The following is a 72,089-nucleotide window of genomic DNA, read 5'->3' as shown; positions in this document are numbered from 1 at the left end:
CATGTATGTTTATTGTGGCACTATTCACAATAGCAAAGTCTTGGAATCAACCCAAATGTCCATCAATGATAGACTGAATTAAGAAAATATGGCACATATACACCATGGAATACTATGCAGCCATAAAAAAGGATGAGTTCATGTCCTTTACAGGGACATGGATGAAGCTGGAAACCATCATTCTTAGCAAACTATTGAAAGGACAGAAAACCAAACACCACATGTTCTCACTCATAGGTGGGATTGAATAATGATGTCACTTGGACACAGGGCAGGGAACATCATACACTGGGGCCGGTCAAGGGGTGGTGGCCTGGGAGAGGAATAGCATTAGGAGAAATACCTAATGTAAATGATGAGTTGATGGGTGCAACAAACCAACATGGCACATGTATACCTATGTATCAAACCTGCATGTTGTGCACATGTACCCTAGAACTTAAAGTTTAATAAAAAACAAAAACAAAAACACAAAACTAAGTATTCAGACTGGGTGCAGTGGCTCATGCCTGTAATCCCAGCACTTTGGGAGGCTGAGGCGGGCAAATCATGAGGTCAGGAGTTCAAGACCAGACAACATGGTGAAACCCGGTCTCTATTAAAAATACAAAAAATTAGCTGGGCGTGGTGGCAGTCACCTGTAATCCCAGTTACTCAGGAGGCTGAATCAGCAGAACTGCTTGAACCTGGGAGGCAGAGGTTGCAGTGAGCCAAGATCGTGCCACTGCACTCCAGCCTGGGCAACAGTGCAAGACTCCATCTCAAAAATAATAGTAAAATTAAATTAAATAAATCTAAGGCTTCAGTAGTAATTCACCCAAGGTTACATGGTTGATAGCGGTTTCAATTTTCACAAACATGTTTGTCTAGCTCCAAAGCCTGTGTTGCTCACCTTTAGCAAATAAGGACATATTTTTAGCCCAGATTTTTCAGGTGATTTTCAGACCTCAAATAAAGATTGCATTCTTCTCTATCTGTGCCTAATGATCTTTCTGGTGAGTTGGTAATCATGTTCAGTGCATCAAATATGGAAAAAGTTCTCAAAAATAAACATATAAACATGAGATCACTAACTTAATTTTCACTCAAGCCCCAGGATTTTCATTATTATTTATAGTTCTCTACTGAGTTTTTTATTGCATTATGAAATTCTGTGGAGTTCTTAATGAACCTTATTACATAATAATCATTAGAAGTATTTTAACATTCACTTGAATTTACTCACCAATTATTTATTAAAACCTATTAGGAACCAATTATGTGCTAAACCATTGGAGACAGAGTAAACATTATTGTCATTCTTACCCTTGGAGCACTTACCGTTTACGGGGAATATGTACACAGAGAAAAAATCTTCAAAAAAACAGGATAATCATGATGGTAGATGTAGAAGACCCAGGAAGAATGACACCAAGTAGAGGGGCCACTAGACCCAGACTTATTTAGGGTATGGCTTCTTAGGAAAAGGGATGCCAAACTGAGTCAATGAAGGAGGGAAGAAAAGAATGTTCCAGGCAGAGGGAACCATACTGACAAGTGGACAAATATTTAAGATATATAAGCAACAGGATTTTGTACAATGCTGATATGAAGCAGCAGAGAAAGATAGAGGACAGATTGAGAGCCTGTAAGCCCGAGTCAGCAATTTAGACTGGTTGTTTGTTTGTTTGTTTGTTTTTGAGACAAGAGTCTCACTCTGTTGCCCAGACTGGAGTGCAGTTGATACAGGAGGTAGAAAGAAATGATTTAGGCAGATAGCAAGGGCAAAAGAGTCCTTGGCAGAGCTTCCCCTCTAACAAAAGGCAACCCCCCAAATCATTTCTTTTCTAACAAGAGCAGCCTGAAAAAAATCAAGCTGCAAACATAGACAAGCAAGCTGGAAGCTTGAACGGGGGAATGCTGGCAGCTATGCCAATAGAAAAGAGCTACCCAGGGGCAAGGCATGTCCAACATAGAGGCTCCATCTTCTCTTTTTTTTTGTTACCACATGTACAGTAATGAAGAAATGGGCAACATGGTGCAGCTCAGGCAGAGGCATAATAAAAGATTAGGGTGGGGGCTACCAGAGATTCACACCCTATGCAAATGGCACACCTGTTCCAACCAGTTTTTCATTGATTATGTAAATCAAACACCTCCTTCTCGCCAGTTCATCTATAAAACCCCCTGCATTTCACAACAACCCATTTTTCTGGGACCCCTGTCGGCAGCAGAGAGCTATTCTCTTTCTTTTGCCTATTAAAATTCCATTGTCAACTTCACTCTTTGTGTGTCTGCATCCTTGTTCTCATGGCTATGAGACAATAAACCTCGGGTGTTACTCCAGACAATGAGACTGCTTCACAGTGACATGATCTCTGGTCAGTGTAGCCACCACCTCCCGGGTTCAAGTGATTCTCATGACTCAAGCCTCCCAAGTAGCTGGGACTACAGGCAGGTACCACCGTGCCCGGCTAATTTTTGTTTTTTAATAGAATCAGGGTTTTACCATGTTGGCCAGGCCAATCTCGAACCTGAGCTCAAAGCAATCCACACGCCTTCGCCTCCCAAAGTGCTGAGATTACAGGCATGAGCCACCGTGTCTGGCAATTTAGACTTTATAATAAAGGTAAGGCTGATAAAATGATTAGCAAAAGAAAGACATAATATGATATGCATTTTGGACATATCACTCTAGAGAATTGCTCAGAAAGAGGCCAGACTAGAGGCAGGGAGACCTATTGGAGACTATTTCAGCAATCAAGAAAATAAGTTGATGCCCAGTTGAAGGTCATAATTGCAGCAATACTGAGAAGTGGACAAAGTTTTAAAATATATAAACCACATGATTTTTTGAGATCTTTGATATAAGGAGAGAGAGAAAAAATAACTCAGAGGAGATGTTCGGATTTTGGTAACTGAATGAAAACACAAGTTGTGAGATACAAAACAATAAAGAAGAAAGTTTAAGGAAGGGAAGGGAGGAAAAATGAGAACATTTGATATTTCAGGAAAAATAAAGTTAGTTTGAATTCTTAAAGCCAGGTCATTTGTAGTCTGAGAAAAGTAAAGCATGTTTTAAATACGTATTGTGGAGAATGGGAACATGAAATAACTAACACTGAGAACCCAGGTGCAATTGAAAATGAAGAACCAGCGCTGGCACCATCCTGACCTGTTCTGTGATTTTCACCACCAGTGCTCAGCCAGCCACATACTGAGGCATGCAGGGGCCTTTAAGTTAATCCAGGATTGATGGTGCATGAAACAAGAAGTCAGTGGGGCAAAGAACAAGGGAAAATGAGGCTTGGAGACAGCTGAAGTTTCAGTGTTTCAATAACAGGCATAGGAGAATAACTGAATGCTAGAGTTTAAAATGTGGTTCTTGTCTGTGGCTGCATATCGGTATCACCTGTGGAGCTATATAATATACTGATTCTTGGATCCCACCTCTAGAGATACCAGTTTAATGAATCCGAAATGCAGAAATTTTGAAAATGTCTCCAGATACTCTAAAGTGCAACCAAGACTGAGAACCATTGAGCTGTAATGGATATGGAATTGATAATTGGTTGTTTGACTCTAACATTTGAAAGGAGAAGAAGTAATTAATTATTTTTTAAAAAGTCTAGAATGTAGCTTAGAGAATAGCTGGATAAAGTGCTGTGGAAGTAAAGGACACCACAGATGTGGGAATTAAAGACCTGAGTGGAGAAGCAGATGAGCCATGTACATAGACGATAATGTTACCCAAGGTGATGGCCAAACTTGGAATGGGAGTCAGTTGGCTAGTTTAAGTTAATCTTGGATTTAAAAGACAAGTAGGAGCCAGAAGTTGATGATTTACTTTACAAATTATATAACATAACTCAAACAAATCTAAAACTTAATATCTTATATGAATTTATACAATGTTAATATATTTCATACTATTATGTATAAAATATAAAATGAGATAAACTGTAAAGCTAAATATGTGGTATTAATAAAATCAGTTCAGATGACTTCATTGACCTCTTCAGTGGGGAAAAATGTAGTATTGTATCTGTGACCTAGAAAGCATAGAATACAGAACAGAAGCAGTCATCTGGATAAGCAAATGACATTTTATGGGGATGAATTTTTAACATAAATGAATGCAGCAACCCTTTTTTTCAGAGTTTATATTCACCTAATAAGAAACTGAGTATTCCTCTTCCCTGATGTTTACCCACCTCAAGATACTTTATCTAAGTTAACAGTGAAAAGGAAGAAAATATTTCTAACAATTTTTCACCTGGTCCTACACTCTTCTAGTTCCTACCAGTTGGTCAACTGGAAAGAAAATACTTATATAACACTAGATAGTATTTGACAGTGCTACAATAGCAACTGCTTATATTTAGATTAGAATGTGACTTTGTGGCTCTTTACATGACCATTTCATTTGGTAAGACTATACTAATGAGGTCCTTCAGGCATTTCAGAAAACAAATTGCTTTGGTTGAAGTTCAGGATTGATTCATCTTACAACAAAATTTTTATGTGGTTGACATAATCCTGGAATTTTCTCTTTAAATTGCAGTGTACAATTTGGAATTATAATAGACATGTTTTGCTTGCTTTGTTTTCTAAATTGCATGTTACATTCATTTTTTAAATATTTTCCTTTCTCCGGGATTTTTTGGTAGTGTCAATTCTGTGTATCCATTGATAGCCTATGACTTGACTGACTAGGAAAGTATCATTAACAATAATTATAGCATCCAATTTCTCCAGTATGCTTTCACTGGGTAAATATAGTTGTTAAAAACTAAATCAATACAAATCTTTCCCTACAGTGCTCAAGTGGAGCTTTCATTATTATATCCACCACATATTAGAATGTTATTTAAAGATGCTCAAAAAAAAGACTAGATTGTAACTAGAGTGAAAAATGTATTAATCATGAGCAATATAACCAGAAAGAAAAGTAGTCCATCCAAGCAGAGATAAGTAGACATTGTTTACTAGCCTACACTTACTTCTATTAGAGAGACGCTAGTAAAGCCTCAGATCAAATATGTAACTTATTCTGATCCCATGTACCTAAAATCCATTTCTGGTTATTTGTGGGAAAAAAAAAAAGCACTCTGGCAAGAGGACAGGAGTGTTGAATTATGTTGGCTCTTACATTCCTTATTGTCAAATAACATGCTGTCTTTCTGATTTATACACTTCTGTCTCCTGTGAATTTAGTTAGTGTGAGTCATCCAACACATCCTTATTGTCAAATAACATGCTGGCTTTCTGACTTATACACTTCAGTCTCCTGTGAATTTAGTTAGTGTGAGTCATCCAACACATCTGACTAATTATAGGGTATTGACAAGATTGAGTCTCTGGGCCTGTAAAGTTGGACCAGAGTGAAGTCACCAATGTCATAATTCTACTCTGTGTGACCTGTTGACCTCTTGGAATTTGACTGTCTGGTTTCCCCAACCTCAAAGCTTCCAAAATTCCATAATGATATTCTGTATTTAAAAGAAGAGACTAACTACAACACAAAGAGTAAATGGGGTCTCCTTCTGTCAATCAAGATATATCTGCATGATTGACATGTGAACATTATAATTGAAAACTTACATCAAGACTCCCCTCCTCATCCCCCCAATTCACTTACACAGAAAAAGTCAGAATAAATTACTGTAGTTACAGAATTATTTTATTGTAACAATGCCTTTACAATAAACAAATATCATTGAGTTTTCTAAAAGTGAAATCATTTCAAGCATAATGAAGAAAATGAGAGACAATATGATGCATTTGAAGAAAAGTTTTTAAGATATTAAAACTTTTCATATCTTTTAATAGTTTTAAGATATTAAAACTTTAATATCATGGTATTATGGCATGTACCCAGGAATGGACAAACCTTGCCCTACGCAGCATCATTCTTGGTTGAATGGCAGGAGGGTTCTGCACACCAGGATCGAGAGGAGAATGAGAATCAAAGGATGACTTCACTAACACAAAGAGAGAAAAGCTCAGGAACACCCATTGGTGTCCTCTGCTTATATTGTCAGAAATAAAGCCTAGGAGAAGCCATGTAGGCACCCACCTTTGCTTACCATGATCTTCATCCTTCACACCCTCCACTCATACAAACAAACTTGAGTAAAAACCTTGAGATCTTGCCACTTTCTGAATCATACCTCTGTACGGATAAAATTGAGAAAAGAAGGAATTGGCCTGGGTGCAATTACTGTATGAGTTTACAAAGTAAAAGAGGAAAGAGAGAGCAGAGTTTAGGCTCACACCTCTCAAGGTACAGGGTCCCTGCCCACTTAATTGTGGCCAAACAGGGTGAGGGAGTAATGAGTGGTAAAGGGTGCTGGGTAGTCAAAGGAGCATGGAGAGGCAGGATTGGCACAGAATAGGTCAGCTGAAAATCCCCCTAATGCACAGTGTAAAGGGAAAAACCTCAGGCTTTGGTATCAGATAAATCTGAGTTCAATATTAATTCATTCCTAATTGGCTTTATGGTTTCTATATGATCCTCAATTTCCTAATTTATGAAATATGAATAGTAATTTCTATTAGGAATATTATGAATATTAAATAAAAATCAAAACAATAGTGACTGGCAAAAAGTGAGTTCTCAATAACAGATTATTATTATTAAATATAAAACAATTGTTAATCATACATACTTTGTGTAAAGGAGGGTTCATCTAATAGACAAAAAAGCCAAATTTGTTATGCTCTGTATTTATTTATTTAGCATTTTTCTATACTAAAAATAGCTTTAAAATATTTCACTTAAGTATAATTTTCTTTTACATACTACCAAAATCATTCTAATAACTTCATTTCTCTATAATTATCTAAGGACTGAATCATTCTCACACAATATATTCACTTTCATCAATACTTAGGAGTGTCTAAGAATACTCACTTGAGATCAGTCTAGTCATACCAAATGTGTATTCAATCTGCTACATTAATTGAGATAAATATTGTTAGTCATAGTCACTACATCATTTTATTACCTTGTCATGAAAATATATACAAGCCTTTTTTCATTTTCTGAATATGAATTTTATTCAACATTCCCATCCCCTGGGATTTAGAGTCACACCAAAGGTTGCATAGCATCAAATTATTTCATCATGGAATTGTGAAATTAAGAACTGTTCTGCCAGAGGCTCCTGGTCGACAATAAATGGCGAAATTCAAGACTCTTTTACTAATGTATGCCCTTAGTAGCTTGTTTTTAAGACAGCAGTACAGAATGTCTCCGTGTGATTAAACTTGAGAAAACCTTAATTCACGGTTAACTTTTACTTAGCTTCTGTTCTCTATCATTTCCCTTTCTTTCATGTTTGTATTTGTATATGAAGAGATCCCAAAAGGAAAATATGTATCATAAAAAAAGGATTTATAATCAGAAAATGTGAGATTCATTCTCTAGTTCCAACTCTGTGACTTAGATAAGTTACGTACAACCATAATCAGCTTCAATTTCTCATCTGTAACATGAAAATTGTATATAACTCTCAGAGCTGTGGGAAAAATTGAATGAAGCATCTGTAAAATACCTAACCTCTAAGATACTCATAGAATGCTAGATTACTACTTTCCTTGTCTCCTCTTATCTTTTTCTTTTCAGTAATAATAACAATAGCAACTACCTTAACTACTTCGTAACTGCCTTTAGAATATGAAGAATACGATCAATTTAAGAGAAACTTGAAAGTACAGCTTCAGCTGTTATTCCACTAATTTTCATTCACTTGGAACTCTAATATTAGTCACGGTTACAGAAAGGCTTTATATATCTCAGAGAGTCGTGAGGACTAAAAGAACTTTTTCAAAATAGTTGAAAAAGTCAGTTCTTTGAAGCATCTCTGTGCCTCAAAGTGAATTAAAGTGGTCAATAAATATTTGTTTAAAGAATGCTTGCTAAAGACTTAATGAACAAATAAAGGCAAATGTGCTTGGTTAATTGTATTACATACACACACACACACACACACACACACAAGTATTTGTTATGTTCTTAAAAAGTCAAGAGGTAAATTTGTTTGGATTAATCTTCCATTTTATAGTCTTCCCTTGTGGTTTGACTTGAACTGGTTCATAGAAAATGAAAAGTTACCTTAGATTACATACAAAACCCTGAGTTTCTAATGAGAAGACATTATCACTAATGAAATAAATGTCTATGTACCACTCTGAAAACACAATTGTAGCAATTATTTTTTCCATTCATCGGTGACAAAAGTATGTTAGTGGAACATGAATTCAAAGAAGAATATCTAAAGTTTGGTTTTTGTAGTTACAAAAATAGAATTCTATTAGATTAAATCATATTGACTACAATAGTTTCATAAATACTGTATCATGAATAATCTGTTACATTTTTTATTATTTTTATTGTTGTATTCTATTCCTAGTAAGATACTTTGGAAATCAATAGCATCATTGTATGTAAAGTTTTAAAATCTAATTATCAAGTATCTTCTTTAAGGGAGGATGGGGGAGTGAAGGATAGGAAGGAGAAAGAAGATGAAGAGGAGGAGGCAGAGAAAGAAGATAAGGAAAAGGAGGAGGAAAATAAGAGGAGGAGGAATCAAGCAGACTCAGTAACAACAAAATGTAACGTCTTTGGGTCCAAGAGGGCACAGAATAATGTTCCTGAGGACGATGATAAGTACTCTAACAAATTGTTCCTTGCTCTTGCAACATTAACTTTGCTCTAAGAATCAAGTTCTTACTTAAGGATGTTGAAACATCTGTTCTATAATTCAAAGAAACCCAGTGGTGAATATAGCTGGGACTATTTCAAAATGTGTTTTTAAACAGAATTATATGAGTTTTTTGCATTTTCTATATTCAATACTCTGATTAATAAAGTATCTGTAAAACTTTAAAATAGTATTACAGAAACGTAGACTTCTTTAAACTGACAACTAAACTGAAGTTTCTTCTTTGAAATAAACCTATGGATATACCATTTGTCATTTGTCACTGGCATTTACCATTAGACTTCTGAAAGCAAGTGAAACATTTTTCAAACGGTCTAAGAGCTACTAGCTACATATGTGTAATATCAAGAAAAGGCAAGCCCTATGTTAACATTTAGGGTGAAAAATCAGGTTACGAACAAACCTCAAGGGATTACTTCTGAAGTTTCTCAGGGTGATGGTGAGAGGAGGAAATAATGTACCATTGACCCCGCACCCTCAGACCTAAGAGCTCTAAGTGTAAGCACTCCACCCTCACACAGCTGCATGGCCCAATTTAGGCATATGATCTTGAGAGGAAAAAGACGGGAAAAACCAGGGAGATTGCACAATCCCAGAGATTTTGCCAACGTGCTCCCCAGCTTGCCTGAGACACCCTGATCTGGCTCTCAGACATGCTGAAAGGGCTTTCCTTGATCTCCACAAAGCCAGAAGCAGGGCTGCTCTAGCAGCCAATTGATTCTCCTGGGTCAGTTAAACCCAAGTTTAATTGCCTCGTAACATCTGGATGCAGCAGAGAAAGATTCTTTGTTGTCATGTCCAGCATCAGCCCAACACAAAACTAAACTAGCTAAATCGTATTCTGTCTTCCTTTTGATATTTCAGTGTATGCTTTTCCTAAATAAAAACAGGCAGAGTTTATTTTGGGGCAGTAGGCTTCTCTTTTCTTTATATTATGGTTTTTCAAGAAAAATTCTCTGTGAAAAAACATTACACATATTTATTCAATGCTACAATTAGAAAAAATATAATTTTCCAATGGTAAAAAACTGACAACATCAACAGAAATTTAGAGTCATAATAGAATTATTTAAAACATCATTATTCCTATGAAGAGCAAAATAATATTTTATTTCATATTATCCTCTGTAGCACAAGATACTCAATAGCTAAAATGTATCTGTTTTTTTAAAAAGTCTGGTTTTTGAGTCCTCTCCTTTAAACCAAGAAAGAGATGTAGGTGGGGCAAGGGAGAAAAGAAACCAAAAATAAGAAGAAGAAAAAAAAAAAAAAAAGGAAGGGAGGGAGGGAGAGGTGAAGGTGGAGAGACAGTAAAGTAATAATGTTTTCTTTCTTTATTGTCTGAAAAGACACAGTAATATTCCTGGGGATGATGACAAGCACTCTCTGACAAAGGTGTACTGTGCATTAGGACTTTTGTGTTTGGTTCCTCATGAGCGACATTCAGATAAAATAATCAATGTATCACTAGTAGAATGTTTCTTTGGTCCTAAAAGCAAAAGTGCAAAATCAGCATAGTGTTCCCAATACAAATGGGCATACACATATCATATATATCCCAAGTAGGGTATGTAACATACCCAAACAAGAAAGCACTCATTAAGACAGAGTTTTTGTACTATTTTTACTTATTAACCCTGGTATTATCTCAAACATGAGTTTTCTCTGTCTTTACTTTGGCAAGGAACCTACAAAATTCTGTTCTAACTGGACAATATCTATTTTAAGTCTCTTCAACAGATTACACTCTTGAATCCAAACTGGAACTGAGTCATGTTTTTGAACAGAACCACAATACTTCCTATGCAGCACCATTAACTATGCCCTAGAAGCAGCAACTTTACATTTTACTATTTAATTACTTTATACTAAGGGCACATGCGTTACAATAGGTCCACTATGTCCAATATTTTATTCACATGGCAAGGCCCTTCCTGATCATGGCCATTAGAAGATACAAGATATAGAAAGGCACTATCCCTAAGGTACTCAGGAAATGTAAGTGTCCCAGTAAAGAAAAATATTTGTACACCCCCTACAATTGCTCACTGAATAAATACATTATGGCTTGTTCAATCAATGAAACCAGATACAGCTATTAAAAATGAAGACTATGACAAATACAAAAAACATGAAAATGTTTGATATAATATTAATTTGTTAAAAGAAGGTGATATTCAAAGTTATAAATGTATCTGTGTATCTATATGTTTGTGCATGTGTATATATGTGTATATGTATACATGTGTGTATACACACACATGCAATGGACTGAAATCTTGAAAATATGTTGAAAAATATAGATATAAAATGAATTAAAATGTTCAGTCACTGTGTTAATGCAGAGTTCTATATAGTATTATTTTTGTTTATTTTCTCTTTAGAAGTTTTTGTAATTCATAGTTTTTAAAATTTTTAATGGAAAGAATTTAGAAAACATTATACAAAACTTTTCAGATCTTTTTTTTAAGAAGTCCAGTATGGAACATCAAACTCTATTGGTATATATCTCTAGAATATATCCACCTTGACCCAGGTTAACACCTTAAAACCAGACACACACCCCTTCCTCAGTGAAATGAGTTCTTTAGTTTTTAAAAGGCACAAATTTGTATTTATGACAAAACATTAACACAAAATAGATTGTCTTTTCTTTTGAAAAAAGATAATATAATTAGGAATTTTTATCATACAAAGCAGAGGGGAACAATTTTAAAATTATTAAGAACTTTTTAATTGCATGTTTTGAGAAATTGTGCTATTTCCAGACATAACTTTAATTTAACTGTTATTTTCCTATTTTAAAAAATGGGTTCATCGTTTCAAATAAAGGAAAATAATATGGCCACAGCCACTGTTTATATTTTTTCAATGTTTAAGGATTTCTGAGTACTCTATGCTGAAATTTAATCATGTATCTTCAGTTCTGTCTGTAATGTTATTAGCATAATATTCTCCTAGCACAGCTCTACCAGCTTTTAACCTGGCTGACACTTTTCCTGTATTTGTGCTCTGTTTAACACAAGCAAGCCCACAGCTTCCTGTGTGATGGTGATAACATATGCCTGGTTTTGTTGTTGGCTGCTGGATTGAAGGGGAAGACAGTGCCCTTTGACCTCTGTCAAGTAGAATAAAGCTTATCAGATCCTCACCAGATATCATTAAAGGAAATGGGCTGAGAAGGCTGCTTCTGGTAGGAAACATATATTTTAGAAAACTGTCACTGCTAATCTTTTTTACTATGGCACTAGAAAATCACTTCTGCAAATTTCAGTCCTTCCAGACAATGAAACCATACTGAGTTAAACTGAAGAAACTAACAAGAAAACCATAACAGGCAGTAAATTACTCTCTTGCAATGCCCTTCACCAAAAGAATTTACTCACTATAATTATTGGAAATTGGTTCTCAACTCTATTAAGTGTTAAAAAGGTCAAGGATTACTGTAAACTTTTATAAATTTTTTTTCATCAAATATATGGATTATCTACATTTAAACTGCAATAGGTTTATTCCCAACTGAATTAATTCAGTATCTTAGGAGATTCCATTAGTCAGAATTATTGATAGTCACCCATTCAAATCTTCTTGCCCTTTCCCCATCCCCACCCTTAAACGCAGATCCTTTTATTCAAACTATCCCAAGAGAAAGAACTATGCTGCTGTGTTATGTCAGGGTCACAAAACCAAAAGGCCACCCACACAGGAAAGACAATGTAAATGAATATAGTGGACAGGGGCAATTCAACAAAATGAAGAAAGTATTTCCCACATAAAGAAGGCAGCTGTATTCAATTTCAACTTATTATTACCTTAAGGAAATTGAGTCCATTCTTTTGGATCTTTAATTTTCCAGGAGAAATCTAGAATCCAGATTTCTATGTAAAACAACCCAATTTTAAGATTTTGACAACATATTCAAAATTATTTTTTACAAACACTGGGCTAGACAGACAAACAGATCTATTAGCTGAACTTGGCTCATGAGCCACCATTTTGCAACCTCTAGTCTGGGACAAACTAAATGACATACAGTTAGTCATCCTTTCAGCATTGCATTGAGTTTGTGGTAAGTAAATTGTGTCTCTACTTCCTGTGGGTTTTTTGTATCTTGAAGCTAGTGGGGAAACTCCAGTAGAAAAGAAACATAGAGTGGGAAATTTAGAATAATTCTATTCTGCACCTTGGGATAAAGGATAAGAGGTGCTTCTGAGACTGCTTTGAATTCTAGTTCTGCTCACTAAGAAGACTACATTGGGATTTGGGCTAAAAATCATGGTCATAGAAAGAACTGTATGTTGGTCAAATGTATCCCTTAGGCATACATCATTCCACTACTACATGTGATAGGCCAATGGATAACTGAACAGGGATTTGAGTTTCAAATTCAAGTGCTGATAAAATTTACAGGAGTTCCCCATTAAAATCTAAGACTGGAGAATTAGATACATTATTAATAATAATACCTTAAATGTGTAAACTTTTTACCAATATTTTCTATTTTCTAATTCATCAAGTCTATGAGTAGTCCAAACTAGCAGCTTTATATAAACATTAACTTTTGAGAACAATTAGAAGTAAAATTAGTACCAAATTTATCAATGTATATATAATTACTTACAATGAATAAACACTAATGTTAATTTCTACACATAATATTTTAAAAACTCAATCACACACAAACAAGGTTATAGGTAACATCAGCAAGATGTCAGAATAAAAAGCTCCAGACCCTCCTTCCTCTCATGGAGATACTAATTCAATAATACCTACCCCAAATCCCTTTATGAGAAATCTAGAAACCAGTTAAAAGACTCTTTTTATCCCCAGGGAAACAGGAAACCAATTGCATCAAAGCTAGTAGAAAAATTCATAGCATCCTATTCTCTTTTGCCACAGTACTTTTCCCTGGCACAGTGCCACATGATCAGGAGGAAACATTCAGCTCCTGGCTTCTCCCTAAGGAGTAAAAGAGAAGATGGAAATATATGCCCAATGTTCTGACTTTAACGGAAGCTGCCAAGTGGATCAGTTTCTGTCTGATCTTTCTTGGAATGCTGATGGGACCCAGAATACTCTAGCTGCCTGGGGGCCACTAAAAACAATAGAGCTGAATAGCATGCTGTTGCTTCAGAGGGACCACAGTAAAGCAGGCAGAGGCTAATAATGGCTTTATGGTCTGTTACTCAGAGCGCAAAGGAAAGAACAGGTCAGGTGTTTTGGCTTTTGGGGGAGCTGTCTAAAGGACTGATTTCTGTCTCTTTTGTCTCAAAGCATGGACAGCACTCAGTATACTCTAGATGGCTAGGGACCAGTGAAAAGAAAAATGAGCTGAGCAATGTGCTCCTGCTCTGGAGGGCCAATGGTTCAGCAGAGAGAAGCCAATATAGCTCAGTGGCCTCTCCCTCAGGGGGAAAAGAGAAGAGTGGAATATGCATCCAAAGATCCAGCTTTTGAAGGGGATGCCTGAGGCACTGGTTTCTGTTTAGTAAAACTCAGGGAATTGATAAGACCCAATATCTTCTAGATGCCCGCAGGCCACTGAGAACAAGAACAAGCTGAGCAACATGCTCAGAGAAGATACATCTGTAGAGAACATTTCAGAAATTCTCAAAATCTCTAACTAAGCTGATTGGTGAATGTCTTTTCCTTTTACAAAGTGAATCTATAAAGACTAGGAGAGTTGACTGTCTTTTCAAATGCATAGATACCAACACAAAGTTATAAGGAACATGAAGGAAAAGAGGAAAATAATCCAATCAAAGACAAAAAAATTTCCAAAAACCAACCATAAAGAAATGAAGTTATGTAAATTTCCCAACAAATAACTCAAAATAACCTTCATAAAGATGCTCAGTGAGCTGAGAAAAAGATGATACATGAACAAAAAGATAATTTCAATAAAGAAATAGAAAATATAAAAAAAGAACTTAGCAGAAATTTTGGAGAGGAAGAATGCAGTGAGTGAACTAAAAAATTTACTAGAGAGTTTCAACAGCACACTTGACCAAGAAGAAAAGAGAATAACTGAATTTAAGACAAGTCATTTGAAATTACCCAGTCAGAGGAACAAAAAGGAAAAAAAGAAAAGAAGTGAAAACGACCTAAGCTTCTTTAGAACACCATCAAGTGGACCAATATTTGCACTACAGAAATTGCAGAAGAAGAGAGAGGAAGAGAAGCATACGATTTATTTTTTTTAAATTGATGAAAACTTTTGAAATCTGAGGAAGAAAATAAATATCAAAATTTAAGATGCCCAATCTAACCAAATTAGGAAGATCCAAAGAAATCCACACCATGCCACATTATAATCAAATTGTCAAAATTCAGACAAAGAAAGACTTTTGAAAGCAGCAAGAGAACAGCAACTTGTGATTTACAAGACAACTCCTATTAGACTATCAGCATATTTCTCTACAGAAATCTTACAGATGAGAAGATAGTGTGATGGTATTGATGGTATATTCAAAGTGCTAAAATGAAAAAACTGCCAACTAAGAGTACTACATTAGGTGAAACGTTTCTCAAAAATAAAGGAGAAATACAAAGTTTCTCAGATAAGCAAAAACTGAGACAGTTCACCACTGTACGACCTGCTTTACCAGAAATGCTAAAGAGTCCTTCAAGTTGAAATAAAAGAGGCAAAACAGCAACAGCAACTTCTATACAATTATATAAAAGTATAAAGCTTGTTGGTAAAGGTAAATATATAGACAAAAACAAAATACTATAGTAATGTAATTGTAGTGCAAAAATCACTTTTAATTTTGGTATAGAGTTAAGAGACAAAAGTATGAAAATACAACTATATTAACACAATGTTAAAAGATGTAATTTGTGACATTAATAACATGAAGAGGGGGCAAAATGTAGTTTTTGTATGCAATTGAACTGAAGTTATCAGCTTAAATGGATTGTTATAACTCTAAGATGTTTTATGTAAGCATCATGGTAACCACACAGAAAATGCCAATATAAGATACACAAAAGGAAATGAGAGAGGAATCAAAGCGTGTCCCTACAAAAAAAAAAAAAAAAAAAGAAACACAAAGGAAGACAGCAAGAGAGGAAAAGAGGGGCAAAAGAACTATGAGATAGAAAACAAGTAACAAAACTGAGGTAGTAAATTCTTCCATATCAATAATTACTTTAAGTGTCCATGGATTAAACTCACCAATAAAAAAATCTAGAGTAGATACAGTGGTTAAAAAAAAGACAAGATCCAACTATATGCTGACTATAAGAGACTCACCTTAGATTTAATGACACACATAGGCTGAAAATAAAAGAATGGAAAAAGATGTTTCAGGCAAATGGTAACCAAAAGAGCAAGAACAGCCATACTTGGACAAAATTGACTTTAATAAAATGTCCTTATTAAAATTGACTTTAATAAAATGTTACAAAGAGACAAAGAAGGATGTTATAATAATAACAAGTTAAGGACAAGTTCAACTTGTTACTATAACAGGAAGATATAACAATTTATCTATCTCTCTGCACTCAACATCAGAGCACTTAAATATGTGAAGCAAACATTGACAGAACTGAAGGGCAAAATAGGCAACAACATAATAATAGCAGACTTCAATACACTACTTTAGACATAGATGTAAAAATCCTCAAGCAAACACTAGCACACTAAATTTATATATATCTATATATACACACACACACATATATATATACACATACACACACACACATATATATATACATATTCCACCCAACAGCACCAGAATACACATATTTCACAAGTTCACATGGGACATTCTCCATGATAGATCACTTGCTAGGTCATGTTAGGTCACAAAACAAGTCTTAACAAATTTAAGAAAATTGAAATCAAATGAAAGTATTTTTCCAACTACAATGGAATGAAACTATATATCAATAGCAGTAGAAAAACTGGAAAATTGACAAATATATGGAAATAGAAATGAAATAGAAACAGAAACAAATTAACAAAGAGTTGATTTTTCAAAAAAGTGAGCAAAATTGACAAATCTTTAGGAGACTAAGAAATAAGATAGAAGAATCAAACTAAATCAGATATAAAAGAGGAATAACTGGTACCATGGAAATACTAAGGATCACAAGAAATTATTCTTAATAAATAATTATATGCCAACAAATTAAATAGCCTAGAAAGAAAAGTGGTTAAATTCCTAGGCACACATAACCTACAAAGAATGACTCATGAAGAAAAAGAAAAATCTGAAGCAGACCTATAACAAGTAAGGACAGTGAATCAGTAATACAAAGATTGCCATCTAAGAAAAGTCAAGGAACTGATAACTACACAGCTCTATTCTACCAAATATGTAAAGAACTAATATCGCCAGGTGCGGTGGCTCATGCCTGTAATCCTAGGACTTCAGGAGACCACGGCAGGTGGATCACCTAAGGTCATGAATTTGAGGCCAGCCTGGCCAACATAGTGAAACCCTATCTCTACTAAAAATGCAAAACTTAGCCAGGTGTGGTAGCATCACCCTGTAATCCCAGATACTCAGGAGGCCAAGGCAGGAGAATTGTTTGAATCTGGGAGGCAGAGGTTGCAGTGAGCCGAGATCATGCTATTGCACTCCAGCCTGGGTGACAAAGGTGAAACTCCGTCTCAAAAAAAAAAAAAAAAAAATAAGAAAACTAATATAAATCCTCTCAAGGTCTTTCAAATAACTGAAGAAGAAGGAAAACTTTCTACCTCCTTTTATGAGGCCAGCATTACTTTGATACTAAAGTAAAACAAGGACACTAGAAGAAATAAAAATTATAGGCCAATACTGTAATGAACATAGATGCAAAAACCCTTAACAAAGTACTAGCAAATTGAATTTAACAGCATTTTAAAAGGATTGTTCACTATGCTAAAATGAGATTTATCCCAGGAATGGAAGGACAGTTCTACATATGCAAATCTATAAATGTGATACACCACACATTAAAGAATGAAGAACAAAAATCATATGATCATTTCAATAGATGTAGAAAAAGCATTGGACAAAATATAACATTATTTTATAATAAAAACTCTCAACAAATTAGGTGCAGAAGGAACATATCTCAATCCAATAAAAGCCATCTATGATAAACCCACAGCTAACAGAAACTTTCCTTCTAAGATCAGGAATAAGACAAGGATGCCCATACCTACCACTTCTATTCAACATGGTACTGGAAGTCCTAGCCAGAACAACTAGGAAAGAGAAAGAAATAAAAGGTATCCACATTGAAAAGTAAAATGTTAAGTTGTCCCTGTTTCTGGATAACATGATCTTATGTACAAAAAACTCTAAAGACTCCACAAAAAAAAAAAAAAAAAAAAAAAAAAAAAAAAAAAAACACACTTTTATGTCTAATAAGCAAATTCAGTAAGATTGCAGGATACAAAACCAACATACAAAAATCAGAAGGATTTCTAAACAGTAACAATGAACTATCCAAAAAAGAAACCAAGAAAACAATCCCATCTATAATAGCTAAAAATATAATATAATAAAAAATTAGGAATAAATTTAACCAAGAAGGCAAAAGTCTTGTATATTGAAAACTAAAACATTGATGTAAGAGATAGAAGAAGACACAAATAAACAAAAAGATATCCTGTGTTCATAGGTTGGAAGAATTAATATTGTTAAAATGTCCACACTACTTAATAGGATCTACAGATTAAATGCAATCCCTACCAAAAAAACAATAACATTTTCACAGAAATTGAAATAAAACTTAAAATTTTATTGAAGCACAAAAGGCCCTGAATGGCCAAAGTAATCTTGAGCAAAAAGAACAAAGTTGGAGGCAACACACTGCCTGACTTCAAAATATACTATGAAGCTACAGTAATCAAAACAGCATGATAGTGACATGAAAACAGGCTCATTGACCAAGAGAACAGAATAGAGATCCCAGAAATAAATCCACGTTTATGGTCACTGATTTTTCTCTAAGGTCCCAAGATACAGTGAAGAAAGGACTGTTTCTTCAATAAATGGTTTTGGGACAACTGGTTATCTACATGCAAAAGAATGAAATTAGATCCTTATCTCACACTAGATACAAAAAACGACTTAATATGGATTAAAACTTAAGGGTAACACTTGAAACTGTAAAATTTGCCAAAAGAAAAGCAGGAGAAAAGCTGAATGAAATTGGTTTCGGCAAGGATTTTTTGGATATAAACCCAAAAGAACAGACAACAAAAGCAAAAATAGACAAATGAGATTATATCAAACCAAAAGCTTCTGAATAGCCAAGAGAAAAATCAACAGATTGAGACAACTTACAGAATGGGAGAAAATATTTGCAAACCATACCTCTGATAAGAAGTCAATATCCGCCGGGCACGGTGGCTCAAGCCTGTAATCCCAGCACTTTGGGAGGCCGAGACGGGAGGATCACGAGGTCAGGAGATCGAGACCATCCTGGCTAACCCGGTGAAACCCCGTCTCTACTAAAAAATACAAAAAAAACTAGCCGGGCGAGGTGGCGGGCGCCTGTAGTCCCAGCTACTCGGGAGGAGGAGGCAGGAGAATGGCGTGGACCCAGGAGGCGGAGCTTGCAGTGAGCTGAGATCCGGCCACTGCACTCCAGCCTGGGCGACAGAGCGAGACTCCGTCTCAAAAAAATAAAAAATAAAAAATAAATAACTCAGACTCAGTGGTAAGAAAACAACCCAATTTAAAAATAGACAAAGGACCTAAATAGGTATTTCTCAAAACAAAAACAAAAACATACAAATGGCCCACAGGTATATTTTTAAATGCTCAAAATCACTAGTAATCAGAGAAATGCAAATTAAAACCATCATGATAAATCATCTCACAGCTGTTAGAATAGCTGTCACTAAACTAAAACCAGAAAAATATAACAGTCTTTGGCAAGGTTGGAAAGAAAAGGGAATACTTGCACACTGTCGGTTGCATTAAAATTAGTATAGGTATTATAAAGAACAGTATGGAAATTTCTCAAAAATTTAAAAATAGAACTACTATATGGTAGATCCATAAATTTCACTCCTGGGTATATCCAAAGGAAATGAAACCAGTACGCTGAAGAGATAACCTGCAATCCCATGGTCCTTGCAATATTATCCAGAATGGCCAAGATATGGAGTCAACCTAAGTGTTCATCAACAAATGAATACAGAAAATGTGATCTACGTACACAATAGGATACTTTTCAGCTTTAAAAAAGAAGAAAATTTTGCCATTTGCAACAATGTGGATGAACTTGAACGACATATTCTTTAGAGAAATAAACCAAGCACAGAAAGATAAATACTGCATGATCTCACTTAGACATGGAATCTAGAAAAGTTGAACTCATAGAAGTAGAAAGCAGAATGGTAGGTAGCAGGGGTTGAGGGTGGCAGTAGATGTTTGTCGAAAGGCACAAAATTTTAGTTAGATAGAAAAAAAAAGTTCAAGAGATCTATATGGTGTACCACATGGTGATTATATTTAATAATAGCAAAGGAGGGGACTTTTTTTTTGAGATGGAGTCTGGCTCTGTTCAGGCTGGAGTGCAGTGGCACGATCTTGGCTCACTGCAACCTCCACCTCCCAGGTTCACGCCATTCTCCTGCCTCAACCTCCCGAGTAGCTGGGACTACAGGTGCCCGCCACCATGCCCAGCTAATTTTTTGTATTTTTAGTAGAGACGGGGTTTCACTGTGTTAGCCAGGATGGTCTCGATCTGCTGATCTCATGATCCGCTCGCCTCCGCCTTCCAAAGGGCTAGGATTACAGGCGTGAACCACCGCACCTGGCCAGGAGGGGACTTTTAAAAATTCATGGAAAAAATATATATTATCGAAAACTATGCATAGATTTCAAAGTTTTCCTGCACCAAAATAAACTCATACTAACTTGTTATGGCATGTCTGAACAGGACCTAGTTTCAGGCATGGGGAAGGACATCAGTTTGAAAGGAGCCCCTATTCGAACAACATGAATTCAACTAAAATTGAAGCAAAATTAAACATCAAATTTATGGTGAACCCTGGGTAGAAGAATGGTGAAATCATTGGTGCTTTATGAAAAGTTTACGGAGACATTGCCCCAAAGAAATCAGCAGTTTACAAATGGATAACTCATTCTAAGGAGAGAGCAGACAATGTTGAAAATGAAGCCTGCAGTAGCAGACCATTCAAATCAATTTGCAAGGAGGAAATTAATCTTGTTCATGGCATAATTGAAGAAGACCAATGATTAACAACAGAAAAAATAGCCAACACTATAGACATTTCAACTGGCCCAGTTTACACAATTCTTACTAAAAAATTAAAGTTGAGCAAACTTTCCACTTGGTGGTTGCCAAAACCATTGCACCCAGATCAACTGCAGAGAAAAGCAAAGCTTTCAATGGAAATTTTAAACAAGTAGAAGAAAGATCATGAAGCATTTATTTGAAGAATTGTATCAGGAGACAAAACATGGCTTTACCAGTATTATCCTGAAGACAAAGCACAATCACAGCAATGGCTACCAAAAGATGGAAGTGTTCCAGTCAAAGCACAAGGGGACTGCTCAAGAGCAAAGATCATAGCAACAGTTTTAGAGATGCTTAAGGCATTTTCCTTGTTGACTTCCTGAAAGGCCACAAAATGATAACATCTCCTTATTATGAGAGGGTTTCAAGAAAGCTAGCCATGCTTTAACCAAAGAATGCCCAGGAAATCTTCACCAGAGAGTCCTTCTCTACCATAACAATGTTCCTGCTCATTCCACTCATTAGTCATTCACCTTACAGTGTTGATTTGGCTTTTTTGGCTTTTTTTTTTCCCCTAGTCTTAAAAAAATCTTTAAAATGCACTCATTTTTCATCAGTTAATGTAAAAAAGACTACACTGATATGGTTAAATTCCCAGGACTCTCAGTTCTAATGGGATGGACTAAATGTCTGGTATCATTGCTACAAAAGTGTCTTAAACTTGATAGAACTTATATTGAGAAATAAAGTTTTTTTAAAATTTTTATCTTTTTATTTCATTCTTCACAAACTCTTTGAAGTTCCCTCATATCGTATTCTTAAAATTTGTAAAGAGATTAGATTTTAAGTGTTCTCACCACAAAAACAAGGATGTGAGGTAATGCATATATCGATTAGCTCAATTTCGCCATTCCACAATATATACCTATTTCAGAACATGTTTCATGTGATAATATGTGTAATTTTTATTTCTCAATTAAAAACATATAAATCTATTAAAATATTAAAATATGGTTTATATATATACAATGAAATATTTTTCAGCCATTTAAAAAAGGAAAATCTGTCAGATGCGACATGGATGAAATTTGAGGACATTATGCTAAGGGAAATAAGCCAGTCACAGAAGGACAAATATTGCAAGTACTCCACTTCTATGAGGTAAGTAAAGTAGTCAAACTCATAAGAGCAGAAAGTAGAATGATGTTTTTCAGGAACTTGGAGGAGAGGGAAATGGAGAAATGCTTTTTAATGGGCATAAAGCTTCAGTTATGCAATATGAAAAGTTCTAGAGATCTACTCTACAACAATGTGCTTATAGTTAACTATTACTATACTGTGTACTTAATAGTTTAGATAGTTAAAAAAGAGTACTATAGTTTCATAGCACACCAATCACTTTGCTTGATGATATAATTGCAACCCAATGATGAAATTCAAAGAGGCCAGGCATGGTGGATCATGTCTGTAATTCCAGCACTTGTGGAGACCAAGGTGGGCAAATCACGAGGTCAGGAGATCGAGACCATCCTGACTAACATGGTGAAACCCCATCTCTACTACAAATACAAAAAATTAGCCAGGCGTGGTGGTGGGGGCCTGTAGTCCCAGCTACTCCCGAGGCTGAGGCAGGAGGATGGCGTGAACCTGGGAGGCGGAGCTTGCAGTGAGCCAAGATTGCGCCACTGCACTCCAGTCTGGGCGACACAACGAGACTCTGTCTCAAAAAAAAAAAAAAAAAAAAGGAATTCAAAGAATAGTCATTGGGACATTTGTATCAACTTGTCCATTTTTTCTCAAATGAAATTACTCAGGTAAATTAAAAATCTAGTTCATGGAATGTATAACACTCAACATATTTTGACCATCTTACAAGTGTAAAATAACAGTGCAGATTTTTTTGGAAACCTTCTAAAACTGACATTTCACTCCACTCCCAGCTCTTGGGACTCTAGAACAGTGTTAAAATTCGGAGTCCAAATTTGGCACATGGAAATTCTCAGAATTTCTAGGATTTCAATATAATCATTACTTGTAAATCCCACTCTCTCCGTCTTTGCATTATTTCTGTAATCCATATCTCTTACACCCAGTTGGAGATGTCTTTGCTAAAATGCTACCCTGTCTGGTATTTCATACACTATAAATACCTCCAGTAGCTTGTTTCTGCAGTTTTCTACTCTCAGCACCTAATTTCCCAACGTTTAGCACAGGCTCTTTTTGTTTAAGGAACAAACTTAGCTCATGTAAAAATGTGAAAAGATGGTATAGGGTAAATCTCATAGAACACAAAAAATGAAGAAAACATAGCCTTTAAGAAAACCAGACCTGAAAACTGAAAAGTTTTTAGTATCAGGCTGCTCATCACATCTCAGCTTCTCTCACTGCCCAAGAATATGGGTCTTGAGTCAGACTACCTGAGTCCAAAATATTGTTCTACTGTTTACTAACTAAATGACTTTAGATAAACTATTTAATAGTTTAAATAAGTTTTATTTTCCTCATCTGAAAAATGGGGCTCAAAATAGAAGCTTCCTAATAAAGCTGTTGGGACATTAGAGATGTAAAGTCCTTAAAATGATGCTTATAGTATGTAGTAAGTGTTCCATATATGACTATGTCTTCTTATTTCTGTGTCTACACTGAATCGTTCTCACTCATTGGGGCTGCCACCTTAAACTCTCTAAACTCTACAACCACCTGATCCTTCTCCCTGATTGGCTCATCATCCTATTTGAGTCATGCAGCACAAAAATTATATGGTTAATATTGGTTAACTCTCCTCCAATGACTAAAATAATGTTGGCTGCAGTCAGGATTCTGAGACAGAAGATGTGACCATGGCAAATTCACACAGGGAATGGGATGTTTGTTGGACACAGTGTCCCAAATCTATAAATTACATACAGTTGGTAAGTCATTGGTCATAGTTAGAGTCATTTTTCTACTGCCATTTCAAGCAAGTTAATGGCGCATATAGGAACAGGTCCAAAGTGTACTTATTTCTACGTGAGGATATTTTTTCCTAGGTCTCTGAATAGCTTTTTTATATTAAGCAAGTTATTTATTTCACCTCTCTGACCACTGGTTTTCTCAAATATATAGTGTAATTTAAGTAGATCTGTTGTTTCTCAAACTCTATCTCCATGTACCCATGGCAGATGGTGGCTCTCAAGTGCAAAACTCTCCCATGGACTGTAGCACAGATGAGATATGGGAATAGATTATGGGCAATTGTAGCTACTTTCTCTGTAACTTCACCTCTTTTCCTCCAACTCGGGAAAAAAAAAACGTATGCACATCATTGGGTAAATCAGAGTCCTTGAAACAACAAAAATAGATGTCTCTAAGGACCTTTTTGATTCTGAATTATAAATCAAGACAAGCTCAAGACAAATTCAAAGATCCTTTAGATAATCTACTTTCTAATTCTTATTTATTCTTTCTTATTCTTATTCTTTCTTATTCTCTTGAAATATTTCTTTCTTTCTTATTCTCTTGAAAAATTTCAAGAAATATTTCATAATATGTCTTAAATATAGAAGAATAATTTATTTAAAATATCTTTCTAGTTTATTTTTGGATTAAAAAACTAGTTGCATATGGGCACTTGCTTTAGTCAATAACACTGGCCCTCCTTGAAAAAGAGTTTGATATAAAACAGACTTAAACCTGAAATTATCTTCTTTCCTCTAAATTATTAGCATAAATGTATTTCATTTAAAAAATCTTACAGTTTTTTATAGTTTTATATTATCTTATTCCAATATTTCTGTAGGGTCAATTACTCTCTCAGGCTATTCCCAATAGGCGCATCCCTACATTAATGCCAAAGAGAACAATTCTTTAAGCACAGGATTTCCTGTTCAGTTGCTGAAAAATTACAAGGACCTTGGTTGGAATAACTTGGAGCCAAGTACTTAATAGTAAGTAATAATAGCATATATTGGATAGACTCCAAATAAAAATGTGGGTCTACCTAAAGAAATTATTTTTATTCCTTTTCTATTTTGTTTTAAAGGTATTAACATGTTTCCCCAGTTCCACAAAGTAAAGGATATATCCTATTATTTAAGGTTATATATTATACCTAACTTAACGTAAGAAAATGTATTATTTGAGTAACTGTTTATGAACTATTGTGAGACTCTAACGATAGCATTGCTAACACATTGTGATCTAGACTCCTTAAATTTTCTAGTTAATTCTCTCCTCTTTTCTAGATAATAATATAAAAATCATGCTAAACTTGACTACAGAAGATAACTGCAATATCTTAATCAGTGAATAATATAGTTTTCAGAGATCTAAAACCAGTACAGAAAATATTGGAACAAGTACAGTAAGTGAATACCAAGACAAATCCCAAAGAGGTAGAACTGCAGTCATTCAAGTGGACGGATAGGTTGGAAATTCTCAGGAAAATGATTAGGTACCAACTCATTTCAAGTACAATATGAAGTTACTGTAGAAAGTAGTGGCACAAGTTTTCTAACTATGGTAATAAAAATTCTGTAATTGTGTGCTGCAATTGCAACCTGAACTGGCTTCTAGACTGAATGGCAATTTTCTCAGCAAGGAAAGCCATTTACTGCAAATAACATAATAAAGTGACCAAAATAATAAACACTTTCAGTTATCTCATATAATCAATAATCTGAAGGTGAGCAGTTTCAAGGTTTGTTGTTGAGCTAATGATGACAAAGTTCTGGGGCGCTCTACAGCTCTCTTGGCCTTTCCTTTAGACTTGCAAGATGGCTACCATAGCTCCAGATATAATTTGTCTAGAAGCGGGAATCTGGAAGGGGGAGGGAGAAACCAGTGGGATTGGAGTATGACAATTTTGTGTTTGGTCCTTCTTTTTATATGAGAGAGAGACATCTTTCCTAAATGTTCTGCAGCAGATTTCCCCTTACTTCTCCTTTGTCTGAACAGTCACATGGTGATTCCTAGGGGAAAAGAATTTTGAGAAATGGACACCTTGACTAAGGGAAATAGGATTGCCATGATTGGCTAAGACCATTTCTTTTTGTTTTGTTTTGTTGAGACGGAGTCTCGCTTTGTCGCCATGCTGGAGTGCAGTGGCGCGATCTCGGCTCACTGCAACCTCCACCTCCCTGGTTCAAACGATTCTCCTGCCTCAGCCTCCTGAGTAGCTGGGATTACAGGCTCTTGCCACCACGCCCGGCTAACTTTTTGTATTTTTAGTAGAGATGGGGTTTCTCCGTGTTTGCCAGGATGGTCTCGATCTCCTGACCTCATGATCCGCCCGCCTCAGCCTCCCAAAGTGCTGGGATTACAGGCGTGAGCCACCGCGACCAGCCGACTCAGACTGCTTCTAAGTTTGCCCAAACGCATCTTCGATTCCCTTAGCATTCAGAGGGGGTGAGTCTCCAGAAAAGAAGAACAAACAAGCGGGGTGGAGGGGGTGTGGGGGAGGAGAAGGAGGGGGAGGAAGAAAGAAGACAGAAGAGAAACTACTGATACACGTAATAACATGGATGAATCTCAAAAGCATCATGCTAAGTGAAAGAAGCCAGGCTCAAAAGCTACACACTATGTGATTCAATCTATGACATTCTTTAAAAAGTCAGAACTAGAGGGATAGAAATAAGATCAGTGGTTTCCAGACACTCCGGATTTGGGAAGTGGATTGATTACAGAAGCATGAAGGAGATTGTTCCAATAATAGAAAAGTTCTGTATCTTGATTGTGATAATAGTTATACAACTGTAAAAATTTCCCAAAATTCATAGAACTGTACATCCAAAAAGGGTTACTTTTACTACATGTATATTATATTTAAATTTTAAAAAATAGTTGGGTGATTTATCTGGCAAAGGCAACTACTAGTGTATATTACAACTTCCTACATTAATATTTCTCCTCAAGACCCTCAATATAGTCTGAAACTCCATCTGGGGAAATAGAATTAAATTGTATTTTAAAGACCCTACCCCTAAAGTAGCCTAAGCCTAGAAAATCATTTCGGTAGAGACTAGTTAATTAAAAAAAAAAAAAAAAAAAAAAAAAAAAAAAAAAGTCCAGGTGTTCCAGAAAGTTCCTGAAATATTCTTAGCATTTGTTTTCACCAAAATCTGTTTCCCATGGTCAGTGGCAACGTGTGGAGCCAGATTTAGCCGGTAAATGTCCTTCTGGCTGTGTTCTCTGTATACATCATTCAGAATCTCATGTGCCTTTAGAAGGTGGCTAATTAATACAAATTGATTATATAAAACACAGCATAGCAGTCATTTCAATTTAAAGATTTTTCAGAAAATGTTAATCTTACAAAATTTATTTGTGTAGAAATTACTTACATAGAAAACCTTAGTTTAATGTTAAGGCATTAGCCTCTTTATACTGCTTCAACTATATCATGAATATTCTAGTTCAAAAAAGTAAAATATAAATTAGTAAGTATTTTCTTACAATAGTTATGCTCTAGTGTTTAATTTTGTTAAAAGAAACATTTTAGCCTCTCATTTTGGGTTAGATGATGCCTCTGAATTAACACCTAAGGCCATATTAAAAGAAATTTTAGACATATTTCTTAAATGAGTATCAGCCATTGGCCTAATGCTTAAATGGAAGCAGTGTTGGCACAATGAGAATGAACAGAACAATCACTAAAACAACTCAACAGGCCAAAAAGGCTTATAAATTATTTTCCCTATGACATTATTTCTTTTGATTTAGTTCACATGGTTTTTTTTTAAAATACAAAAAACAGTTACTAATCAGTTACATCAATGACTAATGCACTAAGTATATACAATAGCAAGTTTAAATAAAATTAAAAATTCAATTATTTCTGATTTTAAACATCTAGATGTTTTTAATCATATAGACCAAACATTCAAATATTTAACTATTCTTCCCTCCACCTAGATGTTTTGTAATTTTAGAGAAATGCCAAAGGTGAAAAATAAAGGGACCAAAATGAACTATGTAGAATTTTTACTTTGAATACGTTTTGAGAAATAGTTACTAGACATTGGAATAATATCTTTGCCTTTTGAAACAATGGAGAATCTCCAGTATCAATTCTAAAACTTGAATTGTGATTTGCTACTACCTTGCATCCATTCTCTAATCTTGAAAAGTCATTTAGAGATGAAGCATACCCTATCAGTTTAGCTTTATATTTAAAATGTGCAGCATCTCCCACCAACTTTCTCAAGCTTCCCTAGTTGAAGATTCAAACACAATACCTTTACAAACACAGCAGTTTTGCTGAGTAACCAAACTTAACCTCCCAAAACAAAGCATTCTATTAAAATAACTTGTTTGGCACATCATTAGGATTGTGCTATTATTAGTTCCAGGCAAACAGATGTCTTCCTGGATAAAATCCAAGCCAGGCATCTTTTATTTTTTTGGCAAGCGAGTAACATACTAAATTATACTTTTTCCAGTTCAGTAACTTTTTAGCATTAGAAAGAGATAAAATCTTGCAATTCTAGTAGACCTGAATTTTTAGTCCACCCTTTTACAGTAGAACGATTTGGTTCTTTGTAAAATCAAGATAGTTAATTTTGTTTTCTAAAAGTATTGATACACTAGCCAATGACATCAAAAGTACAAAACCAAAGTATTTGTAATTATTTTGAGAGTATCAATATCTGTTCTTTCAAAAGTAAAAATATATGTTAATATTCTTTCTGAAATGCACATAATAATGTCAAAAATTAAAGCATCTCTCAATTGTACAGCCATATGTGAAGGACTTTAAAATATACTAACCATTTACACTGATTCTTTAAATGTGGAACAGAAATTTCATTTTCCATTTTCCCATATTAAGACACATTTTTAGCTATGTCCTCCTGTAAAAGTAATTTTTAAATTTAATCTTTGAATGTTTGTATATCTGAAAGTTAAAAGAAGGAAATGGTACAGAGACAACTACTTGTCCTATTATACATCCTGACCTTCCTCCTTTTAGTAACAGAACTCTATTTTTCCTGGCTTCTTCTGCCATCAGGCATGGTTATATGATATGAAAAGAACTAATGTGAACAACTTCCAGATCTTAAACTTAAACTTAAATGGAAGTTACCTTCCTCTTTTTCTTTCCTCTACTTCCTCCTTCACCTTTCTTATGGGCTGCTGCCAATGAGATAGCTTCAGCATTAAGGAACAGAGAAACAACAAAATGGAAGAAACTTCAAATCCCAATTGATCTTAAGGAGAAGAGCTACTTACATTCCCTGAACTGCTTACCTTCCTTTGGAATTCTTCTACAGAGACAATCTATTTGGGGGAGGTGGGCGGGGGTGGGATTTTTAATCCAAGTGGTTCAGATAGGGATGCCTCCATCACCAACTCCTATGGTTTGAATGATGGTGTCCCCTCCAAAATTCATGTTGAAACTTAATCCCCAATGCAACAGTATTAAGAGGTGTGTCCTCTGGGAGGTGATTAAGTCATGAAGGCTCTGGCTTCAAGAATGAGCTTAGCACCCTTATAAAAGGGTTTAAGGTTTAAGGTTAAAGGGGGCACTTTCTTGCCTTTCCCTCCCTTCTGCCATGTGAGGACAGCATCCCTCAACTCTAAAGGATGGAGCAACAAGCCACCACCTTGGAAGCAGAGAGGGTAGCCCTCACCATACACCAAACCTGCTGGAAACTTGATCTTGGACTTCCTGGCTTCCAGAAACAAGAGAAACAAATTTCTATTGTTTATCAGTTACCCAGTCTGTGGTATTTTGTTTTAGCAGCACCAACAGGTGAAGACACCGACCTTTTCCCCAGGGACACAAAGAGACCAGCTCTGGTCACTCAGAGAACTACATTGTGCTGACCATCAGAAATCCTTCATGCTAGATATATAGCCCACACCAAGCCCACAGAAGCCCTCCCAGCTGTTTTGGTTAAAGTTATCAGGAAAAAACGTGTTTTCCCTCAGAGTTTCAGGTACCATACAAGCTTGGACTCTTGAGGCTCTTTTAGTAGGGAAAGTCTACATAGGAATAAATGCAACACAAAAGAAAACAAGACCAAGAAAAAAAGAAAGAGGATTGTCTTAATGATATCATTTAACCCCCTGCATCCAGCTATGCTAAAGCTATGTGTACCCTGGGCTTCCTGGATGCAGTTTTTGGGAACCAATAAATCCCCGCCTTTGGTTAAAACTAATTAAAATAGGATTTCTATACATTACAACTAAACAATTCTTGACTACAACAGCTGTCAATTATAGCCATTTTAATTGGCAGAAAATATCATTAAGACTGTTTTCTAAAAACCGTTTTTAACTTCAAAATCATTCCCATGTTTCTAGGAATGTCAGTTTAAGATTGTTGCTTGTTTAATTTTACATGATCATTCTGGCCTATTAAAAATAACTCTCTGACAATATCACCTCATGACACCAAGTTTAAGTGACACTTTTAGCCTTTTTTTGTCTGCTGTCACCCACTTTTTTTCTTTATGTATATTGCCATAGCAAATAATTTAATGCTAGTATATATAATTTATTTTCATTAATAAATTATAATTTGAGTTATGATTTATTTTCTTTGGGGGGATTACATGTAACACTTCTATCTCTTATTTCAGCTAATGAAAAACATGTGAGATTTATTTGAAAGAGAACTTTCAAACTGAATTATATGAACATAAATATGTATTTCGGCCTATTTTTGTTCCTCTCTATATAGCGTGAACACATAATGTATAAATGCAAATAGGCTCTGTTAAAAGGCCACTCTAGTTCCACTAAGTGAAGACTCAGGAGTCTTAGCTGTTGCCAATCATTGCTAATTCATTTAACAGAAAATATCTGAGTGCCCTGTGCCAGGCAGAGTTCTAAGCTTTGAAAATACTTTATTGAAGAAAGCAGTCAAGCTCTTAATCCTCAAGAGATGAGTTTTCTCAGATACATTGAATCTCCTCCCACCATCTGGTGAGAGTGTTCTCTTCAGGATTCATCCCATCACAGTCATTGTCCTGAGTGCCTTTCTAAAATCACGAATCCTGAGGGAAAACTAGACTCACAGATAGTTGGCCTCGTTGAACATCACCTGAGACTTCAGTTCACCTCTACTGGGAACTCTCAAACCTAGAATCATTGATTCCATTATAGCCCTGTCTACCCAGCCCAGCACAGAATTCAAGCCCCTTACTGACCTTACCTCTCATGTGTTCTCATTCCTATTCTATTCAATCCTCCTTCAGTTCTGAGTACCAATGCTCTTCTCTTTCCCAACACTTTTCTTTGTACCCTGTGAGATTATTTTTCTTTTTTTGTTTCATTTCTAATTAGTTTATGTACAATGACTAAATATTACTTATGATGAAGGACAGTGTTCAGCATAAATTTAGTTCCTAATTTGGTTGTTTTTATAAATATGAGAAAAATTTTTCGTGTAACAATGCGGGATAGGAGAGATGGAAATGGAAGTTTTGGTATTAGCAATGTAAATCAACGATTGAAATCTTTTCATGTTATATGTATATAAAAGTCACACAGGGATGTATTATCAAAAATTATATTTTAATGATATATCAGTTCCTTCAATTGTTTTGAAAGCAAAGAATTAGAAACTCCCTGACATTCAAAAAATTTTGTTTCTGAATTGAGGAAATTCACTTTCTCATCATCAATACAAATTTTTCTTTTGTTTGAGGTCTCCATGATTTTATACCTTGGGATGATCAACATCAGATTAGATAATATGTGATTTTGTTTGACAGGCAAGAGAAGTGTAGTTGCAAAAGGAAACTAGGAAAAGAAAACAAGTGTGATATTTTAACTAAAGCTCTAAGGCCAATTAATATTAGCAAAGAGTGTATGAAGGAGTGGAGGATCCAGACATTAATCTCTAAATTATTTCAAGCTGATGTACTTGGTTAAGTCTTTGTGGACCTCAAAAAGTTTACATATCTCAGTTTGAAGACTGCTGATTAAGTATTCCATAAAATCTCAACCTCGAGGCAGCTGGCGTTAGCAAACTTTGAACTGCCAAGTTCTTTATTCTCTTTCTTTGAATAGTCATATTCCATCGAAATAGAGTCTACAGTCTATATTCACTATCTTCACTCTTTCATGTCCTATGTCATCCTCACTCATACTGTAAATAGTAATCTCTTCTCATAACTCCACAGAACCAGCTCATGTCAGAATCACCAACAATTTCCTAATTCATAAATACATGGCTTTTATTGCTTATATAGCTGGACTACTTTGCAGCATTTGACCCTAGTAACCATTCTATTTTTCTTGAAATTCACTACTTTGTTGTTGTTGTTGTTTGAGTTTTGGTTTTTGTGTGTGTGTGTGTGTGTGTGTGTGTTTGTTTGTTTGTTTGTTTTTTGAGACGGAGTCTCGCTGTGTCGCCAGGCTGGAGTGCAGTGGCGTAATCTCGGTTCACTGCAACCTCCGCATCCTGGGTTCGAGTGATTCTCCTGCCTCAGCCTCCCGAGTAGCTGGGACTACAGGCGTGTGCCAACACGCTCAGCTAATTTTTTTATTTTTAGTAGAGACGGGGTTTCACCATGTTGGCCAGGATGGTCTCGATGTCTTGACCTCATGATCTGCCTGCCTCAGCCTCCCAAAGTGCTGGGATTATAGGAATGAGCCACTGCACACAGCCAAAATTCACTACTTTTTATGCTTAACAATTTATTCTTTCCTTTCCAGCTTGTTTTTCAGGATTCCCTTTCATTGTACAATACTCCTAAAATGTTATTCTGCAAGGTTTCTGCCCTTGGCCTTTTTCTCTCCTCATTGAACAAACCCTGCCTGGGTAAACTTATCTACTCTCTGACCCATTCTACATCATGATAATTATTGTATCTCCAGCTCAAATATTTTTACAAAATGTATGTGCTTTATAGCCAATGCCTATCAGACAGCTTCAGTTTGCTGTCCACTCCAGTGCGTCAAAATGGCAGAATCTGAACTCATTATCTATTCTGCTGAACTTACAACTCTTCCTGGAGTCCCACATAGTTGTGAATGCCACCACCAAGACTTCTAAATTAGAAACCCCAAGGGACTTTCTCATTTCCTAATTATCTGCATCCATAAGTGACCAAGTCTTAATAATTAAATCTCTTACACATGTATATTATCGAATTGTGTCTTTAAATAATTCATTTGTCTAACAAGTATTTATTGCATACCTATGTTTCAGCCACTTTTCTAATTATAATAAACAGAGGATAGACATGCTCCTTGTATTTGTAGATGTTTATATGTGTGTGTATATATAAATCCACGTATATACATAAAGGTATATGTATAGCTGATGTTGAGATGAGTCAAGGTCAAGTCAACACAAAGCCAAAGCCAATGATGCTACAGTGATTAGTCAGAGGGGGAATAAGTAAGTTAAAAATATCTAACAATAATTACCCAACACGTCCTCTTAACAAGAACACTTATCAGTCACCATGGCACTAAACTAGTCAATTATTGCTCATATCCTTTAAAGCATATTTATAAACTAGATAACAGATGGTGGAAATGTTATACTTTTGATCTTCCCAGTCAGTCAAATGTCTCTCTTAACATACTAAAAAAAAAAAAAAACACTGACTGAAAACCCAAAGTTCAGATGCAGGAAACACATTCGTTGCTGTCATTTCTGTCAGCAATTGTTTTCTTTTTCTATTCCCTTGATGTAGATTAGCACCAAAGGTTAACTAATTTAAGCAGCTCATACTAATCTGAATAGGTACGGGAAAAAGGAACATTTGAGTAGAGAATAATGATTGCAATGCAGAAGATGATTACATTATTAAATCTAAGTTCCACATCATCATTTTTGGAATGATAAATAAAAACATGTTTATGAACAAGCAATGATTTAATGATTGCTAACCCAACAGCATTCAGGTTCACGGTACTATGCTGACACCTAGTGGAATGCAAATAGGATCCCAATGCTTCCAAGAAATCAATTTTTAAGCTTTTCACCCTTAAGCTGTAGAATAAATAACACACAAATACACACAGACTCAGATGATACACATATCATAAATATGCCAAAAGGCAAGATGGCCTAGGTTCCAATTTAGTGAAAAATTACCTGAAATGATTGAAAGCAGATGCTGTTGGTTTTCAAATATCTCACTAAATTCTATAAAAATTTGGTTTTTAAAAGTAATCAGTAGTTTTTTCTTCATTTTTATTTCAATCAAAGTTGGTTTTTTAAATGTAGCTAAAATAATCAGTGTTTGTTGAGACAAAAATGGTCGCCTCTTCTCTACATCCCATTTCCTCTTCCCCAAACTTATCATTATGCAGATAAGAAACATTTTCAAACATGTAAGCTTTTATTTTATTAAGCTTTTGCTTTTTAAAAACCTTTATTTCAGTTTCAAGGGTACATATACATGTTTGTTATATAGGTAAACTGCATGTCATGAGGGTTTGGTGTACAGATAATTTTGTTACCTAGGTAATAAGTATAGTACTTGGCTAGGCATAGAACTCTAAGTTAGAAATTACTTTACCTTAGAATTTTGAAGGCATTACTCTTTGTCTCATGGTTTCATTGCTGTTGATGAGAAGTAAAAGTCAATTCTGATTCTAGATCCTTTAGTTTCTCTCTCTTTCTCCCCTTCCCTTCCTCACTCCCTCCCTCTCCTTCCCGCCTCTCTCTCTCCCCCTCCTGCTTCTTTCATCTCTCTCATTCTCTCCCTCTCTATCTTCCTTTCTCTGTCTCTCTCTCTCTCTCTCTCCCTCGCTCTCTCTCTCTCTCTCTCTCTCACACACACACACACACACACACACACACACACACCCCACAGTGTAGGATCTTCTTTCATTCCCCAGAATTATGAAATTTCATATCCATTGGTTTTGGTACTGAGGACACAGAGCCACCACCTGTAGGTGTGAACTGCATGACTTCACTTATGCATACAGACTGCTTCCTTGGAGCCGTTCCATGCCCAGCCTATACATCTGCACTCAGCAAATGTGTTATACTTGAGGAGTTCTCCAATCAATTCCAGGAAATGTTGTAAAATTATTTTTAACATTTTCTTCCTATTTCTTTTATCTGGTCTCTTTCTGGAATTTCTGTTAATTGGGTAGTGAAACTGTTGTGCTCTCTTCCAATATTTCCTCACTCGAATTCTTACTCTGTTTTTTGTGGTGATGGTGAATTAGTTTTTGTTGTCTTTTTGCTGTTGTTGTTGTTTGATTATTTGGGGGTGAATTTTCTCAGCTCTTACAATCATCTTGAGTTTTCTTTGTAATAACTTAAATTACTAATATCTCTTTTTTATTATCTTAATATATCTTTATTATAGCATTCTGTTCATTTGTTTCTATAGACATTTCTCTAAAAAGATTATTCAAATTTTATGATTTTCTCTTTGCAGAATCTCTGTTTCTTCCTATAGTTTTTTACTTTTAGCTGTTTGATCTGCATCTTTCATGTTAAAGGTCACCCTTAGATTTCTAAGCCTTGATTGTCAGCTCATATTTTAGAGTGGGTGATGAAAAACCCCAGGTTGAAACACTGAGTGGGCAGGTGGGGCTTTCTGACTGTAAACATCATTGCAGGTAATCTGGCTGGACCAAGGAATCAGGGAGCCCCTCTAATTAATATTTACATTTTTCATCAGATCCTCTAGAGAAGACTCTTACTATTTTCATCTTGGAAGGCAAATTTCTGATAACCAGTAATCTAGTTATAGGGTAGAATAAGGAGGGGCTGGGATTCAGCCTCCAGTATGCATGTTAACTTAATACCACTTTTTTGGTAAGATATCACTAACTATGCTTGATACTCCTCAATGCCCTTTTGTTTGACCTCCTCCAGATAACAAATCTCTGCTGATTTACTTGGATGGAGGCAACTACCTAAAATTTTCAGACTGAGAAAGGAGAACTGGGAATGTAACTCCTTCCTAAGCAGCTTTCAATCAGTTTTCCTTTTTATAAAATACATCCCACTGGACCCTCCAACTGCCAGAGGTAGCTAATCACATAAATCCTTGGCTCTTTTAAAATTCTTCAAAGTAAACTGAACTGGTTCTTACCTTTTGCAACATAAGTTTAGTATAGAGCTTTCACAAGTTTGCTATAATGCCTACCACTTATCCATCATTTCATTTTCCAAAATTATGTTGCTGTTGTCTCCACTCTGATTATTTTTGACTTGTGGGTTCACATCTTTCACAATATTCCTTTACTATAGCTTCAGTGGGGTTTTGGAAAATATATTTATTTAGATTCATGTGTTTAATTTACCAAGAAGCAACCTTATGTGTTTATTTAGCTAATAGATCTTTTTATCACTTGTGTCACTGAGAAGAAAGCCAAAATACACTAAAGATACCGGTTTATAAGTGTTCCAATGCAATAGAACCAAAGACGATATTTAGAGAGACTAGCTGTGCACTTCCACACCTAAATTACCTTAGAGACATCATAAATTCATGGCTAATTCTTCAAAATTTGTGCCTCCAAAACCAGGTTATTTTAAAGGAATGAAACCTCATTAATAGCATGATGTTATATTAGTTTGATGCAGTGTATGTCAATTTACCAGTTAAACCTTCAATTGTCAAAATCTTTAATTATAACTAATTGAATATAAGATTTTTATATCAACTAAACCTTCTTTCCTAGAAAAGAAAAGAGTAGTGCATGAAGCTGAGTCCACACTTACATATCCAACTTTTTAATATGCATCTCCATTAAAAAATCTCACAGTTGGCTAGGCACAGTGGCTCATGCCTATAATCCCAGCACTTTGGGAGGCCAAGGCGGACTGATCACGAGGTCAGGAGATTGAGACCATCCTGGCCAACATGTTGAAACCCCGTCTCTACTAAAATACAAAAAATATTAGCCAGTCATGGTGGTGCGAGCCTGTAGTCCCAGCTACGCCAGAAGTTGAGGCAGGGGAATCGCTTGAGCCTGGGAGGCGGAGGTTGCAGTGAGCCGAGATCACACCACTGCACTCCAGCCTGGAGACAGAGCAAGACCCTGTCTCAAAAAAGAAACAAAAACAAAAACAAAAACAAACAAACAAACAAAAACCCACAGGCACCACAATCTTAACATGTCTAACCTGGACTTCAATATGTTTCTTCCAATCCCTGTTCTGTCTTCTGTGTTACCTATTCGCAAGGGTTGGGAGTCATCTCTGACTCTTCCTTATCCCTATCATCCATATCTTATGGATTTCTAAGGCATTTTGATTCTATACCTTAAACCCATTCTTTCTTTTACATCTCTGCAACCATTAAGTTAATGCAGAGACTCATTTTCGTTACTCATTTGATCACAAAAAAACAGAGACTCACTTAAACTAGTTCAAACAAGCAGGTTAATTGTAGTAAATAACTGAGAAATCACACAATAATCTGGGAGGAGGGACTATAATAGAAATAAACTTCAGTGAGATTAGGACTAGAGAGTGTTATACATTCATGGTAGCTCTGGTGACTTTGGCAGCAGGAGTCCAAAAAGCTTTACTTTATTGCTTTTTCATTAGTGTGACCATGCAGCACTTCACATGCTGCTTGTTACTATACTCCCATGACAACACTCCCCACCAGAAAAGAAAACAACCCTTCTCAAATCTTAGTTCCATTTCTAACAAAGGAAGCCTAGATCATCTTCATGAGCTAGGCCACTGAGGTCAGGCTAGTCTGTGAACTCTCATTAAATATAGGGTCCACTCTTGTCCAAGTAGCTGTAAATAGAGGTAAAATGATGCATACTATCTCCTATGCACCAGAGATTCTAGAATGAAAGAGTTACTGAGAGATAAGCATAGGTGCGCTGTTGAGTCCTCTTTCTTTTTTCTGTCTTACTTATGCCAACATTGCAAAGACCAATGTAGAACCACATCATTGGAGCTCAGGAAATAACTTTTGGAAATCAAAAGATGGAATAATATTCACATGGATATTTGCTCTGGGGCATCACATCTCTTTAAGATTTCTCCCAAGGAGACTTCTCAGAGAACTAAAAACAAAACTACCATTTGACCCAGCAATCCCATTACTGGGTATATATGCAAAGAAAAATAAATTATTCTACAAAAAAGACACACACAGTTATATGTTCATTGCAGCACTATTCACAATAGGAAATACATGGAATCAACCCAGGTGCCTATCAATGGTGGATTGGACAAAGAAAATGTAGTATATATACACAGTGGAATACCATGCAGACATGAAAAAGAATCAAATTATATCCTTTGCAGCAACATGGATGCACCTTGAGGCCATCACCCTAAGCAAATTAGCACAGGAACAGAAAACCAAAGACCACATGTTCTCACTTATTAGTGGAAGCTGAACATTGGGTACTTATAGATATTTAAAGATGAGAACAATAGAAACTGGAGAATACTAGAGGGAGGAGACAGAGTAAGTGGGGAGGGCTGAAAACCTACCTATTAAGTACTACGTTCTCTGCCTGGATGACAGAATTATTTCTACTCCAAACCTTACTGTCATGCAATATACCCATATAATAAACCTGCATATGTCCCACCAGCATTTAAATTAGAAGTTGAACTTAGTTTTTCAAAAAAAGCCACATTTCTCCCATGTCAAAGTACAATGTATTCTTGCTGACTCTGAACACACACACACACACACACACACACACCACTCATACACACACTGCCATTCCTTTTGCTTAAGGAATGTCATATTTTTCTATTTATAATCATATTCTTTTGGCTGTTCTCTGAGAATTGCAGGTGCTGTCATTTGTTACAAAGGCAATATTTAATAATATATTCTAACTATAGACCAGCTACTCACTCCTGTTTTGCAGTTGAGAATAATGCCAATATAACATCAGAAAAACCACCATCTGGATGGTAAAGAGAAGAAATAGACTGGATATATTTTCCAAGATAATGACTAAAAAATTAAGACAAAAAAAATACACAATTTTATTTAATATTGTTTTTTATTTGCATAGACCCTAATATCAAATATTTACACTGGTGATATTAAGGCCCATGAGTTCCACAAGAAAGATTCTCCAATGAATAAGATACTTACACATTGAATTTTGGAAGTTGTGTATATGTTTAGAAAACTCTCAAAATGCGTTCACGTTGATTTTCTTTTAGTATGATAACTAAGACAATATTGCCATATATTATATTTATCGAAAAGATTCATGAATACTACAGAAACTTGTATAAATCTCAAATTAGACACAGTTTCTATGGCAAGTAAACAATGAGCGGTAACTAGTTTAAGCTTTAAAACAACATTTAAAGCTTTGTCATATAATTTAAAACAAAATAATCATAGACTCTTAAAGCTGAAATGTCTTTTAGATAGGATATTATAGGACACTTTCCCATCTGGGCAAGAAAACCTTCCACAGTATCCCTGAATATGGGCATTCAGAATGCCATGAAATGTTTTCTGTGATAGGAATCTCCAAGCAGTGTAAGAGAGCCAGTTCATTTTTGGAAAGCTGAAATTGTTCGAAAGTTCCTTTTCATAATGAGCCAAAGTCTGTGTCTCCAAAACATCAAGCCCTCTTGAATGACATAGATCAAAATTGTATTCTTTCATATGTGTGCCTTTTTAAAAAGCATGCCCTTTTAAGTGTTCTAAGAACCCCTCATAAAATGTAGTGCCCAAGCCAGGTGCAGTGGCTCATGCCTGTAATCCCAGCACTTTGGAAGGTCAAGTTTGGGAGGTCATTTGAGCTCAGGAGTTCCAGACTAGCCTGGGTAACATGGCAAAATCCCATCTCCACCTAAGAAATACAAAATATTAGCCAGGTGTGGTGATATGGACCTGTGGTCCCAGCTACTCAGGAGGCTATGGTGGGAGGATCTCTTGAGTCCAAGAGTCAGAGGTTGCAGTGAGCCAAGATGGTGCCACTGCACTCTAGCCTGGGTGACAGAGTGAGACCCCTGTCTCAATTTAAAAAAAAAAAAAACAACAAAAAACAAAAAAAAGTGGTTCCCAGAATCCAGTTGGCAACTAAAACCAAACCATCTGACCCTACTTGACTTCCTTATGACATAAAGATGAACTATATGCAAAGTATAGAAGAAAACCCGGAACACTGATCTGCATTATTTATTATTTGAAGAGAATTGTGCAAGAGGAACCAGGAAGATACACCATCCAAGCTTGTCCAACCCATGGCCTACGGGCCACATGCAGCCAAGGTGGGCTTTGAATGAGACCCAACACAAATTCATAAACTTTCTTAAAACATCAGGTTTTATTGCAATATTTTTAGCTCATCAGCTATCATTAGTGTTAGTGTATTTCATGTGTGGCCCAAGACAATGCTTCCTCTTCAACTGTAGCCCAGGAAAGCCAAAGGATTGGACACCCCTGATGGAGACTGTGCTAGTAATCAAGGAGCTTCTCTACAAAAAACAATGACTTGAACACTGACTATGTGAAATGTAGTAGCAACAGGGACAGCAAGGTGACTTCAAGAACCTAAAGATCAAGAAAGCCACACAAAATAAAATACTAGTGTCATTAGTAAGGAGTTTTGCCCTTTAACATCAGACCTCTTTTTGATGCCGTGGGCGACAGATTTAGAAAGGAGCTTGGACCACAGTCGGTAAAGCCACTGAAAAAATTGTTTCATAAAACACAAGAAGAAACCTCACAGAGACAAGTTCCCCAAGTGGTACTGACCACAGCCCTAGCTTCTTCCTATTCCCAGATCACTGAACTATGAACAATTCCACATGTCTAAAATGCTACAAGAGGATTCTAATAATCCCAAGTAGAAACTGAGGCAAAACAAGAAGACTCCATCTGTCCTCTTTTAGGGGCAAATACCAAACTCAGAAGGAATTAACCCCATTAAAATTGAATAAAAAGAAAAATGCAACTAGGAAAAATTCTGTAACAATAACAAAAAGGCATACCACTCAAGAGGTAGAGAAAGCATGTGCTTTTAAAAAAGATGTTATTAATAATTAATAACATCTCTGTTTTATATGATTAGTAAAATTAGCTAAAACAAAGCCTCTATAAAAAAGTTAAAAAGGTTATGTAATAACTATCTGCAGTTAAACAAGCAGCTGAGATTTTTTTAAACTGCATGAGCGGCAGGCAAAGATAGCAAAAGAACAATAATTTTTAAAGTGTTCTAAAATAAATATGCAAATGACATAATTTTCAATGCATCAGGATAAAGAAGAAAAACATGAAAAGCTCTCCCAGAGTGCAGAAGATTGAGAAAAAACATGAGGAAGAATAAAATAATAGACAAGACTAACTAAAAACAAGCAAATAAAATAGGAACAAAGTACAGATAATTTGGGTTCCTTAAAAAGAATCTGCAGCAATAGAACAAAAGCAATAATCAATAACATCATAGACTAAAACATTCGGTTGATGACATATCAGAAAAAATCAGTGAAAGACAGCTTATGAAATTATCTTGGTTGAAGTCTTAAAAATGAAGAATTTAAAATCTTCCAGGAAGAAACACGCTACCAATACATAAAGGTTAAAAAATTTGGCCGGTGTCAGATTTATACCCTATATATTATGGTTCACTTGCAAAAATATAGCAATATCTTTACAGTTGTAGGAGAAAGATTTTAATCCAAGTATTGCATAACCAGCCAAATTCTCATTTATATGTGAAAGCAATTTTAAGACATTTTAGGTTATTCAAGACAAAAAGTATACTACTCATGCTTTCTCTGCAAAAAATTATTCAAGAAGTCATTCAAATCAACCAAGAAATGAATCTGCTAAATAAAGAGAATGGAGAAGCTCTGATATAAAAAGGAGAGCTGGTGATGATAAGAACCATTTAAACATAAAATTATACATTCCTGGTTTTTCTCACATATATCCCTGTACTTTATTCATTATTCATGAATGGGGGATAAGCTTTCCGAATCTTACACTTCTGAAAATGACTTGATTTTGTCCTTACATTTGTTTGATAACATAGACATAAAATTCTAGTGTCAGTATCATTTTCCCTTAGAACTTTTCCAAGTCATTTAGGATCCCTGATGCAAATAAAAACTCTAATTCTTATCTTGTTCTTGCCCATTTGTATCTTTTTTTCATTTTGTAAATGGCTAGGTTTTTCTCTTTATTTTCAACATTTCAAAATTTCTCAGCCACATATCTAGGTATGAATCATTATTCATTTGTACTGCTCAGCATTTGATAAGCCTTTTATATTTGAAGATATAGTTCTCCCAGTTATCCTAGGACTTTTTTTCTGTTGTCATCTTTCATAATTTCCTTCCCTTCACTCAGCCTTTTGAAAATCATAATGGTCTAAATTTGTACATTTTAGCTTAGCCCTCTTTCTTTCTTTTAATATTTTTCATCTTTTTTTCTTTTTGCTCTACATCTGGATAATTAGCTTTATCTTTCAAAATCTCTGTTGAGTTTCTTTATTGAAAAATCATTTCTAGAACAACAACAACCAAAAAAACCTTCTTATTCTGATTGTCTTTTTAATATCTTGGTCTTTTGGTTTGTCAAATTGTTTTAATTCTCCTGCCCCCTTACCCATTTTGGTAACTCTCCAATTTTTTTCTACCACCTTTCCATATTCCACAGATTTTTATTTAGTTTTATTTATTTATTTATTTTGAGACGGAGTCTCGCTCTGTCGCCCAGGCTGGAGTTCAGTGGCACGATCTCGGTTCACCGCAAGCTCCGCCTCCTGGGTTCATGCCATTCTCCTGCCTCAGCCTCCCGAGCAACTGGGACTACAGGAACCCGCCACCATGCCCGGCTAATTTTTTTTGTATTTTTAGTAGAGACGGGATTTCACCGTGTTAGCCAGGATGGTCTTGATCTCCTGACCTCATGATCTGCCCGCCTCAGCCTCCCAAAGTGCTGGGATTACAGGCGTGAGCCACAGCGCCCGACTCAGATTTTTTTTTTTTTAGCTTTCAGATTATAAATACCTGACTGTATTCTGCCAGGACTTAAAAGGCAATAATAAAGTTCTTGAGACCACACAGCCCAACTAGCAACCACAGTTATGAAGTCCTTTGTTTTCACTGCAACAATGAAAATAAAGGTACAATGTTTAGTCCCCAGCTTTTTTAATGACTCAGAGGAATTTCCACTGGAAAAATCTCATGGTATAAGTGTATAAGTTTCCTGAATACCTCATTTTAGGGTGGAATTAAAGCTTGATACTGGGCCCTTCTAGTCAGCCTACAGCCTAACATATATCCTATAGTAAATTCCTTTGTAAGTAAAACTAGCTAAAGTGATTCTATTGTCCAACCCAGTGCTGGCAGATGAGATGTAAACTGTTCCATGTTTTTGCCATCAATTACTCCCCATTTCATCAGTTAGCATTCTTCTATCCATATTTGTTATTCTAGTAGGTTGTTGAAATTATTGATTTGCCAATGACCCCATATTCTTTTTCTATTGCTGCAAAAGAAATTATCACAAATTTAGTGACTTAAAACAATATCCATTTACCAGTTTACAGATATATAGGTCAGAAGTACAGGCAGTCTCAGCTAGGCGCTCTGCTCACTGTCTCACGAGGTTGAAATCAATGTGTTATCCAGACTGTGCTCTTCTCTGGAAGCTCTGTAGAAGAATCTGCTTTCAAGCCCATTCAAGTTGCTGCCAAAAATCCAGTCCTTTGCTGCTCAAGGTCTAAGGACCCCAGTTCCTTACTGGTGGTCAGCCAGAGGCCACTTTCTTCTTCCAGAGGCCACATAATTCCTTGTCACATGGCCCCCTCCATCTTCAAAGCTAGCCCAAAAAAATGTGCTTCCATTCTGACTTCTCCTTCTGTCACCAGCCAGAGAAAACTGCCTTTAAAGAGTTCATGAGATCAGATTAGACCAACCAAATGTATCTCCCTTTTAATTAACTCAAAGTCAACTGGTTACTAACCACAATTATATCTGCAAAATCTCTTTTGCCACATAACACTACATATTCACAGAGGAAGAACTTATACAAGGGTAAGGGTTGTTGGGGTCACTGCGGTGATTCTGAAAATTCTGCCTACCTCAGCCCTCTTCAGTTCTCTTCATTATCAGAGGTTGAAACCTGATTTTTTTTTTAGGCTAGTCAATAGGGGAGAAACTAACATTATCTACTTAGTCTGGCATCTTAAAGTCCCAATCACACTCATAGTGGGTTATATATTTATTCATATTACACTTATATGTGCAAAAAGTTTAAAAATATTTTCTCTATAAATGGTCCAGTCACTTTTGATAGACTTCACTCTCTTTGTTCACAAGAAAAAAACTTAGCAAAATATAATTTAGCCTGATTTAATTACCAAATAGTCTTTTAGAGAAATGGTGTTCACTGTCAAAGAAAAACTGCACTGGATGGAGTTAAACAAGTAAGGAAGACTTTATTAAAGTCTACTGCAATATGGGAGTGAGATTAAACGTGACAACTGAAACAAAAGGTGGCAGTTTTTGTTTTTATTATTATTATTATACTTTAAGTTCTGGGGCACATATGCAGAACGTGCAGTTTTGTTATATAGGTGTACATGTGCCATGGTGGTTTGCTGCACCCAGAGGTAAACTAGTGGAAAAGTAGTGGAGGACTTTAGGGTGAAGGTTGGCCAATGTGATTAGGCCACCTGTATTTGCTAATTGGCACTTATCTAAATTAGGCTTCTGTGCTGCTGCAAAGACTAGGATACAACAACACTATTTTTATTGATGATTCTATTTCAAAGAATGCCTCCCAGGTCCTTGAGAAAGACATGACTGGTTGTCATATCTGCAAGAGGCTGCAAGAATATTTACATCTTAAAGGGGTAGAGAAATAATTTATAATTCCAAGTTTTCTGAAGTAAATACTCTAAGAAAAGGGAGGTCAAGAATCTACACTCAGGAAAAAATCTGTCTAAAGTTTAGTCAAGCTAAGTGGAATGTTAGGACCATCATTAACACTATTAAGGATAAAATGCCTAGATTTTTAGATTTCCACTCATTCCCTATTTCATCTCAAAAGGTTGTATGAGTGTATGAGGAAATAAAAGCTCTGTAAACGCATGTCCGATAACAAAAGATGACGACCTTAAATTCACGTAGTGTCCCCTAGACTCTTGCTGGTCACTTCTGCAGTATGGGCAGTCGGAATTGTTCCATTAGTGAACACTGAGTTGCAAGTTTTTACTTTTTTTAAGGTGGTTGTGCTGGTGCCTCCCTCTGGAATCCTTAGTTCTATTTGCTTCCAGTCTTGAAGTCAATTAATTCTGTATCTTCTTTGTCAGATACCAGTATTCTGCCTTTCTTTTGTGCCTAATCTCTAGAAATAAACACAAACTCTTGTATCCATTTAATGTTTGTAATCCTTGAGAACCAGATCATTTACCTGTCTTCCACAGCACCTCTGAATATTGCTTGCCACGTGTTAGACATGGCAAAAAGCTGAAGTTTCCTAGCAGCCTGAAATTCTCTAACACCATTACAGAAGTATGCTATACACACACACTTGCCCCAGGTATTCAGTCATCTTAAACTCATCTCAATGTTTCAATCCATTACTCCGTATATTCTACCCTCAACCCAACACACACATGCCCATTTGGAGACGGGCAAGCTGACTTCTACTGCTTTCTGTCACTGTTCTTCCTACCTTATAGAGCATTCTTTTCCATATAATTCCAAGGTCTAATACTCTAGGTTCAGCTTTTTTTGTCTTAACAGGAGCCATTATAACTTTTTAATACCTGCCTTTCATGCCAATTGTATTGCTAAAGAGGCTAAAAATTAATCCAAGAAACTCAGGTTTATCAATCCATGAAACTCAAGCATCATTTTTTTTAATTTTTTATTTTTATTTATTTATTTTTTTTGAGACAGGGTCTTACTCTGTCACCCAGGCTGGAGTGCAGCGGCACAGTCTCTGCTCACTGCAACCTCCACCTCTCAGGCTCAAGGGATCTGCATACCTCAGCCTCCCAAGTAGCTGGGACTACAGCCATACATCAATAAGCCCAGCTAATTTTTGTATTTTTTTTGTAGAGACAGGGTTTTGCCATATTGCCCAGACTGGTCTCAAACTCCTGAGCTCAAGCAATTCCCCAGCCTTGACCTCCCAAAGTGCTGAGATTACAGGTGTGAGTCACCACGCCTGGCCCACTGCTTTGTTTTTTGCAGTAACCACCTCCTTCTCACCTGGGGCAATATGCCACAAAATACACCTTAAGGAGGATATTTAATTCTCCATTTTAATATTTTCAAAATATTACACCTATCGTACACTCTTAAGAGATGAAGCAAACATATGGGATAGTCACCTGACTATAAAAATGTTTTTAAAGTCGTAACTGACAGATGTCAAAACAAATGTCTTACAAATAGACTGAAGTTCTGTCTAGCAATCTGTGCTTTCACTTTTTAACTTCTATGAAGGTATAAACACTGTTATTTTTACCATCTCCCAAAATGGAATTTATGAACCTATATTCCATTGATATAATGACTATTGTGTCTTAAACATATGACCCTTCAAAAATGTTTATCACTTATACACGGAGCAAGTAAACAAGTATCACCATCTAGCTATAACTAAAACACACCAGCTTTAACAATTTTTGCTGTTTGTTTTTAAAAATTCTATAATAACTTTATTTTATAAGTACACACACATATATAAGGAGAGAGAAAAAAATTGATGGTTGAATAAAATGTCTTCACTCTGAAGCCCAACTCATCATATTATATAGCAAAATATGGATTGTCATTAATTTATTGAGTTTTTAAAATTATACATATCAATATGTAAAATAATTTAATCCAATTTATAATTTCTTTTGCTCTTGATATGTGAGTTTTTTTTCTAATGTTATAATGTATTGCTTTAACATCTAGTACCATTAAATTGATTCTAAAGTTGGGAGTATGGTAGTATGAATGTGAGTTGTTATTAGTCAGAATAGGAGATTAAAAATAAAATTTAGTAAATTAAAACCTTAGATCTCAGACCTAAGATTTTAAGGGTTGGATGATGTTTAGCCAGTTGTCTCACATGTAAAAGCTGCCATTACCATCATCTTCTTTCATCTTTTGCCTTTGCCATTTTCTGAGAACGTTCCTGCTGTTTACGTAATCTAGTTATGATTTCTGCCCATGATAAAATAGGACAAATATCCTCTGTCTTTGGCCACCAAGGCAAAGGTTACTGGGCCTCCAAGTAGTGCTATCTCCCGCTTTTAATTTCCTATAGAGATTCTAGTAATATGGCTTCTTTTTTCAGTAATTATGACTCAAAATGTTGACACATACTTTATTAGAGTTTTCCCCCAAAACGTGGTAAACAAAGCTCAGAGACAATTTAAATTATTAGAGGTACAAATACTGCATACCTTGAAACTCTTATTCCTTAGTATACAGATTTGTAAGTTTCATGTACCCATAGTCAACGGATTCTGTGCCACCATTCAGGATGTGCCACCATTCAGGATATACCACCATCCACCATTCTGGCTGTACCATCCCCAATACCCACCCCTACCCAAATATGTAATTAAAAAATGTTCCCTCACTTGGAAGACCATTTCCCCTCCAACACACATACACACACACACACACACACACACACAGAAAGAGAGAGAGAGAGAGAGAGAGAGAAGGGAGAGACAGAGAGAAGGGGGGTGAAAGAGAGAGAGAGAGAGACAGAAATGGCTAAAGGATCTAGCTTCCTCCCAAGTAGTTGGGGCTACAGCCGGCCCACTACGGATGATGCACTTCCTAGGGTTTAGAACTCCTGTCTTCTACATCTACCCCCAGAGACTCGGTCAATCTATGCACATAGTGAGCAATCAGAAAACGTTTGTGGAATATTGTTGAACGTCAAAAATCACTCTGGGCTCCGTAACCTTGGCTTTTTGTTAAAGATGATGAATCATCACAGGATAATTTTAGCATCCAGAGCCCAGACTGCAATTGGGTTAGAAAGTGTCCTAATACGTAGATTTCACCATCTCTGCCCCGAGGAAGCAGAAGGAACCCAAGAAAACGGACAACTATGCCTTCGGCCGCCAGCTTCCAAGTCGGCCAGATGATTATTAAAAACACGCCTCAGTCAAGGGCGTCGCTTCAAAATGCAGTGCAGGCTGGGGCGAGTTGCAAAATCCACGCCATCCCGCACCTTTGTCGCTCGCTCCTCTTCCGCGCAAGGCACGCCGGGACAGCGCGGAGCCCAACCACCGTCACCAAGGCAACCAGCCTGCACGCTGTTGTCTTGGAGACCGGCTGGCACCTTAGGGAGCCCAGCAGAGGGGCCGCCTCCGCCCGCACCTAGCCAGGATGCTTCGTCGAGGCTATAAGGCCTCTGAAAGGCGAAGACACTTGAGCGAGAGGCTCAGCTGGCACCAAGACCAGGCACTGAGTAGCAGCATATACCTCCTACGAGAGATGGGCCCCACTGGCTTCCTGCTGAGGGAGGAGGAGCCGGAATACATGGATTTCCGAGTAACTACCGCCTCTACCGCCCCTACTTCGCCACCATCCCCGCCCACCGTGTTCCCCTCCTGGCCTACCCAATGTGCATAGCCACCATCACAATCCCTGAGGATACTTGCTGCCTCACCCCCGAAAGCGTCTCCCCGCGAGTGTTCCAGACCCTAAAAGACGTGCAAATTACAGAAGGAAATAGTATTTATTGGAAGTTTCTTTTTTGGAGGTTAAGACTTCAAACTGCAACTCTTGTAAAAGATAATGGCTCTTGATCTTTAGGCTTGAAAATGTCAGAGGCTTTATATGAATATCTGGTTTGCATTACATGTGTTCTTGGATCCGTTGTTAGTGGTCTTTAGTCATGTAAATCAAACGAAATGAAAATTCTACAATCTGCTAGCATACTGTAAATATTTTCTAAATAAATAAATAGGTTTCCCTTTACTCTTTGCTCACTCTGAAATCATATGAAGGCTCTATTAAAGGATGGTTTAAATGGCAATACCTTGGAAAGGTATTAATGAATAAAAATTCAAGTTTGCTGAAAGACCACAGATGTTTCATATTTGCATATTCCACCCTTAACCACTCAAAAGTCAGCCACTGCACTACCTCCTAGGAGTTGACTTATAAAATTTTACGTTAATGCCATGCAGTTTGAGAGTTGAATGCAATTTACTAGTCTGTGCTTATTTTAAGCATATTTGTTACTTTGTTGCTTCAATACTTAACTGTATTTGATTGTTTTAGCCAAACTAGACTTGGTGAATAAATTTTGTCCTCTTGAATAAATAAATTCACCGACTCAAATGCACCAAACAAAAATCCAAAATGAGCTGCCTTACAAAAGTGCTTAGCTCCACCCCAAAGGAGAATTTTCTTACAGTAAGGAATTTATGGGTTGATTTTTACTTTTTTTCTCTTTTGACTTTGGAAATTAGATTTATTTTCACCTGCTTAACGGCAGGTCACTTTAAAACTATCTTAATTTGTTAATTTGCTAACAAAGACAAATAATGAAATGAAAAATCAGCCTAGAGACTGGTATCAAGAGTTAAGATTCTCCGATAGAATCTATTCAACCTTTTTGAATCACCTAAACTAAATTACCTCTTCAAATCTCTTTTATTAACTCAGTTTTGCTCTCTCAAATTTTACTGATCTTTTTAAGTATGCATTTTTCTTTTAAAGGTTTTTCTAGGAAATCCTCATGTTTGTAACTGTTCCACATTTCTGAAAGGAGAGGAACTTTGTAAGCATATCTGCTGGTAAGTGATTTTTCATGAAGATCTTCCACAAAGGAGCATATTGGTGTGTTACATATTTTGCCTTTTTCATGCTTTGAATAACAACAAAATTAAATAAATTTGGTGCTTGGGGAATATAAAGTTAAAATGGTCATAGCTTACCAATAAAATTTTCAGTATTTCATTTTATTCTGAAAACTGAATAACGTTTAAATTGGGAAACAATTTATAATGTTAATGCTTTTAAATAGAAAAAAATCAATTTTAGATTCTCATGTACAAATGTGAAATCTAACTATAAAACAGGGGGGGATATCCTGATCTTATCACTGATGATAATTATGTGGTTCATTTGAGATATTGCTGTGCTTCAACAAATTGTGTTTCCAAAATCACATTTTCTTGAATATCAAATGTTCCATTTTCTACATGTATACATAGGTTGAAAGTATTCACCTTTTCCATATTGGCCTATGGCAGTCAAGTTTCAAAATATTTTCCTTTTCAATTAACATTTGACTATGAATCACTTTTAAATTTTTCATTTATTTTTATATATTTAGGGGGTACAAGTTCAGGTTTCTTACATGCATATATTGCATAGTGGTGAAGTCTGGACTTTTAGTGTACTAATCACCCCAATACTGAACATTGTACCTAATAAGTGATTTTTCAGCCTCTACTCCCTTCCCACCCTCCCAGTTTTTATAGTCTCTGATGTCTTATTTCACTCTATATGTCCATGTGACCCATTGTTTATCTTTCACTTACAACTGAGAACATACAGTATTTGACTTTCTATTTCTGAATTATTTAACTTAGGATAATGGCCTCCAGTCCCATCCACATGGCTACAAAAGACATGATTTCATTAATTTTTATGGCTGAGTTGTATTATATTATATATATAGATATACACACACACACTACATATATATACACACACACACACATTTTATTAATGTGGTATATTTATATATCACTTTTTATGTATCCAGCCCACCATTATGGATACTTAGGTTGATTCCACATCTTTGCTGTTGTGAATAGTGCTGTGGTAAATATATGAGTTCAGGCATCTTTTTGATATAATTATTTCTTGCCCTGTAGACATATACTCAGGAATAGGATTGCTGAGTCATGGTAGTTCTATTTTTAGCTTTTTGAGGAATCTCCATACTATTTTTCATAAAGGTTGAACTAATTTACATTCCTAGCAACAGTATATAAGCATTCCCCTTTCTCCAGGTCCTTATCGACATTTGTTGGTTTTGGACTTTTTAATAATAGTCATTATGACATGTATAAGATGCTATCTCATTGTGGTTATAATTTCCATTTCTCTGATGATTAGTGATGTTGAGCATTTTATTATATGTTTGTTGGCCACTTGTATATCTTCTTTTGAAAAATGTCTATTCATGTCCTTTGCCCACTTTTTAATGAGGTTATTAGGTTTTATCTTGTTGAGTTATTTCAGTTCTTATAAATTCAGGATGTTAGCCCTTTGTCAAATACATAGTTTGTAAATGTTTCTTACCATTCTTTAGGTTGTCTGTTTACTCTGTTGATTGTTTCATTTGCTGTGCAGAGGCGTTATAGTTTAAGTCCATCAAACTATTTTTCTTTTTGTTGTGTTTGCTTATGAAGAATTGATCATAAATTCTTTGCCCAGGCCAATGTCTGGAAGAGTTTCCTAGTTTTTCTTCAATTTTCCAAGTTTTTTGTAGTTTACAGTCTCACATTTAGGTCTTTAATCCATCTTGAGTTAATTTTTGTATATGGTGAAAGCTATGAGTCCACTTTCCTTCTTCTGCATATGGCTAGCCAATTTTTCCAGCACCATTTATTGAATAGGATGTCATTTCCCTAGTGTCTAATTTCGTTGACTTTAACTATAAATCTTTGAAGATAGAAGTAGAACTCCATTGAAGATTATGTCTATTAAATCTGAAATTTTTCCTCTAGTGTCAGAATCTATTTGTAGGGTAATTAACCTCTAGAAATGAAAAACAAAATCCTTTAATTTAAATACAAATCAACTCCTTTTGTTTTGCTTACCTATACTCATACTAATAAATTATTAATATTATTTTAATTTATTTGATAGTTAACATGAAAAAATAAAAAATTAAGAAAAAATTATGACTTTCACATTTCTAGTGCTTTACAAGTAAAAAACATTATATAATTATTTCTAATGTTTTTACTTATTTTTTTGCTCTTTTATTTTGATCAGTTTTTATTAAGCATTTAGTAACACAAGTTATTTACTCTAGTTGACATAAAGATAAAATATGGTCCTTTCACAACTTACAATTTGGTATTATGATTATATTTAAAATAGGGTTTTTTTCTATTTTCATTTTATGTCAGGGGAAGGGTATTCTCTTTTATTATATAATTCATGTTGTACAATATTGTAACCATTAAGTAAATGGAAATATAATCAGTGTTTCATATACTAAAGTATATTTAGTATCATTGAATAATAATTTAATAGGTATTTCCCACTTTTTAAAAAAAGTTGCATTCCATTTTAATTGGTAAAAATTTTAAGTATTTTTTTCTATCATGTGTTAAAGAGGTGTATGTAGGAAAACAGCCATTTGGTACACTATCCAGAAAATTATTCCATTTCCAGAGAAATTTAAAGGCAGTACCATAAATACCTAAATCCCCTCTTTATCTTCTCCCTGTGAATAATTGTATGTCATAAGAAATACGTGGAGTCTGTCTGACAAATCTCTTGACACCAGCTGTCATTTGTTTTCATTAATCATACTTTTTTCACATATGCTTATTTTAAAACATAAGCTTAGCAACTATTATAAGAGAAAATTGATGAGTTTTAAGTTTATTCATAACACTTCCCATAATATAAATCTCATAATTTAATTTCTATTCTAAATATTTTTAAATGTCTTTTGAGTTTATGTCAAAAATAAATGTCTCGATTTTTTTTCTACTTGTGAATGTTAGGGTCTTGTTGAAAAAATTCAAGCTTCCAAGGAACCATGAATGTAAGTTTTGGGGTTTGGGTTTTTTGTTTTTATTTTACTAATTTAAAGTTAAAAAATATAAGAATTTTTTTATTTAACATTTTCTAAATTTAGATGGTTATTTTTCTAGGGAATCTGGTAACTATCAGTAGCTCAGCTTCTTAAACTTAAGACACTTGGAACATTTTTCATCTTAAAAAAATGTAACTTTATATGTCATTTTCAAACTCGTAGGCACTTAATAAAAACAGGTATGAAACAATGGCCAGTTATTAAGTAGAAAAACATTTATGTATTCTAAGAAAAGGTTACAGTGGTTTCTGTGTCTAAAATTTTTAAATTGTGAGAAAAACAGCAAATGTGATTTTTTTAGATCCCAGAAATAGACTGTTGGTATGGCACATTGTTTTACTCAAAAATGTTTGCTGAATGAAATTTTTTTGCAAAACAAAAGCAGAGTAAAATGTAGTTTTTAAGTGAGTTCTTAAATTGAGTTTAGAGTCAGTTATATATTTATGTAAGTTTAAATTCCAGAGTTCTGAAAAATAAGAGAGAAAGAAAAATAATTGCAATACAGGTCACCTAAATTTGTACATTTTATAATAAAGATACTGTCATTGTGAAAGGGTTAATTGCAGTTAAGGAATTGTTTGATCTATACTAGACCCATCTAAGAACTGCATTTTTAAAAGTATTAATAAATGTTTCTGATATTAATGCATAAAGTGATAATTAGTTTTTTTATTTTTTTTTTCTATTCAAAAAGAATTTGTTTTATTTAGGCAAGTTTATTTCCCCCTCGCTATTATAGAATTACAATCACAGTAGACATATTTTTAAAATTATCCCAGATAATAAATTACCATTAGTGTTTTACAGGGATTTTTCTCTTTTTTCACTCTACATATTTTTTTAGAAATGTCCCCCATTTTCCATGCCTCCAACTGTTAACTCTGTACGGTGATTCCCAATCTTACCAGCAGACCAATATTTCCAGTTGCCTTCTGGGGCAGCTCAATTTGGAGGTCCCATGGGCATCTTAAATACTGACTTCTCCATCTGTGCTCCGCTCTTAGATTCCCTACCTCACATAGTGGCTTTCCTTTTTATTTTCTCTTCAAAGCTATAAACCTTGATATTCTCTCTGATTTTTTCTCTCTCATTCTCTTCTGCCATATATCTACCCATACCACAAATCCTGCTTGTTTTACATCCTACATATTTCTCAAGTGTTTCTATTTCTCCATACTCATTCTTACATTTGTTCCACTTTCCTCAGCCCTTAGTACCGTTCTAAGTAGCCTCCTTGTTTCCAGTGCCTGCACTTTGCACTTTGTCTTTCACCCGCCAGATAGACAGATTCTTTCTAAAATGTCAGCCTCTTCTTAATCCTCTCTCACAGTCCCTTCATGCATGATGACTAGGTTGTATGATTTTATATATATTGTTTTCTTTTTGACTTCTCCATTGTATTCACTGAAGTTAAATGTTGACTCTTTCTCCAAAGTCTTATTCTCTACACTATTCTTCCATATCATTTTCACAAGCTTCGATACTGAGGCTGTCCAATAGAGATGTAACATACATATGTAATTTTCTAGTAGCCATATTATAAGAAGTAAAAAGAAACAGGGAAGTAATTTTAATATGTATTTTAACTTAACCCAGTACATCAAAATACTATTGTGTCAACATGTAATCAATATAAAAGTTATCAGCTATTTTACTTTTTTTATACTAAGTCTTCAAAATCTAGCATATTTGTTATACTTACAGTAAATCTCAATGCTGACACTATATTTTCAATGGAAATATTTGATCTGTATATAGACTTCGTCAAACTTTTCAGTTGAAAAATAGATTCACATATCCAAATTGTTACATACTTATACATTTTTCTGTAACTATAGATTATCAGCTTTAAGTTAAAAACTAAATTTTTAATTTAACAAAATGTAAAATTTGTTTTGTCAGTCACACTCGTCAAATTTCAAGTACACAAGAGCTACCTATGGCTAATGGCTACAATATTCAACAGTGTAGTTCTACCCAATTAAATTCAACAAATATTTATTGTACCACATATTAGCCAGGAGCTCTGCTGGGTGCTTTTTCTAAATTGAAAAATATGTATTGCTAGTATATGAATGTCTTTCATCTGCAAACACAGCAATTTTGTATTGATCAATTTAATATTTTACATCGTATTATTATTCTTTGCACTTATTGAAGACAGCAACCATTCAGTCTACAGTAGGGAATTTTTTAATGTTTAAAATTAATCCTATATAATTTGAGAATTTATATTTCCTTCTGAAATAAATATTTTTATATCTTTTATATTTAAAAGAAATTTTAATTAGTAAACATTGAGAAAATCCCATGTGTACAAAATAATACTAGAGAGTGTAATAATATTCAAAGTAAGTCTTAGTGATCTTAGAATTTATCATTTAAATTAAAGCTAGAATAAACATATATGAAAAATAAACAAAACTATAAATAACTACTCCTTAGGATTATGTGTAGTATTTAAGTAAGTGTAGAGGGAATGTTACTTGTAATGGAAGAGGAATGTTTTGAACATCATTCAGAGATTCTTTTCCAAAAGGAATCTGGAAGCAATTATCTACATTCCAGTGTTGCATATAAGAAACCTGAGACTCTCTTTTCTTTTCAAAGACCGACAAAAAATGATTATATGGGAATTTTATTATGAAAAATGTTAATTTTTGAACACTGAACTTTTTTTCACAAACATTTTCCCAACAAAAGCTAGATTTACCACCTGATAGTTCCTTTTATTTTTTTTTTTTTTTTTAAATTTATTTATTATTATTATACTTTAAGTTGTAGGGTACATGTGCATAACGTGCAGGTTTGTTACATATGTATACTTGTGCCATGTTGCTGTGCTGCACCCATCAACTCGTCATTTACATCAGGTATAACTCCCAATGCAATCCCTCCCCCCTCCCCCCTCCCCATGATAGGCCCCGGTGTGTGATGTTCCCCTTCCTGAGTCCGAGTGATCTCATTGTTCAGTTCCCACCTATGAGTGAGAACATGCGGTGTTTGGTTTTCTGTTCTTGTGATAGTTTGCTAAGAATGATGGATTCCAGCTGCATCCAAGTCCCTACAAAGGACTCAAACTGATCCTTTTTTATGGCTGCATAGTATTCCATGGTGTATATGTGCCACATTTTCTTAATCCAATCTGTCACTGATGGACATTTGGGTTGATTCCAAGTCTTTGCTATTGTGAATAGTGCTGCAATAAACATACGTGTGCATGTGTCTTTATAGCAGCATAATTTATAATCCTTTGGGTATATACCCAGTAATGGGATGGCTGGGTCATATGGTACATCTAGTTCTAGATCCTTGAGGAATCGCCATACTGTTTTCCATAATGGTTGAACTAGTTTACAATCCCACCAACAGTGTAAAAGTGTTCCTATTTCTCCACATCCTCTCCAGCACCTGTTGTTTCCTGACTTTTTAATGATTGCCATTCGAACTGGTGTGAGATGGTATCTCATTGTGGTTTTGATTTGCATTTCTCTGATGGCCAGTGATGATGAGCATTTTTTCATGTGTCTGTTGGCTGTATGAATGTCTTCTTTTGAGAAATGTCTGTTCATGTCCTTTGCCCACTTTTTGATGGGGTTGTTTGTTTTTTTCTTGTAAATTTGTTTGAGTTCTTTGTAGGTTCTGGATATTAGCCCTTTGTCAGATGAGTAGATTGCAAAAATTTTCTCCCATTCTGTAGGTTGCCTGTTCACTCTGATGGTAGTGTCTTCTGCTGTGCAGAAGCTCTTTAGTTTAATGAGATCCCATTTGTCAATTTTGGCTTTTGCTGCCGTTGCTTTTGGTGTTTTAGACATGAAATCTTTGCCCATGCCTATGTCCTGAATGGTACTACCTAGGTTTTCCTCTAGGATTTTTATGGTATTAGGTCTAACATTTAAGTCTCTAATCCATCTTGAATTAATTTTCGTATAAGGAGTAAGGAAAGGATCCAGTTTCAGCTTTCTACTTATGGCTAGCCAATTTTCCCAGCACCATTTATTAAATAGGGAATCCTTTCCCCATTTCTTGTTTCTCTCAGGTTTGTCAAAGATCAAATGGCTGTAGATGTGTGGTATTATTTCTGAGGACTCTGTTCTGTTCCATTGGTCTATATCTCTGTTTTGGTACCAGTACCATGCTGTTTTGGTTACTGTAGCCTTGTAGTATAGTTTGAAGTCAGGTAGCGTGATGCCTCCAGCTTTGTTCTTTTGACTTAGGATTGTCTTGGAGATGCGGGCTCTTTTTTGGTTCCATATGAACTTTAAAGCAGTTTTTTCCAATTCTGTGAAGAAACTCATTGGTAGCTTGATGGGGATGGCATTGAATCTATAAATTACCTTGGGCAGTAGTTCCTTTTAAATACAATAACTAGTGAATACTATCTGTTCTTTTTGGAATTAAATATTTATGAATAAAATTAAAATCTCATTAAAGGAAATTTTTCTAAATTCTCACCAGAAAGATGTAAACTTTTTATTTTCTATTTTCCGTTTATGATTTTATATATATCATAAAACAGCCTAATATTCTGTCAGAATTATGTGTTCTGCTTTTATCAGACATTGTTACTTTATATTTTCTTTTTTTTTTTTTGAGATGGAGTCTCGCTCTGTCGCCCAGGCTGGAGTGCAGTGGCAAGATCTCGGCTCACTTCAAGCTCCACCTCCCGGGTTCATGCCATTCTCCTGCCTCAGCCTTCTGAGTAGCTGGTACTACAGGCGCCCGCCACCACACCTGGCTAATTTTTTTGTATTTTTTTTTCTTAGTAGAAACGGGGTTTCACCGTGTTAGCCAGGATGGTCTCGATCTCCTGACCTCGTGATCCGCCCTCCTCGGCCTCCCAAAGTGCTAGAGTTACAGGCGTGAGCCACTGCACCCGGCTACTTTATATTTTCAATGCTATATAATCTCTGCTATATAATGACTTTCATTAAAAGTCATCAAAGGCTAGCTAATATTTCACTAAATATGGTATATTATAATCAATTTAACATTCTTCCACTATTAGGCATTTATTTCTAACTACTTGTTATATTCTTTGTATATGAAGCTTTTTGTTCTTTTCAACTATTTCCTTAGCCTAAAGTCTTATTGTGTTTTGGAGTAGAAGTGTTACTATTTTTATGTCTTCCCCTCATATGTACTGCCAAATATGTTGTCAGAATACTTTTGCTGATTTACATGATTTCAGCAATATGTCAATTTCTTTAAGTTTTGTTTTTTGGATTCCTGTATTGGCACATTTTAACTGTAGTACTTAAGCATACAAAGAAAGATATTAACAGCATATTTAAGAAATATGAAAATAAAGACACATAGAAATATTTTTCCATGTTAGTAATATTTCTATAATTTTGGAAAGAAAGACAGCCACACAAAGGAGGAAAAAGACCAGATACAAGGTTCATAGTAATCTATCCATGTCTGATAAATTAAATAAGAAAAGAGTTTCTATTCTCTGGTATATTTATTTAACATTCCTTTTGAAAGATCTAAAATGTCTTCAAATACCTTTTTTATTATACTTTAAGTTCTAGGGTAAGAAATAACATAAAGCAAACAAATCATAACATTTATTATAGTGTTTATTCAGTCAGTTTTATTTAGTGTCTGTGCTTTATTCTTATTTCAACTCATTTGCCTTTGATGCAAATAAAATTGAACATCTTCCACTGCCTTGTTTACTATTTGTGTTTTATGTGAATTGTATTTTGGCTATTTATTAGGATAAAACTGCAAACATAATTATTATAAGCATTACTTTTTTCAAATGCTTTTCTAATCTATACATTTTTCTCTATGACTTTATTCAATTTTGTTATACATATGAATTTTTGTGTTATTAAATCGGATCATCTGTTCTTTTCATGTTTATTGTTTCGACCCTTTAAAAATTGTCTTTCTTCCATAGTATCAATAGTTCTTTGGGGTTTTTTTTCTGCTCTTTTTATTATTTTTGTTCTTCATTATATAATAGCATCAGTGTGTAGTTGTTTTGGTATAAGTTGGAGGTTGGTATTTGGTTTGAGTTAATTTTCTTCATATTGCCACCCAGTTATCTCAGTTATTAGATAATACTTCTTTTGCTCTTTGTTTAACAATGTCTATTATTTAGAGCATCTCATATATTATTACATTTATTACTTATACAACACATTGTGATGTCAGTTCAGATTAGCTGCCTTGCTCTTCTCTTTCAAAATATTCATGTATAATCTTATGCATTAATTTTTCCAAATTCACTTTAAAGAGTTTGTTTCTTCCTTTTATTTTCCAGTTCACATTTTACCACACAGAACAATTTGTTGCCTTATGAAATTTTATTCTTCAGTATTTCTGCTGACCCAATGCATCTTTATTCCCCAAAGCACAATATTTTGTTATTTATTTTTCTCTCCTTTTTTAGAGAGCAGATGTTGCTGTGTCTCTGTGACAAATAGTCCTTCTTCCCCAAAGTAATGGTTAACTAATGTATGATGCCCTCCCACATTCCACTTGCCATTCCACCTCAGACAGGGGGCCGCGATTTCTGTATTGAAATGTAACTGTGATGTTTTCAGTGTTTTTAGTGTTTAGTTGGGGGGTCTTTCCAGAAAAGCAGAGCATTTTATTATCTTGGAAATAATTTTAAATTCATATATAGTAAAAAGATATATAAAATGAATAGAAGGCAGGGGACCGATAACAACTAGCATTTAAATTATGACATGTTCAGGAGTAGGAGAGGGAAGGGGGAAGCAGCAAAGAGATGGGCCAAGGAATAAAGAATCTAGGATTCCCTGATCAAAACTATAGGCACTTAGAACATCATTCCCTTAAAGATTACAGAATGGAGAAAATTCAGAATTCAAAAAATGCACCTGCTAATGGTGCAGGCAATATAGGAACTAATAGATTGTCCTGAGAACCGCTGATCAATCTGTTGAGGACGAGGCTAAATGAGACACTCTTTTGTAGGTACACAAAACAGAAACAGAAAATAGGCACAATTAGTTAAGTCTTGCTCTTCCATTATTTTTTAATTCACTTATTCATCTAACAAATAATTACAGTAGCTACTCAGATATCAGTTTCCTCCTTATGTATTCATGTCCCATTTATTTTAATATTCTTATATGTTCATAAAATATTTGTTATGGACAAGTGAACAGCTCAAAGTATAAGACATGATTGTAACACCAATCCAAGGATGAACACTATCATATTCAAGTGCACTGTTTGCATTGACTCTTTTTTAGTAACAAGAAAAAAAAAATTTATATTTTTTCATATGACTCTCTTCTGACATTTTGGCTCTGAAAAAAATGTAAAGCAGTGGTCAATGTCAGTGTGATAATTCAGTCAAAACTCTGATATTTGAAAGAAAATTCTAACTTTCAGCATAAGTTGTTACCTCTCTGTAGCTCCAATTTTGTGACTGAATTTTAATACTTTGGAATTTTTCACTAGCTGCTTTACAATTGGGTCTTGGAGAAAGAGAGATAAGTGACTTGCTTCGGGGGATACATCGAGTTCAAACTCCCCAACCAGGAACAAATGACCACAATGAACATGTTGAAGAAGATGGGTACATTAAACAGAAGGAAATTGATTCCGAGGATATCTGCTCTATTTGTCAAGAGCTACTTTTAGAGAAAAAGCTTCCTGTCACCTTTTGCAGGTGATGTATTTTTTCTTTGGATTCTTAAAACTAATTAAAAATTCTAAAACATATTTGTGATTTATTACCTTAGGAGACATGATAGGGAAAAAATAGACAACTTTACCTACCGCTAATTTATACTTAATTAAATTCCTTTGTTTCCTAACACACACACACACATATTATATATTCATATATATAGTATATATATAATATATATTATATATGTTAGGAAACAACATATATATGTGTGTGCATATATGTTGTGAGCTAAATATATGCTCTTACTCTAAATCTTTCTGAACTACACTATAAGGGTAAAAATTGAAGCATAATTCCACAATTATTCCTCCTCCCACCTTAAGTAACAGGAGCAGAGTAATTTTTGTGTTTTTATTTTATACATATGAATAAATGTTATGGCTTATTATAGTTATAAAGACTTCTCTGGAAGTAAAGATTATTTTACTTTGAAATTACAAAAATTATTTTCAGTTTTTCAAAATTCTATCTTTAAACCTAAATAATTCAATTTTCACATATGTACAAATGTTTACTGAGAGTCTAATGTTCATACTTTTCTTCACAGCACTATAAGGTTGAACTTGAAAACTTTGGACAGCCATTTGCCATTGCTATCTTTTTCTCCTGATCATTCTTTTTTCTTCTGATAATTTAACAAAACTTTTGTACACACTGTAGTTGTTCATATGTCTGCTTCTATTGCATATTGTAAAATTAACTACTTTCCAAAATAGTATTTCTCTCAGCAGCTATTTCTTTGGTACTACCATGTATTATGTGACTTCTGGAAAAGTATGGTGGCACCCCTGCTCTCAGTGAAGCATTTTATTAAAATAATTATTATTATTTTCCTTTGTGTTAAGCCTATATTCATTCTCACTTTACAAATGAAAATATTTTAATGTTGCAAAATCTTTCACCATTTCATTGCAAAGAAGGAAAATTTAAGTTTGGAATTCTGATGTATTAAAGATGATAGATTACTAGAGTGAGTGAGTGTGTGTGTGTATGTAATCAAGCTATAGCTGAAAATCAGTTCAGAATCTATTTTTATGTGGAATAAAGATGGTAGCACAGGAAATTTTACTTATATAAATATATATGTAATATATATATACAACGGATATGTAAAACTGCTCTATACAAATGATAAACTTGAATTTTTATCTCTCATAGGTTTGGCTGTGGCAATAGTATTCATATAAAATGCATGAAAATCTTAGCTAATTATCAGAGTACGTCAAACACTTCCATGTTGAAATGTCCTCTGTGCAGGAAAGAGTTTGCACCATTAAAACTTATTTTGGAGGAGTTCAAAAACTCTAGCAAACTTGTAACTACAGCAGAGAAAGAGAGACTGGACAAACACCTTGGAATTCCCTGTAATAACTGCAAACAATTTCCAATTGAGGGGAAGTGTTATAAGTAAGTGTTCTCTGTAAACTATAAGCATGTGTTCTTTTTATTTTTTTACATCAGGAAACTTTGAGCATTAGAGCACCTATTCTATAGCCTCCCTCTTCCTGCATATACTGTTTGACTTGTGTGACAACTGCTTATTTAGGACTTACAGACTGACCTCTGTCTCGGTCCAGTATCTCAGGAACTCCAATCATTTTATTTTCTTCTCCTGTGCAAGGGTATTGTTTTGAGCTCTGGTCTAGATTGGGTCTGAAGTAGCACCCCATTCTAGAAGCTCTGGACACAGGATAGGTGGCTTTAGCTTAGATGAGTTTCCAAGCTCAGAGCCTTGCTGGATCTCTCACCCTCTATAACTTTATTTGAACTACCTTTGAGGTCAGTTCCAAAAATTCCAAAGATTGGGCCAGAGGGACATTGACTAGATTGACTGAATATTTAATCCAGTCCTCCCTACTCCAAATTGCAATGAGTACAGATTTTGCTTTCTTTCATATCTTATACTTCAACAACTACAAAAACATAGTAATTATTAGAGCAAACAATTTTCACTATGAGTAACCCCCAAACTTTCCCACAATTCTCATGATAAAACATAAATTAATTGCTATGCCTAGGAAATTGTATTTTCTTAATTAAAATTTTAAGTTAACAGTACATTAATAAGAAAACATTATTTCAATCTTTGTTACATTTTTTTGAAATGCATCAGTTTATTTTTCAGCCTTCTTGAATTACATTATGAGCCCAATTTAAATTATATATATATTAAAATTCATAAAGCCATAAAACATTATCACATCCAACAGCAAATTATACCTATTTGCTTTGAATTTAGTTTTGCTTTCTGTATGTGTTACACAGAAGAAAGTTAATTATTCACAAAAGTGTTTGCTGGAAAATGGATGGCCTCAGAAGGCTCCTAGGGAGGACTTCTGAGACTTGGGGAGGAAGTACAGAATGTTTACAAACTTTTAGCAAGAGGTATTTAGCTAGGTTCAGGAATGTTGTTTAAAGAGGATTCCAGGAAAAGGAAGGACTTGATCTTTGGTATTAGCAGCCGTCATATGGGCAATTTAAATTTTCTCAAGAGGGGTGGATAGCACCAGTGAGGGAGGGGCTAAGCTCACATGTGAAAGAGGGGGCTGGGATATGTGGGGGAACAAGGACATGTGAGGGCCACAGTATAAAATTCTCAGTGCTTACAATGTTCCCCAAATGGTTTACATACAACTTTAGTATAAATCTTGCTTTTAGGTATGTTGTTGATGACAGTACACTCCTGTCACTCAGAGCTTTCTGACTGCTTTTTCTGTCCTTGGGCATTATTCTTCCTACTAAGTAAACACATGACCCACTATCCTGCCGCCTGCCCACTAGTGACCCTACACTCTCCTTTGAGAGTCTTTTCTTGTCTCATAGCTTCTCCTCTAGGGATCTTGCTAACAATTACTCATCTCTGTCTCCATTCTCTTTTACAAATTAAAGAATACATTTTCAATGTTTGTGACTCCATCCATCTTCCATTCCCTCAAGTACTGACATTTCAGTCATCAGTCTGAAAAACTATTTCCATTTCTTTTAGGAACACATTGAGTAGGAGACAAGATTAACTAGAAAGTTTCTTCATTCCTTCTTCATTAGAATTTCAGAATTTAACTACTTCATCTTTTAAGAGGTTAATTCCAAAATTACTAGATATATGTTAAAATACAGAGATGCTTAACTTTTTTTTAAGCCCAGCATACTTTGATGCATTGAATAAATGGCACCATTTCTTCAACCCATTGCTGTTAATTATTAAAATCTTCCCTGTATGTACAAAGAGTAATAATGAATAAATTAGCATTTGCTTCTTTTAAGATGTCTGAGGGACATATTTTCTTAAATTTTTCATGGCAATAATCTTCTAAATATTTGATAACTTGAATAATAAGTTTACTTGATTACTGCTCAGAATATTTTCAGTTTGATAAATTATGTTGCAAGTAATTTAAAATCCTCTGCTTGTGACACAATTTTATAAACAATATAACTTTTAGATTGGGCTTTTATGGAAAGTGGTTTTTTTTGACTTGTCAATAGTTTTTACTGAGATCTTTTATGTTTACCTTTTTCCATTTTGTGGGAAAAAAAGAATATAATTTTTATTTTCAAGAAGTATGCTGCCAACTCTAACTCTGGCACTCACAAAACAACTGGAAAGCAGCACTGGATAATCAAATGACAGAATATCTAATAGACTGTAGATCCTATAAGAATGTAGAGAAAGAGGTAAATGAAAGCTAAGGTAGTCTGAGAAGGCATCATGGAAGGGGCATGTGGTGGACAAAATAATGGACTTCCTAAAACGTCCACATCCTTATGCCCAGAACTTGTATGTCATAGAAGAATTAAGGTTGCAGAGGAAATTAAGGTTTCTAATCACTGACCTTGAAATAAAGAGGTTATCCTGGATTGCTTGAATAAGCCTTGTGTAATCATATAGGTTCTTAAAAGTAGAAGAGGGAGGCAAGAAAGTCAGAGGGAAATGTGATTGTGGAAGAAAGGCAGAGAGATGCTACTTTGTTTTGAAATGATCACAAGCTAATAAATGTAGGCAGCCTCTAGAACAGCAGTCCTCAAACATTTTGGCACCAGCGACCAGTTTTGTGGAAGACAATTTTTCCACAGGGGTTATTGGGGGTTGGTTTCAGGATGAGACTGTTCCACCTCAGACCATCAGGTCCTAGATTTTAATAAGGAGCACACAACCTAGATCTCTCATGTGCGCAGTTCACAATAGGCTTCACACTCCTATGAGAATCTGATGCCACCGCTGATCTGACAGAAGGTGGAGATTTGCTCTCCCACAGTTCACCTCCTGCTGTATGTCCCGGTTCCAAACAGGCCACAGACCACGTCAGCGCCTGGGGTTGGGGACCCCTGCTCTAGAAGATGGAAAGAGCAAGGAAATAGATTCTCCCCTAGAGCCCCCTAAAAGTAACACAGCCCTGCCAACCCGTTGGTTTTAGCACACTGAAACTCATCTCAGACTTCTATCCTATGGAAGAATAAGATAATACATTTGTGCAGTTTAAGCTAAGTTTGTAGCAAATTTTTACAGCAGCAACAGGAAACTAATACACATTGTGACTTGAGATGATCCTTGTCGTGTTTGAATTGTTCCCAGGAAGTTTTGGTCTGAATTTTTCACCCAAAACCATCACAATAATAGGATGTTTTTTCTTGCGTGTTTTGATGTTTTGTATTTTTAGGTGTACCGAGTGCATAGAATATCACTTATGCCAGGAATGTTTTGATAGCTGCTGCCATCTTTCCCACACGTTTACATTTCGTGAGGTACAGTATCCATCTTGAATCTAATATGGTGTTTCTATTTGTCCTGTTGTAGAGCTAAGTCAGTCTAAGAATAAGAAGAATAACAACACTGTGGAACAGAGCTGATTGGTTTTTAATACAAACCTAAAGCTATATTTTTAGGAGAGCTCTTTTTCATAAGGCTACACAAAGCAACCAGTTCTTACACTGGTAATTTATAAAATCTAACATGATAAGAAACATCTGATGACATTATGAATAAATTTTCGGAACAGAAAATATAGCCATCAAACCTGAATATTAGTTTTTAAAAAGCTGTCAACATTACAAATGTCTTATAATGAAAAGTCAAAACATTTATGATTTTCTCTTAAATTTTCTTACATAAACAATAATGAAACATGGAATTTTACCAGGATAATTTAAATCATACACTTTAAAAGTATCTCCTGATGTTGAATAATACTACTACTTTCTGCTTACCAGACAAGATAAAATAAAACATGCACAATTATTGTTATTTTTTACCTTAAAAAGTAATGCCATTATAGTAGCTGTGCAATAGCATATGAGACTCACTAACAATTTGTAAATACTTTAACATGTTGAAAAATAATATATATGCTTTAAAATATTGTGTATTGGCCGGGCGCGGTGGCTCACACCTGTAATCCCAGCACTTTGGGAGGCCAAGGTGGGCGGATCATGAGGTCAGGAGATAGAGACCATCCTGGCTAACACAGTGAAACCCCGTTCTCTACTAAAAATACAAAAAATTAGCCAGGCGTGGTGGTGGGCGCCTGTAGTCCCAGCTACTCGGGAAGCTGAGGCAGGAGAATGGCATGAACCCAGGGTTAGAGCTTGCAGTGAGCCAAGAATGTGCCACTGCACTCCAGCCTGGGCGACAGAGTAAGACTCCATCTCAAAAACAAACAAAAAAAATTGTGTATTATTCACATTATTGATATGCAACCTACTAATTTTTATCCACAAAATGAAAATATCCATGACTTTGCAAAGTAACATCTACTTTTCACCTATTACAGAAAAGAAACCAAAAATGGAGATCACTAGAAAAAAGAACAGATGAAGCTGTAAAATACATAGATACTAAAAATGAGATAGAAGAAAAGATGTCACATTTTCAAGAAAAGCAAGAGTGAGGTTCCCAGTAAAATTTATATTTCTTGTATGACCGAATCTTTGAATAACTTTTCAATTTGAATAAGTTGTATTTATTCTCTTATTTATTATTTAATTATTATTAAGCATTTAGATACTAGGTGGCATTGTACCATCCAGTTGAAGAGCAAGGCTGTAGAGTCAGACTGCCTGAATCCAATCATAGTTCAACCACACATTGTCTATGTGACTAGTTACTTCACTTCTATCTGCCACATTTTCCTCATCTTTAAAATGGGAGTAATTGTTAAAACCAACCTTGTAGGAATTTTGTGAGTATGAAATGAGTTAATACACACAATAAATATTCAAATAATGTTATCTATTATTTTTAATTTGACCAGAAACTATACTAGATACTAGGGATACAGTGGTTTCCTCAGTAATCAAATAATGATCGATGTAAATGTAAAATTGAAACTGATGTCAGTTATGTTTAAATAAAAGCAGATTCAAATATATTTGAAATTTTCCTTTGAAATAATTGGCCTCTGGGGGAAGAAGCCAATTTTTTTGCTTCATTCTCCCTCTTTCTACCCTCTACTTCACCTTGTTGGAAGAAGAGTGCTGAGCAGATTGGTTTTATTTCAGAACATTGATTCAGAACATTATTAGTGGAGAGGTCTCCAGACCTTTTGCAGTAGTCCTGTTCAATTACAGAAAATTTAGGCTGGGCACCGTGGCTCAAGCCTGTAATCCTAGCACTTTGGTAGACCAAAGCAGATGGATCACCTGAGGTCAGGAGTTCAAGACCACTCTGGACAACATGGTAAAACCATGTCTCTACTAAAAAAATACAAAAAAAAAAAAAAATTAGTGGGGAGTTGTGGCACATACCTGTAATCCCAGCTACTCGGGAGGCTGAGGCAGGAGAATTGCTTGAACCTGGGAGCCAGAGGTTGCAGTGAGACGAAATGGCAACACTGTACTCCAACCTAGGCAACAGAGTGAGACTGTATCTCAAAAAAAGAAAGAAAAAAAGAAAATGTAGCCTGTCATAATATTAAGAGATTGTGTACATTATGAAACACATAGAAAAGAGACAACTTTTAAAGAATGGGATTAAATAGAAACTAAAAATACTTTCAGTGAATCAACTAAACAAAAAATGTGCTTGTGCTCACTAAATATATATATATATATGTATGTATATATACACACACACACATACATATAATACACCCATACCCCCACACACGTGCACATACACACGTATATGTAAGTTTCTATCCAAACTTCAATTGATATATAGCCCATGCCCATGGGTACTGCACACACATTGGAGACTAGAGCTCTTGTGGGGCATCAAATGAGCCTACACAAAGGCTTTGCAACTCCATTTTCCCTGCACAGGTATCATACTTCATCCTGTTAGAATGCTAAGTTGTATAACTAATGGTTGGACTTAGGAGATATTGGGGGACAGGGAGTTCAGAAGGAGAACATTAGGGGAAGAAGGACATTTTAGGCAGAGAAAATGGAATAAATAAAGAGAATTTCAGGATAAGAAACAGTAGGTAACAAGCTTAAAAGAGTACTAAAAATATACATTTTCATTGAAATTAGATGACCCTGGTAAGAGCAAGTTCTGTAATATGATGGGGATATATCTGCAGAGTAATGAGAAGTACAAACTTTTCTGAAGAGTATATTTGAACTTTGTTCTGAACGACTTTTGAATGATAGGAACATATCTGACCTTTTAACCAAACTTTTTTTTCTCTTAAAGATTTGTTGTATCTGTTTTACCAGTTGCAATGGCATCAAATAGCAGTTAATTCAGAGTATATCATCTTAGTTATGTCAGTCAGTATTTTTGGTACAAAAAATGGAGTTGGTACTTTTAGAGTTAAATTAACATAGTCTAACAATATTGAAGTGATAAAAATATACCCCAAACGAAAACAAATTTCCTTATCTCTTATGATCTACCAATTTATTATAGTAGCCTGGAATATTTAATGTGGCTTACTATACACTTCACTTCCTACAAGAAGACAGAGTGAATTGGGTTGTATTTTTCTAAACAGTTGCCTAAGTGTTGACTCAGACTAAAATATTATAATTTGAGTATATGGTCTGATTTTATTGACCTTAAAGTGCAACTCAAACTCAAAAATTTTGGGTTAGCATTTTTATTTGATATGACTACTTAAAACTTTTTTTTTTTCTTTTTTTTTTTTTTTTGAGGTGAAGTCTCACTATGTCATCCAGGCTGGAGTACAGTGGTGTGATCTCGGCTCACTGCAACCTCCACCTCCTGGGTCTAAGGGATACTCCTGCCACAGCCTCTTGAGTAGCTGGGATTACAGGCACCCACCACCATGCCTAGCTAATTTTTCTGTATTTTTATTAGAGATGAGGTTTCACCATGTTGGCCAGGCTGGTCTCAAACTCCTGACCTCAGGTAATGCACCCACCTCAGTCTCCCAAAGTGCTGGGATTACAGGTGTGAGCCACTGCGCCTGGCCAAAATCTTTGTTCTTTATGAAGTTGGATCCATATTGTTCAGGATCAATAAAATAGATTTTTTAACTTTATAATATATGAGATTGATTATCTTTAGTTCAAGAAAACCTAGGGTTCATTGCATTATTTATATAGAGACTACTTACCTGTGCTATTGATCGCTTCCTGATCTATCATAACATGTAAACACTCATGTCTCTTCTTCTTCTCATGCAGCCAAGTTTACACACCAAAACACGTTGTAAGATCACTGCCTCTCCAACTGATTACTAAGAATAGTAAGCTTCTTGCTCCAGGCTACCAGTGTCTACTTTGTTTGAAGGCATTTCATCTTGGTCAACATACAAGATTGCTACCATGTACTCACAAGGTAAAAGTCACATCATTTTAGTTTTACTTTCCCTGTAGGGTCAATTTTCACAAATGAAGTGACAATTTAAGTCTGTCCTTTTACTTTTGAGTTGTACTCTGTACAGAGGTGTTCACATTGCACAGCACATATAGAAAGAACTGCCACAGAGACTATTGCGAAGGCAGCTTTCTCCCTGAGGATGTGTTTATACTGATTAGTATTCATTTCTGTATATACTGTCTAGGAAAGATAAAATGGTACTTTAAGTTAGATTCCTTTATCTACTTTAGTTATCTGTAGAAAGAAAAAGGTTATAGAATACTAATATTTTGCTATGTATTTTTATGAGTCTTAAGATGAAACAGAAATGCCTAAGTTGACAATTATTATTTCATATGAACTCACTGGAATCAGCATACTACTACTTGATCACTATATAATTGATAAGCAACTATATAGTGGTTGATAACCAACTGTTTTTCTGAAATAAAGTGGCTTCAGTAAATAAACAAAGCTTCAGTAATAAAGCTTTAGAGTCATCCTCACTTAAAATGGCTAGCTGTTTTTTTCCAAAAATTTAATTTATTTTATATTTTACTGTTATCAGATCCATTTTCAACCCCAGTTGGTTATGACTTTTAAAATAATTTTCATTAGAAATAATTCGCAGTGAAATTAATAGCTTTAGAGAATTTTTAACAAAATTATGAGTGCTATTGATAAAAGTCTTTGCATTTTAATATAGAAAATGGAAATCAGTCCCTACATCAGTTATATATAGAAGTGAACTTCTTCAAAATATTTTCATGAAACTTGATAAATAATTATTTTTCAATTTTGCTAAATATTTTTAATCATACAATTCTGAAACTGGGGGAAATTTACTTGAATAATATTATAAACAAGATTAGTATAGTTCTGATTAGCTTATCTTTTTTTAAAGTTTCACAGGAAATGTATTGACAATTGGTTATTCCACAAGTGCAATTCGTGCCCTATTGATGGACAAGTTATATATAACCCTTTAACTTGGAAAAATTCGGCAGTGAATGGACGAGCACATCAATCTGTTTCAAACAGAGACATCATTCATCTATCAAAGCAGAAAGAACCAGATCTTTTTATTCCTGGTACTGGATTAGTCTTAAAACAAAATAGACTTGGAATTTTACCTAGCATACCTCAGTGTAATTTTGATAAATTGAATACACCTCAAAGCCCAAAAGATGCCTGTGAGAATATACCAATAGACAATCTATGCTCTATCCAATTAGATAATTCAAATTCAAGAAAAGTAACCTATGAATATAAAATTAGCCAACATTTTCCCAGATACCTTCAAGATTTACCTATGTTATCATTTGGGAAAATACCATCTCAAACATTTCTTCCCCCTATTGTTCATAAGAATATCGTATGTCCCACTGCAATGGAAAGTCCATGCATCAGTGGAAAATACCACACTAGTCAAAGCCGGATGACCAAAGGCTGTACATGTAATAACCACAACCTAAAGAAGACTCCTGGCACTAAAATAAGAGAGGACAATAAGAGATCAACTTTACTTTCAGAGGATTTCAATCTTATTGTCAATTGGAGCACAGCTAAACTTAGTTTGTCTAAAAGGTATAATAACTGTATGGGGGAAATTACACGAAAATGTAGTCATCTGTCAAGACAGCCTGTGTCTCACTCTGTAAATACAAAAGGTACTGAGCTATCTTTAATAATAGAAGGAGTTCAATTGTGAAAAAGTATTTTTATTTACTATTAGAAAATATTTGAATGTTGAGCATAAAAGCTGTTTTATATAGAACATAAAAAGCACATATAGTCTTGACAAATGTATATAAAATTATCTCTTGGAATTTGCCTACTTACCTATAAACAGCTCACTACACTTAAAGGAAATGATTCTATTACTTATACGACTGATAGCATTAGGTATCTTCATGAGTATATTCAGGATGTTATAAATAATGAATAATTTTTAGAGCCTTTATCTTATTTTATTCTAATGTTAGAAATGTTTTACTTAAATTAAGGAAATAGATTTTTCCTACTTTGAGTCACTGTTTTCAAATATTTTTATGGTAGCACATAACATGCAGGGATTACTTCCTGGTACTTCTGTATTTTTTGCATTTTTCTTGCACTTGTAATTACCACAAACTGATAAAAAAAAAAAAAAAAAAAACTTAAAAAACTCCATAAAGGAGTTTTCTTATACATGAAATGAAAATAAAATGAAATACTATCAGCTATGTCACATTTATAATGGTCTTACTGTTTTATTTTCAAGAAACTTATATAAGTACTTCCAAATTTCTTAATACAATCACTATTATTGAAGGATCTGTAATTTTAAATCTGCTCTATTTTCAAAGTAACCATTGTTTCAAAATGTTTATTTGAAAAAATATAACCCTTAGATTTTTATTTTAAATTATATGGCTCAGTTTCTTTTCAAATGTTTTTAAAATTATTGATGCTATATTGATTTGTATTATCTGTCACAAGGAAAAAATATCACATGATAATTTTTATCATGGTAATAATGGAATACATAGGTCTATGAAACAAATCTTGAAGATATCAAGCAAAATTCTCTGAAAAGAGTGTTTGCATTTAAAGAAGTGATTAAATTGAGGTTAATCATAAACACAGTAGTTAATAAAATGTAGTTCAGAAACAGTAACTGAGAGATAATTATAATATGAGCTGCATTTGAAAATTGAATGAAAGTTTGTCTTGCTTCTGACATACAAATGGATGGCCAAATATATTTGTCAGCAATTCAGAATTTTATCAGCCTATTTGTCTTGAAAGAGAGAGCTAAGGAAACTGCAAAATAATTTTCCAGTTAATAAAATATTATTTATGTTCCCATAGATATTTCACCTTTCTTATTTATTTTATAATTTTTTTTCATGAACTTATATTTTAAGTACCAGGGTACATGTGCAGGATGTGCAGGTTTGTTACATAGGTAAATACGTGCTGTGGTGGTTTGCTGCACAGATCAACCCATCACCTAGGTATTAAGCCCAGCA

General features: G+C 35.0%; 1 protein-coding gene across 1 annotated transcript; it reads left to right on the top strand.

Moving 5' to 3' along the window:
• Positions 1-48,112: 48,112 nt before the first annotated feature.
• ZSWIM2 (zinc finger SWIM-type containing 2) lies at positions 48,113-70,786 on the top strand. Its single transcript, XM_001104099.5, has 9 exons — positions 48,113-48,321; positions 49,498-49,574; positions 52,536-52,576; positions 60,077-60,287; positions 61,470-61,718; positions 64,970-65,054; positions 66,080-66,192; positions 68,901-69,054; positions 69,980-70,786. Exons 1-9 carry the CDS (start codon positions 48,157-48,159, stop codon positions 70,784-70,786), a joined length of 1,902 nt encoding a protein of 633 aa, XP_001104099.4. The 5' UTR covers positions 48,113-48,156.
• Positions 70,787-72,089: the final 1,303 nt, after the last annotated feature.

Source organism: Macaca mulatta, chromosome 12, assembly GCF_049350105.2.
Source record: "Macaca mulatta isolate MMU2019108-1 chromosome 12, T2T-MMU8v2.0, whole genome shotgun sequence".
Lineage (NCBI taxonomy): Eukaryota > Metazoa > Chordata > Mammalia > Primates > Cercopithecidae > Macaca > Macaca mulatta.
The sequence above is the reverse complement of the archived record's forward strand: the minus strand, read 5'-3'. Positions and strand labels throughout refer to the sequence as shown.

Excerpts from the sequence above, each read along its gene's own strand:
- ZSWIM2 (XM_001104099.5), top strand. The coding sequence starts at position 48,157 with ATGCTTCGTCGAGGCTATAAGGCCTCTGAAAGGCGAAGACACTTGAGC. Across the intron at positions 49,575-52,535 it reads CTTTGTAAGCATATCTGCTG|GGTCTTGTTGAAAAAATTCA; the intron begins GTAAGTGATTTT and ends TGTGAATGTTAG. Across the intron at positions 60,288-61,469 it reads CTTCCTGTCACCTTTTGCAG|GTTTGGCTGTGGCAATAGTA; the intron begins GTGATGTATTTT and ends TATCTCTCATAG.